Source organism: Neolamprologus multifasciatus, chromosome 10 (assembly GCF_963576455.1).
Source record: "Neolamprologus multifasciatus chromosome 10, fNeoMul1.2, whole genome shotgun sequence".
NCBI lineage: Eukaryota > Metazoa > Chordata > Actinopteri > Cichliformes > Cichlidae > Neolamprologus > Neolamprologus multifasciatus.
Window position 1 is genome coordinate 22,314,610 of NC_140448.1, and position 72,089 is coordinate 22,386,698.

Below are 72,089 nucleotides of genomic sequence, written 5' to 3' on the forward strand. Positions count from 1 at the left end.
CACCCCGCCTGTAAAGGAAAAAGCATGGAATCAGTTACCAAAAAACTTATTTGATTGTCAAATGCTGAGCAAGACAAATAAAGAGCAGGATTAGATATAAAGGAATCAAACTATTATACCGCATTACAAATATCATAATAAATGTTACAATAAACCATTACAGAATTATAATTTATTGTTTAACTGAAAGGTCGTTTGTCAAACTTGGCCTCTCTTGCTTTCGTGCCAGCACATTGGCGGATGTACAATCCTTGTTCACTTGTAACTCATAATTTTTGGACAATCCTTTCAAAGATCCATTCGCATCTGTTTGTTATTTCCAACAACAGCAATGCACCAGATCAATTATTCATTGCCAGCATCTGGTCAGTGTGCATGTGTGTGTCCAGTAAATGTAGCCACTTTGATGATGAATTACTTTGTAACATATCCTTTAACAACTTTCTCACGAGCTCGGCAAATTAAAACCTCAATACCGAAATGCTTTTCCAAAATGACGTTGCATGAATTTGAGTTCAATCTGATGTCCATCATATCACATTTTAGCAGCATTTTATATAAACGCAAACACCTGCTCACAATTAGCCTCTCAATCCGAACATATAGGGTTTAAAATTTTGATGTAGGAGTACACGTGGAATAGGCATGTACATCTTCAGATATAGGTAAACATAAATGTATTTTCTGTATGTTCATATCATCTTGCCAATGTTAGGTGTATAGGTCTGCAGCATTCTTTTGAGGCAGCCATGGGGCCGCGGTGGTCTTTTGTTATAGCGTCATCTGTTTTTCATTTCTGACTCAGCAATATTGTTGCCACATGAATTAAGCTTCATGATTTCCTTGCAGCTTTTTGCTTCCCCGTGAGGCGCTCCAGCACTGTACGTGTCACCATTGTTTCCAGCATTTGCCATTACAAAGCTCGAACCATTTTCAATGCAGGGACATACAGCTACCAAATGTGGTGTGATCTGAAAAGCAGGGTCAAACTTTTTCCCGTGAATGCGGTAAATCTGTTACCAATCAGGAGCTACATCTGCTGCAAGATTTGCTTGCAGGAATTTTTAAAATTGTGGTTTTTCTTTTAAAGCTTGCCTCATGAGATTCTGGTATTAAAATGATACATGCAGGATTTTTTTTAATGAGTGCTAAGTAACTCCTAAAAAAAATAGAGAACAAATAAAAGTAATGAATGCTGAAGAATATGGGGTGAAAGTAGAGGGCAGATAGTTAAGGGTTCCCTAAACAATGCAAAGACAAAGACAAGAAAAACCACCAAAAGAGAAAGAATACACCTCCTCCTGTAGAAAGGAAAGGATAATATGAGTAACACGAACCGTCATTCACTGACAGTGATTGCTTCTATTTTTCTAGCTCTCATTCACCTTCTCCATGGTGGGAAGGGCCGGGTGTAGGTGACGTTTTTTGGCAATCTTGGGAAAAAAAGAACCCTCCAGCCTCTCAGTGTGTGTAAGTGGTCTAACAGGAAACTAGACTCCTGCACCTCCTCCCCTAGGCACTTTATTCAGGGTATAGAAAATTGAGGCCATGACGTAAGATTCTGGCCACTCACAGAGCGTAAGATTTTGTGACGCAATGGTTTAAACCAAGGACTTTCCCCTTGGGAGAGCTGAGCTTGAATTCAAAGTCAGCCTCGACTTATTAAGATGTGCCCTTGCTCATCTGGGGGTGAAAGCCCTATTATTAGCTTTGATTTTCACTTTGATCCACGTTTCTAACAAAATCTAACATTTGTTTTCATGTTAGCCCTGTTTGTTGTCCATCAGCTCCTGGGGAAAACATCTGGCTCTTTAGCCGCTAATTGCTCCGCTATGTCCACCAGTTACATATTAACTGTCCTTTTACTGTGTGGTGTTGGGCAGGTTATGTTCTTTTGGTTTCTCAAGCTTTTCATTGCCAAAATCAGCTGTGCTGTGGATGCTGCATTTAGGAAAATAGTGAGATTGAGCCAAAGAGGAATAAAATAGTCCCAAGATTTAAAGAAAACAACTAATTTGGTTGATGATGTGTCTTATGCATGACTTGTCTCACATTACTTAAAGTCAGATCGTAGATTGAGTTATTATAATAGCTGCTAGTTGAGGACATAATATCAGATATCATTAATCCAACGTCTGGTTTTGTTGTGTTTTAAAGTTTAAATACAATTCACAGAGTTATTTTCTTTGGACATTCAAACCAGTGAAAAGATTCTAAGATGTGTTCTGTTAAAAAAAACAACAATGATAAGAATAACAACACCTAGGGCAAAAAAACCCTTGTTTACTAGATGTATTTATCACTTCAGAAAAACATATTTACTGGACATCTGCAAATATTTTCTGATAATAATCATAATTATTATGCTCTAACTATTAATAATGAAGGATCTGTGTGATTGTGTAATAGCACAGATGACAAACTTCTCCCAGACTGCAGAGAAAAAAACCAGGTGGAGGAAAACAGCTCATGATTGCATCACTGCTCGTCTTACCTGCTTCCCCTCAGGTACTTCTTAGCTTTGTAAAGAAAATAAGAGAGTAAATAGATTTGCAGTGATTTGAAAAGGCTTCTTTGACTCTGCAGTAGGTACGTCAAAATGATGACCATCCAGGGAGGAAAGAACAGAGAGATGGCAGCTCATTGTAGTTTGACTCAGATTTACTGCAGAGGGGCTTTGAAGAAGATGTCAGCCTGCTGATTTGCTCAATAAATCTACAGCCGTCTCGGCCTTTCTTGGTTTTTGGTTAGTCATCCTTTGATGTGCTCTTGATAGCAAGTAAAGAGCAGTCTGTGAATGCTGTTTGGTCAAACATTTCAGAACATCAGTACTCTGTTTACAAATGTATGGACATGTATTGGTGATAACCATGAATGGCTATCACCAATACATGGTTTGATTTTTTTTGGGAAACCAATGAGTACAATATCTTAGGAATACCTTGATTCAGATTTGCCATAAAATGATGGATGAACTGATTCAAACTCGGTGGTTCAAGGGTCAAAATTCAAGGTTGTTATCACTTCACAAAACACACTGTGGCCTTAACTCAAAAATTCATGTGCTAGTATGACAAAATTCTCTCCGATCATTATAATAAAGAAGCAGAAGGTTATTATGATCTCATATCTGCTCTTGTCTTTTGAATCTGTCTGCAGGAAATACTGTCTGGCTCTAATATCCACCTGGATTCAGGAATGAACTGGTCAGAATTTTGTTAAAAGCAGTATTTTGTAATTAGGTTTTGTTTGGACTCATTCTGACTTTTTGTTTCTACTTTTACTTTTTACTTTTAGTTTCCTTTTTAATTTGTTTCAGTCTGAGTTTAAAACTTTTTAAGTTTTACTGTATTTGGGGCATATGCCAGATACAAGATTTAGGAAAATCAGTATAAATACTCCATTAAAAACACAGAAGTTCTTAAGAGCAGCTGACTCGCAGACTTATAGACATCCAAATTCTCAGTAAACATGTGAACAAAGCCTCATCAGGGAATTTAAGATGATACATTTTTACCAAATTACCAAATAGTAAAACTATTTCCTGTATTTAAATTTTTTTGTTTTTTTGTTTTTTCCACGTTGACAAAATCCAGACAGTTTTCACATGTTTAAGTTATTTATTTATCAGTTAACTGTAACTAAAACTAAAGGTTCACAAAATGTGTTTATAGCTTTAACTCAAAAATCCACATGTTATACAGTTACTAGGTCACTGTGACCTTAGATCGGTGCCTCTCCTGAGAATGTCAGACATTATTGTAGGAAATTGTGTGTGGGACAAATGTCTGACGGGACTCAATAATGAAGTAATTATTTTGAATTTTGACTAAGATGTTTGGCCTTAAATAATTTGCATGTTAGTCATGCTCAAAAGTTTCTTAAATAATTATTTAAATCTCAATAGAATAATATATTCAAATGTCCTGTGAAACATAATAGCAATCAATCAAAATGCCTGCTTTTTCTCAATGAAGTCCAATGAATTCATGTGTCTTTAACGTTCCTGCGGGGAGTCACCTGGCTCTCACGCGTTCTCCTGTTCTCTCTTGTTAAAACAATCACACACCTTGCATCATTACGATCTGCATACGTTCTGGTTTTCACAACTCTGTTACATCACAGCAGCTCATTGTGCAAAGTTTACACAGGCTTGCAGAAACAGTCACAAAATACCTGATGCTGAGCTGCATTTGTGCTGACATCAGTGCCACTTTGCTACACAGTAACCAGGATAGGCTGGTGTCTGATTCAAGGTGACTCAGATTTTCAGACAGAGCTCCACATGTCTACAGTTGTCTAAAACACACATTCCCAGGAATGTCTATGAGATCATCCCCTCTGCACTAGAAAAATCATAGTCTAGCTCAGTGACTCACTTTGTAATTGGCTGGGGACATGAATGAATCAGAAAGTGGGGCAGAGAGGATACTAGTATATCCATTGACAGATGGGAGAGATCTTTTCTGCTAGTGAGGCATTCAAGTTACAGCATAACATCTTTTTTTGCTACTCTATGACACTCAGGCTATACAGAATTTTTTGGAGGACCCAGATATGAAAGTTATTGGCTGGCCTTAGTTTTAGGTGCACGCACAGATTATCCTTCAATGACCTAAAGGCAAGGATATTTTGTGAACTTCCCCAAAAGCTATGTTTTGTTTGCCAGCAAATATCAACAGATGCCTACCTCAACCATATCAAATCAAACAGCTCTTGGATGGATTATCTTAAAAATCTTTTCCTTGGCATCAGATCCAAACATCAGTCTATCCAATATTTTGGTTAACCTGTTACCTGTTAAAAATTTGGTTTTTAATAACTGTGAAAATTATAGTAACACTCTGATATGTTAAGCTCAAGCGTATCCTAATAGACAACTTCTCACAGGTTTAGACATTTTAGACAGAGCTTCTAGACTGACTTGGTTATTGTGTATTTTTAAGCACCTTTTTATGTTCAAAGTAACTGAAAGATTATATGCATGAAAAAGCAAATCATTTACAGTAGCAATTACTGTGCAATGCTGACGTTAAAACTTGGTACAGTTATAACTATAATTTGTTGGACAAAGATACAATTTTGTTTGTTTGTGTCTCTGTGAACCAACACAGAAGATTTTAAATCAAAGATGTCTATATGTGATCAAAGAGCAGACTTTCAGCTTGAATTCGAGGGGTTTTATTTTTTAAAAAGTCCTTTAATTGTTAAGGAATTACAGCCATTTTTACACACACAGTGTCCTTTTAAGGGGCTTAAAATGAATTGGACAATTGACTGACTTCATGACAGCACGGCCAGGTGAGGCTCAATCCCTTTTTATTTCAATGGCAAATGAAGAAGACATAATATCTGAAGTTTATTCAAACTGCTGAATTTGTATTTTATAGCTTTTAATTTCAAGTGATGTCGATGCAAATTAGGGAGGCCATTAAAATATTACAAAGTCAACCTATCAGAGAAACAGCAAAATATTTAGGAGTGGTCAAATGAAATATGGTATATTTGTAAAAAGAATAATTGCAGTGACCAGCTCAGTAACACCAAAAGCCCTGAAAGGCCACAGAAGACAACCAAAGTGCATAATCCTATTCAAGTGGTTAAGAAAAACAACTTCATAACATCTAACCAAGTGAAGTCGAGGAGGTAGGCGAATTGTGGTCAAGGTGAACAATCATGAGACGCCCTCGTAAATGTAAATACAGAGAGTTTACAACGAGGTAGAAACCACTATTTACACTCAAGAATAACAACACCAGATTAGACCAAGCCAGAAAACATCTGAAAGAGTCTGCACAGTCTCTCTCTTTGTGTAAATGAAGCCCAGACCTTGTACCAGACTGATATAAAAGTTTGGAGGAGAGAAACAGTCTGCCAAACAGGGTGGAGACAATGTTACGGGCATGCGTATGTAAGGCTGCCAGTGGAGGCGGGCCACTAGTGCACAGCAAATCCAGCATGTCCAGATTAACACTGTCAGATTTGATTTCAACACTTTTAAAGTGTCTATATGGGTCCACACCAGAGAGTGTTAATTTAACTCTTTTTGGAGAGTTGGTACGTTAACTCTGATTTAGTGTTAAACACCAAATCTGTCTGGAGTTGATAATTTAACACTTGGTGTTAAGAGTTTATATATTAACTCTCAAAGAGTATTTTAGTTTAACTACGTAAGAGTTATCTTCTAATTAATTCTAAAAAGCGGGAATTTTACTGTTCTGAACTTCTAGAAATTTCTTTTGGAAATAAACATTTACTAAAAAGATGCAATGGTTTTTGAAAAACATTTATTCTGAACTGTGCACCACAATTTCAAAACATTTTCTAAAGATGTAACAGTGTACATGTTCTCACTTTCATTAGAATTTCGTTTATCAAAAGGTCTGACATAGGTGAGCTGGTAAATGCAAATAACAGCATTCTCATCACTTATTTCAATAAATACAAAATACAATATGCATGTCCTTCATTCATCACTTTGTGGAACTTCAACGCACTTCTGCTCTCCCCCATATTCCATCTTCACAAGCATATCCTATGTGGAGATTGAATAAAAATTAGTTGACACTAATTAATGGCACAAATCAATTGCAGCACAGAAAAAAAAAGGAATCTTTTTTGAGCCATTACTTGTGTAAAGTATTTTCCCAAAAGACAAGGACACAGACAACAGGTAATACTGAACTAAATGTAAAACCTCAACCTTTTTCATTTTTTCCTAAACCGTGTGCACAAAACTCTGGAGGGATCTAAATGCTAACGTAGAACCCAGTCAGGACGTCTGCTACTGCTGTTTGCTCGTTTTTTATGGGAGATCGTTTTCAGGCTTCAAGTAGCACCATTATACCAACATTTCACATTGTAGACATTGTTTTAAGTGTATTTGACCAAGAAATTTGAATGAAAATTCACATGCAAGCTTTTTTTCAAGGCTGTGGTATTTGCCGCAAACAATACCTTTCAGCTAGCTAAAACAGCGAGCGGTGCTATCAGCGAGCAACATGGCTAATGCCTTCCACACAGCTTTGTCTCAACTCCAAAGAGCCACAGAAGTAAAAGCTAATAATAATAATTGAAACAATCTTTGAAAAAATTACTTACCAAGCATGGCAAACAACTCAACTATGTAGAGCAAAATGTTCTGAAACGGCTTCACTTCAGCTTCGATTGGAGCCGTGCTGGGGGCGGAGTCTGTGAATTTACTCTATTAGTGTCATAGCCCCTGTAGGAGTTCAGAGTTAAGAGGTCAAGAGTTAATGTTTCCATTGTAACACCTCCAGATTTGAAATAGAAACACTCATTTTTAACACTCGATTTTAACTACTATCATTTTACACCTCAGAGTTACATTAAAAGAATGTGACTCTACTTAGAGTAAAATTAACTCTAAGACTACTAACACCAAAACATTTAACACTTTTGAATTTGCTCCACTATTGATCGCAGTGAAATTAGTAGGATGAACTGTGAAGTGCACATGGCTTTCCTCCCCACTCAGATTCAGCCACATGCTGCACGACTGATCAGACGATGCTTCACAGTGTTAAAGGATAATGACGGAAAGTAAACGCAACCCAAAAGTTTCTCAAGGCAAAGAAATGGGATATTCTTCAATGGTCAAGTCTGTCACCTGATCTCAACTCAGCAGAGCATGCTTTTAGTTATTAAATCCAAAACTGAATGCTGAGAGACCCACAAACAAGTAAAAGAAACAGTAAAGCCTTGGTAGGATTCAGGTAGTCACGACGCAAAGACTGCACATGAAGAAACTGAAACTAAGAATGAAAAATAATCCTCAAAGTAAAAATGATGTTAGTTTGTTCAGTTAATTTGTTTGTTCAGTTAATCTGACAATTGGAGCCTGTGTATAAAAATGGCTGTAATTCCTAAACAGTTAGTGGAAAATGTTTGTTAAACCCCCTAACTTGAAGCTGAAAGTCTGCACACATATCGACTGATTTAAAATCCTCTGTGGTGGGATACAGAGGCAATACAAAATGAGTCTTTGTCCAACAAATTATGCCTTAAACTAGTTTACTAAGAATGGCATGTATAACTGTAACTCATACAAATGGAAAAGAGTCCCTACTAAAGAAGCAGTTGAGAACAGAAAGTGGCAGATGAATAAAGACTTACCTTTTGTTACTTTCATTGAGGTAGAGGGAGTAGAAGTGAATGAATGACAAGTCAAATGCATTTAGCTGATAATGGCATGCACACTATATTCACTCCATTAACATTTGCACAAACACTGCCTCTTATGTGACATATCACAACTGGAAGTCTCCACACGCAGCAGCCACGACACCCAGCATCGTCCCCTCCCACTCTCTCTGCTATGGACCGGGCGAAGGCGGGCACGGCAGCCCGTCGTCCTACGTCAGAAGCGGCTTTGTTATTTAAACCTGAATCAAGCGAGGAGGAAAGTTTTCAGAGCCGGGGCAGCGTTGCCTAGCAGCTAGGCATAGGACTGTGGTTAGTTCACGTTCCCTGTTTTCATCCGTATATCGAGGAACCACGGACACTTCCCCTTCTCAGCCTGCCTGTCATTTATCTGATATCCTCTCACAGTCTTTTTGGCAATCATGACCCAGACCGTGACACTGAAGGGACCCTCACCGTGGGGTTTTCGGCTGGTTGGAGGACGGGATTTCAGCACCCCGTTAACTGTCTCCAGGGTAGGTAATAACTTTGTCGTCTCTTGCGTCTGCGTGTTTATCCATTCATTGAGCTGTGGGAACAGACAGGGGATATTTGGCTGCTTTAAGTGAAGTAGGAAAATAAATAAATAAATAAATGAATATATATAAACTGAGTCAGGTTGGAAGTTGCTCAATGAATTAATCTTAACAGGTCTCAGAGGTCTGCTATTCCTAACGCCAGTGTATAAACGGGAGCTTTACTCTCAAAGCAGACAGATGGGGGCGTCTAATTTCTGGCAGCTAAAATTGCCAGTACGGTTTAGTGAGTCATTGCAGTTGGCCGAACAACACTTACCGACGTTCAAAATCATCAGTCTCAACATAAACAGAACGACACAACACAGGGATATATTTATATAGTTTAGAAAAAGTATTTTATAATTTGAATGAAACTAAGGATAACTAATGCTAGTTAACGTATCCTTCATAGTAATATAAACTCAATGACTTAAATACTTAATACTTATAAATAATTATAAACTATTCTACATTTAGATAACCTGGCAACAACTCAACCCAACTGGTTTTAGTTTTTTTTTTTCTTTTATTAACCTAGATTTTATTTTAAAAGAAATAGTATTTGTATTAGTTTTAAAATATATATTATTACACTATATTAAGAAATCTTAATTAATCACTATTAATATTATTTATGGTAGTACCAGAACCAGTAGATGTATTATTGATAGTAATCACAAAACCTCCTGAACTTTCCTGACCCTCACAATATGGGTCAGGAGTCAGTGTGCTGGCAGTTTGATCTGGCAGTAGCCAAAGGTTCATCTCGGCCAGGATAAACACAGCCCGGTCCTGCTGCAGGCCTTACAGAAGGGACGGAGGGGAGGCGCTGACATTTGTTTTTCATCAGAGCTCATTGGTGTTGCTGAGGGATTCCAGGTGTTGTGCTCAGCTGTACCACCAGGCCTAAAACGACCCTTTAACTACAGACCTGCAGCACCTCAGACAAGAGGTTCACCTTTTAGATTTATGACGGCTGATAAACAACTTTGAGAGAAGAAGATGAACTCCGGAAGGTGACCCAAAGCGCTCTTTTTAAACCTAATAAAATATTATTTTTTTTAAAGGGTGACTCAGAGGGTGTCGTAAAACCTCGAGAGATTAACTTGCTAACCCGACGCTTTTGACTCTGCAAACAACCTTAAAAGGTAGTTGAACTCTGCAGCTTAAAAAAAATAGACATCAATCATGATATCAGCATATATATCAAAAATATAATATCTTCAGGAATCATCAAGTTTACTGTAGACAGAGCACTATGTTGATCTTTATGTTTCCATTTCTCTCTTTTCAAACTAGTGTAGTGGCCAAGGCAATAATTGTTTTGGGAAGAATAAGAGTTAACAAGCCTGTTGCAACCTCCTTGAATTGTTTAGAATATTTCAATGGCATCTCAGGCTTTCCGATGCATGCCTAACTTCTTAAATAATTTGTTCAGCAAGCAAGTTGTGGTTTCAGGGTAATTAATCACACAATTTCTCACCAGATTAATCTGTGCGTGTATATGTGGGTGCCAGTGTAAAAAGCATGGCATTCATTGTGAAAGAGTTTCATAACTCTGCGGTGATGGCATCAGTAAAATTAATTACAGGTTATATTTTACAGAAAGAGATGGCAATAAAAAACTGTGCTCACATGGAAGAGCTGCAGCAACAGCAATAGGGGATTTTTGAATAACTCCAAAAACTTGGCTTCATATTTAGACAAGGAAGCAGCTGCTGAGATGTAAGCATATTTAGCCAAATATGTAATATCAGAGGCCTAAATACAAAGCGATTTGGCTGAAAGTCTTGTCATTACACTGCCACTTAAAGACCTTTATTTGCTTCTTGCCGGTCATTACAAACCACTTCAATGTCCAATTGACACTGGCTTAAGCAAAAAAAGCAACAAAAAAAAAGTGTTTTAATAACAGAACTTGATCCTTCAAATTCAGAGAGATGTAAAAACCAGAAAATATGTGACACTGATTCTCTGGTGCGGAAGTGTGTGAAGTGATTCATTGTTGCTGAAGTGCAGGAGTATCTCGTAAACCTGCCGTTCATCACATACTTGTTGCATTCTTGCTGTACGGTGCATGCCCAAGACAGCAGTTTGAATGCACTGAATGATGACGCAGAAAGAGTTATAGAGGAAGAGCATGTTTGTGTGTGTCAGAGAAAGATACTTCATGTAGTACAGTAACTAGAATGCCTCCTTAGAGGGTATTTAAGCACCATGTAAGAATTACACACGCTGGACTATTCAGATCGTTCTTAGTATGTCGGCTTTCCAAGAAAAGAAGAGAAGGCCGAATATGAGAACTAAATATTAGGAGTTTTTGAGTGTTAGATTACTTTACACAGCCCTCCCCTCATCTAATGTCTTTCAGCAAGTATAAAAGTGAATGTCATGCAACACCTGCACACTGAAAGTTGTAAATACCAGAAAGCAAGTTATGATGGCAGCAGCTGGGTCTTTGCGTAAGGTGATAATCTTCCTGGATAAGCTGATTAGTCCCCTGCCAGCCCTTTAGGACTTCAGCTCGTTAATGGGATATGTTTATTTGACTCTAGAAACATTTGCCCAGATGGCATGTGTAGGCATGGTGGGTCTGGTTGTCAAATGGCTTGGTGTGGATGAGAGACATTAAATAGCTGAAAAAACTTTCCTTGATATCTCTGTAGAAGCATTTAAAGAGAACATGTTGAATGTGAAAGCTGTGATATTAGCCATTTTGTTAAAGTTACTTCCAGACAGAAGGTGATGCAGGACACTTGTCAGATTTGCCAGCTGGAAAACAGTCACCTTCCTGGACAGGAATTCACAACCGAGTGTTGGGTGAATAATGATCCAAGCAGTGTACAGTGTCTCTGCGTTCCTTCTATTTTGCTCAACCTGCTGCATGGCCTCTGCAAGATGAAGTTTTCAGACAAGTCGCAGTAGAGATTTAGTTTTTGTTTATGAATGTAAAGGCCAGTTATTCACACATCAAATTCTTCTTTTAGTTGTCACAAAAATACAGATCTCCAAGTTAAGACTCTTTAATCTTCTAATGTCTAAGCCTTTATAGGTTAAAGTTAGGCAACCATAACCCTAATCCAGCCTTAAACTCTATTTTTGGAAAGTTTGTGATCATTATTTGTTCCTGACTGGGATAAGATTTTAATACCAATAAAAATGACATATTCTGACTGTCAAAGATGGGTTAGAGTTGGTGTTAAATCATAGTCCACTCGCAGGAAAACTAATATGAACTGCAGCTAGTCACTTTCTGTCTTTGTGGCTGGTGTTTGCAGGACTTTACAAGATAAGGGGCACAAAGAGAAAATCGTTCTGCAACACCATCACAATCCTTTAATCAGCTGGTTTTTCTGGAATATGATCGAGTGCATCTTTAGTCTCAGTGGACTAAATGACTCAACCAAGTCATGTCATCCCACAATTGTTATTCTGCTTGTATTAGGACACTGGAATTACTGAAAATGAATTAAGAGCAAATGCAATTTCGGTGCATACAGAACCTCAACACCATTTGCACCCTCTGAGCTTTCACTGTACATCTGTCATATAGCAGAGACAGGACATGCAACCTACAGCCACATGGGTTATTTCTCAGACACTGCTGTGTATAATAATCAGCTTCAAGCTGCTGTCTGGGAGCCTTTTTTTCTCTCTAGGCTAGAATTACAGATGCTGCATTTCCACAACAAACTGAGCGAAATATAACAGATGGGCACCCTTGAAGAACTTCCTGTTGTCAGTGAAGCTGCTGAGCTCTTGAAACAGTATAGGGCAGAGGGAACAATGAAAGTCCTTGGGTGGTTTCTAAGTTCTTCCTGTTCATCTGGTTATCTGATGTATGAAAGTGGATTTCAGTGATTGTTGTTATTATGATATCCATGCTGCAGTTAGACTTCAAGTGTTCTCTAGGGGGAAATAATTGGGCGACTGCTCATATTCTCAGAAAACATGTTTGTTTCAGTGTATTTGCTGTGAAACTTGCAAAAGAATCTTCTGGTGGTCTCATGATCTTGTACAACATGTTCAAGCATCACATGGCAAAAGGAAATTTCACGGAAAGCACAGCACATGTGCAAAAAAACAGAAGACAAAACAGTCAGTTATTCTGCTAATCTGATTACAAATCAGATTGACTGGAACATCTCTGCCATTCTAGATGCACTTGAATGCAACTGTAATTACTTCATCAGGGCACTCCCATTTACTTGGGTTCTCATTTAAGTCTAACCCTGCATCTTTAATCATCAACTTCAGTGTTGCTTATTGGTCTTGGCAGATTGAGCCTCTTTGTTTGAGTGTGAATAACACAAACCAGTTGGAGCCTCACACTCCAGGCGATGTATTGGCTTTTCAAGGTCATAACCATGGTTCTTATCTCAGGTCCAACAAAGGCCTGAGACACTGCCAGAAAATTATTCTCTCTGTTGCTAAGATGTGCAACTCGGCGCTCCCACCCAGCTCAAAGTCTCTCTGTGGAGTTTATACACGAGTACAACATCTGAAAATGACAGGCTCTTCTCATTTAAGTGTTGATCTTGTGATTTGCAGGTGAGGAGACATTTAGATAGAAACCTCTGGTTGAAACTTCCCAGAATAAACAACTGTTGCTTTAGCAGTGTTTAAATAGCTGTAATTCATTGTGAGTCACATCTTAATTACACAGCTTTTTAAAAGGTGGTAGAACAATACAGCAGTCTTATGTAAACTACTGTCTGTGTACTAGCTCTCTGATCAGTAATCCTGTAGGTTCCTGTAGGCCACCACACCTTATTATCTGTGAATCTTTAGTCTATTTCTTTATTCTACTACCTGGTCTGAAAAGACTTGTGATTGGCCCAAGTAAGTTTTCCAAAGACTGAACTTGAATGAGAATATGATAAAAGGGTATTATTTGTGACACCCACTCACTCCAAACAGTTTTGCGTACTGCAGCTTTAAGTATCACTGCAGAGCAAATAGGAACTTTTCAGGAACTAAGACAAACACCAAAGGGCATTTTAAAGTCCCTGTGTTACCTTGAGAAAACAAAATACAAAAATAACGTATAACTTGTCCTATTACTTGATCATGAAGATGATGTCACACTTGAATGAGTTTTGATGCAGCACATGCAGCGCGTAATGTGCAAACACACATAATCAAATATTTACACATTGACTCTTTTCTTTCCTGTGTTCTCAGCCTCATTGCTTCTCTCGAGTACACGTCCACAGCGAAACCGCACTCCAGCATACTCACCAAACCTCAGCGTGCCACATGATGACTCTGTGTGACATGAGGCTGTCATTTGCTAGCCGCTGTATCTGTTAGCATTTAACTGTGTCACTGTTTGTGGAGTAGCTTCTTACGGGAATGGGGATGCATGTTTAGATTGCCTAATAACCAGTTGCTAAAGTTTCTTTATGCACTGTTGATGCTTCCCTGCCATCATGACTGCCTGTCTTATGCTTGAACACCTTAAGTGACCTTGCCGCAATAACAAGTGCCAAGTTTCTCTCTACTTGACATATATCGTACCACTTTTTTAAGGTTAAATCTAAGTTCTTCTTTACAGATGATAAATAAAAACATACTGAGGAAAAAAATACGATGACTTGATTGTGATTCAATCAAATAGCAATTTGATGTATTTCCAGTTCACTCACTACCTGGGTAGTGGGTAACCATGCATCATTAACAGCCCCACGCAGGAAGGGTTTTGTTAAGATAATGCAGATTTTTGTAGACTTGGTTTTAGCACTAGCCTCATTGCAGCAACATATGTCAAAGTAATCCATTGAGGTCATAACAGTTTTTTCTTAGCTCAGCTTTCCCCTTTAAGGATGATAGCATTGTAGATAACTCATGTGACTGTGACATTATTCTTTACCAGAAATGCTCTAACAGTTGGTTAGTGTTGTGGTTTCTTTCTAAATGTAACCAAGTGGTTTTGTTGCCTGTAAGTTACAAACCTGTGAAAGAAAAGGAAAAATTATAATAAAAAAAGAAGTCCTGATCATGCTATGTCAACACTGATTTTTGGTCTCACTTGCAATATAAACCTCAGTCTCCTGGGTGAATGTCCTGCATTTGATCCATATGTCACACACTCCACTTTCTAATGGCTTCACCCAACTTTCTAAAGCCTATATGACAGTTAATTGATGCATTTAGCATAATCTACGGAAACTAAACTCTAGCAGCTAAAAAAACAACACGATTGCTGTTGTGTTTAATTAAATCCTTAGATATCTGTGGGACAGGAAAGTAGGTTTACTGGGTGAAAATTAGATTTGAATTCACAGCAAATGATATAAAGCCTCTAAGTCAGGTCATTTTGTTTAAATGATGTCTTTTCTCCCCCTCCAGATTGTACAAGAAACCCCGTTTCATTGTTCACAACAAATTTGGTCACATCATTTTTGAGGAGATTGATGCTTTTCATCCTTGAGTTACATTTTTTATTGTTATTTCTGCCAACATATGAAGCAATAGGAAATGGATCACTTAACTTGTGGTATGCTGTTGTGAGTAAAAAGACCACATTGATATGACATAGATAAACAAAATATCCATTTGTTATTTAAAAGCTGTTTCGCAATCGTGTAAACTTTAACGCTCTGTAGATCTAAGTAATTACATCACACACACAGAGTTAATATAGCACAACATGCGTGAACTGTGTAGCTCTACATCATCCTTACATTTCCTTGCAGATGGGAATCGTTTTCTGTTAGTCACTCCATAGTCATGCTATTGTGGTGCTTGGCATACTACTATATGTATTTGTTTTTAGGTGTACTAGTAAATGTATTGGAGTAATTCGCTATGCTGCATGGCCTGACGCTGAGGTGATGTTACTCTGTTGCTATTCCATGTCCTTCAGTCCACTTTGACACAATCCAGACATAAAGCAAAGACACACACAAACATCTGACATGCATTCTCACAGGGGAGGTTGTGCTAAATGACAGGGGCAAACTATAACCTCCAGTTAGTGTCTGTGAAAACAGGCACTGACAAACAAGAATCCATTATGTTTCCATCTCCAAGAAAAGCTTTGTTTGTGCCTCTGCTCCTTTGAAAGGATCTATCTTGAATTTACAGAACTTAGATTACACTTGCTCAGTTGTTTATGCCAGGCTACAAGAAGCAGCTTATAAACAGTGCAAGCTTAGGTGGGTTTGCATTTCCCAAGGACTCACCGAAACACACAAACCTACTCATACTCCCCACAGTTTACCGGAACTGAGTGAGGGACATTGGGCGGTCAGAGGCTGTAAATTAGGAATTCCACATTTGAACCACACGACTCAGCTATTAGTGCTTCGTGGAGCGTGAACTTGTATGCCTTTGCTCTTGAAAGGCTCCTCCCAGTTAGTGAGTCTGCTTCTCTTTTACATGCAACTCTCTTTGGATTCTGTTTATTTTTCCAGACTTTCAACCAATCATATCTTTATTTAGCTTTAATTAGATTACTGAAAAGTGCTTGTGAAAATGTGTTAGATCATGGTTTTTCAGCCTCCAGAGACAGTATATCTTAAGGTTTAGCTGTCATTGCAGTAGACATTATAAGAGGGTGTGGAGTTAGGCAGAGAGTAGTCTGGTATGAAGATGAATGAGCTCAAAGAGTGATGCACTTACCAGCTCGCATGATGAAACAAAGATTAGTCACAGACACTTGATGTACAGGAGTAATAACAGGATGCTCTCCAAAACCATCAGTTTCCTTATCTTCTTATCCTGATAAATGAAAAGCAGGTTTCTGCTTTTTAGGTTGCCTCATAATTTCTTTAGGATAATAGGGCTAGCAGGCTAGTGTGCAGTCATGCACTGTAGCTTTTTGCTTTTAGTTAATTTAGAGGAAACAGACCATTTCTCCACCCCCTCCAGGGACCAATCTTTTGGTTTAAGAGAAATAATGATTTCAGTCAACCAAGATTTTGCTTGGTTGAGTACAGCCCCTGTGACCAACTGGAAAAAGCAAGTCCAGATGATATAAAAATGTAACATATTATTGCTTAATATTCCTCCCAAAATGGTGCAACTACACAAATGATGATCCAGCTGCAGGAATCTCACATTTAATGGCTGGGAAAATACAGACAAACTAATAGCCATGCAGGTCACTGTTCACAGCACATTACACATGCAAAAAAGACTAGAGACATGATGACAACTGTTCACTTTGCATCATGATTTTTGTTTCACTGCTATAAAATACTTTTTTTGCTCTGCAGCCTGCCGGATGACTGGGACTTGTTTTACTGCGGAGGAAATAAGCTGCAGTTTCTTATTATTAATGTCAGACAAAACCATATGATCAGTCAGAGGCACATGTTTGTGTATGTGTAATAATGAAAAATTGATATCACATGTGACTGCCCTCCCCTTTACTCTCCCTTGGGGCTCAAATATCCACTGGCCAGGAGAGTTTTTAGGAATGAGAGATCACAGAGAAGAACCTGCTCTCTCTAACTCTTGAAAGAAAATCTACATTAAAGAGGTGGGGACATGCTGTGCAGAAATAAAAAAGACAATAGGAAATGCATTAATTATATAAAGAACTTATTGCACAGATGCCTGGAAACGAGTCTAACATTACACAGATACATTGTTGTTCAAGGTTCATGTGCAAGCCTGGTTCAAAAGTAACATACTCCCCAGACTTGAAACTTCACTGTATCAACTTGAGCTGATTATAAAATTACACATGCATAGCCTCAGTGAGGTATTGGAAATTTCTTTTTTTGGCAAAAGCTACAACCATTAGGTTAGTTAATGTAGCATACACCGAATTATCTGCTTATTGGCCTGCTGTTTAACCATTCTACACATATGAAAAAAGGGGGGAAAAGGGGGGAATAAAGAACCAAATCAAATACTCTTAGCCATTTGTTTCATCTTGTGCACATAGATGGTTATATTGCATGGATGGTGCTACATAACTGGAGTTCATTAAATTCCCCCAACCCACACACACGGCTTAGCAACTTTTCTGATGAAAACCCCTGATATGGATTTACTGAATTTGAAAAGGCCGGGTATATACCCTTCCTTCCAGGTATTTCACCACCTTTAAAAGTGAGAAGACTATTCACCTGTGTCATTGTTGAAGGCACTGCCCCAGGCACTGTGACATAAATCAAAGACGGGCTTCTCTGTGTTGACGCTCCCAGGCTAATTCTCTTTTTCTTTTTTTCTTTTTCTCACCAACAATTTGAAACCACTTATAATGGCTCTTTATTTTCTCTTTTCTTTTCTTGGGTGTGCTTGGATTGTTGTGTGTGTCTGTGCATATCCGGTATGTGTGAATATTGTTAGGTGACACCTGGCAGCAAGGCAGCCCAAGGTGACCTGTGTCCAGGCGACACCATTCTGGCTATCAACGGTGACGCAACAGAACACCTGACTCACATGGAGGCTCAGAACAAGATCAAAACCTGCACTCAGCAGCTTACGCTCAGCATCAGCAGGTATGGAAGCATGATACTACCCTCACCGGAAAACTGGTGTGTTTAAACCATAAATTGACCTGTAATCACACTCTTTCAGTTGGGGGAATGGTTATATTTAGCGCCGCAAAACATTCCAGAAAAGAAAAGAAAGCGAATCTTTGAAGAAACACTATGTACACGGTTGTTGTACCAGCTGAATAGTAGTTTACTATTAGCCAGCTAGCTGTGTGGCATCTGTGAGTGGTGTTCATGTGACACACTGTACATTAAGCATATTTTCCATGAAGGGTGACCTCACTGGAATTTTAAGGTTCAGAATAAGTGGATATCAAGAAATGCTGAGCTTTCTAATCAGTCGTCAGCTTATGAGTTTTGCTCTGAGGCTCATTAAGAAAATTGAGTTGAAAACCTTGACAGATTTTTTTTTTGTATGACTCAGGTCATTTATTGCCTCTCATCCAGAAAAACATGTTGGTGATTCGTCTGTTCTGCCTGGCACTGTCGACTTACAGTGACAAATGACGGGTTCACAAGAGTTAAAATGATCGAGTCACTTCACCTAGAAAGCGCTGTCAAAATCAATGAGGCTTGTACAAACAGTGAGTCAAACTGTGACCTTTTCAAATGGTATTCTCGGGTCGATATTGTGCATTGGTGCGCTTCGTGAGTTGGAAAATGATCATCGTTTTCGACCTGGTATGTGAAGATGTATGAACTGACCTCAAGTGAAGGTCAGGAACAACAAGTTTCTGTCAACATAGCAGAAAAAAGATCATCCATCTAAACATTTAATGAAGGAGTGGGGTGGGAGACGGGTAGGTCAGGGGTGGTTGGAGGTTAAAACCAAGGAAAATCTGAAATGTCAGTCACTTCCCACAATTCTGTTAGATGGTTGCTTTGGGTTGCCAGAGTACTGGAAAGTGCAGAGCGAATCTGGCAATCTCTAAATCCCATCCCCTCAGATGGAGAACACTGTGTGGTTTCAGCCTCAGTTACAAGTGACAACTGCCAACTGGTGCTTCAGCGTTCTCCTTTTAGGGCAGAAGACAACGCTGTCTCTCTCCCTCTCCCTCTCTTTCCCTTTGTCTGGTTAGAAACATGATGGTTACTCGCAGATGGGAGTGTGAACAAGAATTATTTCTGAAGTAGTAAGACCCATCAGATCAGAAAAGACACAAAGGAACTCTAAATTCAGATTTGTTTTCTGTTTCTGTACTGTATTTGTGTTTTACAGTATCCACTCTAGCATAACAACTCCTCCTCCACCCCCACAGCCTGTAGTAGGAACCATCTACCCATATATCAAGCTGAGCAACTGAGCATTAAGTGGTTTGTCCACAAAGGGATTGTAAATTTATTTGAGGATAGCATACTGCACAAAGACTAACAGAGATCATCTGTAGGTGTGGGAGCAAAAACAGGCCACTCTCACTGTTTTACTGGCACCCTAATGTTCCTAAATTCAGCTTAAACGTGCGCTAAAGTAGCCAAACGTGTTTAACAAATTAAGGAAGTAAGAAGTAATTTAGTCATTTAGCTTGATAAACAGCAGGAGCATTTGAGAGTGATGACGTGAGACCCAGCATACAGAAGAATAGATTCCATTAGTTGAATCTTTGCCTCATGCTCCTTCTTTTTTCTGTTTGTTTTACCACATTGGCCCAGCTACAGGATGTTTACAGTGGGTATCAAATTTTAGTTGTCATTTTTTTGTGGCAGTAAATAAGAGGAAATTTTTTTTTGTACACATTCCCAATGTTTTGTAGAATGCATTTAGCCATAATTTAAATAGATGTAGTGCTTAAACATTGTAATGGGTTGGATTGAGGTTAAAATGATTTAAAATGAAAATGTCACATTGTCGTTTTAAGAGTATCAGAATCAATTTAACTTAAATTCAGTTTGGTTTTGTAGATCTGTTATAAAAGCAAAAAGTTTGAGCTACAAGATTTTTGTTGTTTGTTGACTGTTTTTTAACTAACTTACTTTTAAATTAAACCCACAAGTGAACCACAAGATACAGCCATGTTTGCTCATCATTCCTCCTTAATACCCCCTTGAACTGATAAGATAGCATTTGGACACAGAGCAATATAATAAGAGGCTGGACGAGACTAGCTGCTGGAATGTGACCTTTGTGCTGTTATTGGTTAAATAATTACAATGTAAGCTGCACTTCTGGTGAACAGGAGGAGGGCAAAGCAAGTACGAGAGATAGGCATGCACCCTTGGCTGCGGTGCACAGAGCTGAAATGAGCTGCTGGTGAAGTGGAGGCAATAGGGGTTCCAGCAGAAGAACAAATACTGTAAAAAAAAACATGTGAAAGTTTAGGATTGTGAGATAGAGACTTGATAAGAGACGAGAAGCGGTGTTAAAAGTTAAGATGGCTGGAAAAGATAGTGAGAATTTGAAAAACAGAAAGAGACGATGCAACAACAAGCTTGGAGGTTAAAGCCAAAAAGAAGAGCAGTGAATCAGTGAGAACAAGAGAGAACTGCCTCTACGCTTCCAAGGATGCTGTTTGACAACCAGTACTTTTTGCTTTATGTATTTCTGGTAAACACAGTTTAAACACAGTTTAGCTCAGAGAACCTAAAACCAGAATTATACTTCCGATTTTTTCCTTTTGTCCTTTTCATCTGAGAGAATGACACTGCAATCAGTTATTTAGTTGGCAATTCTTTTTTTCTTTTTCTTTATTTTTATATTTTATATTCTGAAAGCTGTCATTTCCCACCATGCATTTCTCTACTGGTAGGTTAAAAAGGTGGCTCTCGTGGTGGTCCACAATATCATTCAACTGCTTCATGAAGCTGCAGTTTCATTACAAGATGAGGGGCTCACTGGAGAGGTAGCTGATTATTACATTATTCATTTCCCTCAAAGTAGACCTATAATTGCATGAATTATTCATGTGTGCTGAGCTTGTGCATCACAACTGTTTCCCATGAAAAATTTTGTAAAAGGCGTCATGTTAATAAGCAGCATCTGTCACTATGACAACAAACAAAATAGCGCTGTCTTTAAAAAATAAACAAAACAAATAAACAAACAACAGGCAAAAATTAGACATTTTGCCAAAACTACTAAGAAACCAATCAAAGTAAACAATACAGAACAAATCACAAATATTGGACTGAAAAAATTCCCAGATTTAGTGAGCTATAAAAATCAGCCACATGGTAGCCTGTTCTCTGGCTGGTGAAGAAGGTTAAAGTGGTTAGTCAAAATGTATCCTTCAATGGGGGTGTAATGTTCATATGTAAAAGATGTCTGTCATTTATTGCAAGAGATTTGAAATATGGACCTTTTCTGTTTATTGGAAACACTCCTCACTTGTGGCCTACAGAAATAACTGGGGATTATTTAATTGTAACCATTCATTTTGGAGTCAATAGCTGCAAATGGGAGTGACTCAAAGAACCCATGCTGACTCACTAGAAAATAATATTTTAGAGGACAGCAATTCTTAGCCCTCATTAAAAGACTTCTCCATAAAATACTCCAAACAGTCACGAGAAACAGGAGACCTGTAATTTTGTGCTGCTGCCGATGGACAAATATATGAGTCTACACGTCTGCTGTGAACCAAAATTACAGTACGCTGCGCGAATCTGAGCTTGAGGTCTCGTGTAACACAAGAACGGTTCCTTCTAATGTGTTCACGTTTATAACTTTCTTAACCCCATTTATCACAATTTCTATTATGGAGCCTTTTTAAAAGCACTCAGCTTCAGGGAGTTTCTTGGTAGGTGCCTCTGGGGACTCAGAAAAGCTAAATAAGATTTAAAGGGTGATTATAGAAAAGAGATTAGAAGCTCTGGTTGGGCAGAATTTCTTTACAGTTTGTGGTAAATTAAATGTTTGAATTTGTGCTTTTATCTTGATTAATATCTACTTTTAATGCAGATAGTAATTTGTTTTATATATATATATATATATATATATATATATATATATATATATATATATATATATATATATTTAATATTACTAAACTTAGTTTCCCTTAAGTATAACTAAATGTGCTACAGGTGACCTTGGACATCTCCTGATTTCATTTAGTGTCATTATCATGTAATTCTTAATGTCAACACCTTATTTGTCCTAACGGCGACAAAACTAATGCTTTTGCATTTACCTTGGAAGTCAAATGAGTTGGGAGTAGCATTACTTCTGAGTTGAGCTTGTTAGAGTAATAAAACTCAGAAAAGCAGAAAAAAACAGGATGAGTTTTCTTTCTTGGCAAGGTAGAATCATTCATATATCACAATGGGTTTTTTGCACACAAATGTAGCATGTTCATGGCTAGAACCTGGTCAGTGCATCGCATATAGCTTGTTTAGCGAATCGCAAATATGCAATACTGGCAATACTGATGAAAGGTTTGACAGTTTTGTGATGATTTACGTTCACAGCTGCCACTTTCAATTGTTAAGACGGGATTGCTGAGGTTACTCCAACTTTCCAAGTTGGAAATCCAACTTGAAGGAGGGTTTCAGTTGAAAATCTTGACAAATAAAAGCAAGCCTGGCAAATTTTATAGCTTAGTTGTGTTTTAGCCTTCCAGCACTGATATATTTATCAGTTACTTTGGGCTAAATCATCAACTCTTGCATGTTAACAGGTTTAACCGTGCTTCACTGTGGTTTTACTGGCATAGTCTACATTATTTTCTCTTCATACAGCAAGTGGGTGCTGCAGCTCTGTTCTCTTATAAAGGATGTGTTCTTAAAAAAACAACATTTTATGTAGATTTTAACATATGCGTAAAAATTAATTTCAAAAGAGTTTCACTTATGGCTGCTTGTCTGTATATTCCAAGGGTGTCAAGTACTACAGTTTGGTCAAACCTGCTCATGTTATAAATATGCACTTGGTTCTTCATTGTACTAGTTACTTAGTTTCTCATTCTTAAAGAATTCTTGTAAGAGACTCCTTAAAATGGCTACTGGTTAAGTGTAACTTTCAAGCATACAAGATTAATGTTTTAAATTGGCAGATTTAAACCCAGACCTTACTTTGCCTGGATGGTGGTGGAAAGCACTGGCTCAGACAAATCTCTCACTGTTGTCGAGCTGTATCAAGATGATTACCATGAAGGCTTTAGCAAGCGAATGTTTTACATAATTTTCATACTTATCAAAACTTTCATTCAGCCCCCATATTCTGGATGTGTCCACATTTATTACATCACTGCAATTTACTTTACTGAGATGTTTTGAGCCATCTACCCACTGAAGAAAAGAATTACACTGCAATGGAATGTAGCCTAAAATGAATGTGTGCTCTTGTGTGTATTTCTGGCATCATATTGGCAGAACTATCAGTTAAACAGGAGGAAAGATTATTGAGATTGAATGAAGTGGACAAAGTGGTGAGAAGAAAAAAGAACAGAGGGAAAATTAGGAATTTAAAAAAAGGTAATACGTGGACGAGGAAGCAAGGAAGGTAATTCGAGGTCAACACTTACACGCAGCTTTCCATTTTCCAGCAGGCCTGTCAACGCTCTGCTGTGAGGCAAAACACCCTTGCAAGTTTTTCTCAGTTCCTTGTGTTCATATGGAGTCGTGTGATCTCAGGGTAGAGGAAAAATGGCTTATATCGCCTTCACAGACACGCAGTGTCCAAGTTCATGTAACGTCAGAGGACCTGGCTGACTCATGAGGCCCATTTTGGAGTTTGTCATGTCTGCTTTGACCAGACATAAATAGAATCTGCGAATACATGAACCAGCTGTGGAAGAAAGCTTCTCCTTGCTTCTCCTGGAAAAATGAGCATGAGAAAATCATGCTCATTCTTCTTTTAACCTCCCCACGTCTTACCATCCTTGTCCATGACCTCTTGTTACCATGCTGTTATCTCCCTCTCCAAACCTAAATCCCATTCAACTAAACCACTTTTCTTTTTATTTCTTCACTTTGTATTTTTCCTTCTCTGCCGCTTCCAAGGAGCCTTCTTCTCCCTGCAGTTTCCCTCTTTTTGCCAGAGCTTATTGGAGAGAACACTTTCTCTTCAGATGCCTGGGAAACAGATGATGGTGGTTGGGATTTGTGTTTTCCACTATTGGTCAGGCTATTCGGAAAGAGTCGTGCTGGGATGGCAAGTTAAATGTGCTGAAAAATGAGTCATGATTCCTGGGCTACATGTGTAATTCTGACTGTCTTGTTTTGCTATTGTAAAAAAAAAAAAAAAAAAATATATATATATATATATATATATATATATATATATATGTGAAATATATATGGCCTGTTGCACTTATTTTGAACTGTCAGTGTTAGAAATAGGTCCAGGTGCGAAGATAACATAACATAACATAAAAGCAGCATTTCCAAATGTGTATATAGTTTCAGCTCGTTCATCTCTGGGGTTTGGCTTCCACTTCCAACAATTGTGGTCAATTCAGTTTCACTTGTGACAGAAAAGTTGCAGCACCAGCTGAAAGAAAAATATCCTGGTTACTGAGAAAATACTTTATACAGAGAATCATAAATACATTCTGTTGATCTTTTTATTGACATAGCTGCAGAAAATTCCAGGGCCAAGTTACAAAGGTTTTTTTAATCTTGTGTTTCAATACTTGACATGACTTGACACTAGACATGCACCATCAATGACTTCCACTCATGCTTTGATGCTTTTGGGTGTGGTTAGACATGCAATGGTGTCATATAAGGCTATGATTAGGGGAATAAGATGGGTAACGCATTTAGTATTAGTGCATATCTCAGCCCTACAGATGCAATTAGATTTAATTCTGATCATGATCTGAAGAGTAAAACCAAAACAAGAAAGAGGATTTGAATTCAAACAGAGAAATCAGGCAGAGAAAAGACAGAGAGTGAGGTCCCTTTGGTGTAGAATTTGCTCCTTCCTTCTCACTTTGACTTAATGACCCGTGATTCACAGATGAAGAATTATGCACAAGGCTGCATGGGACCAAAGGAGCACTGGACTCCAGCAGGGACAAAAACAAAAAGAAACCTCCAAAGGAACCAACTTGTCTACACCCCTCCACTACCAGGGCTGTTCTCTCCTGTTTCTTCATCTCATCATTCCTCTCACACTTTTTTGTGGTTACAACTGTAACATCAGTGGAGTTTGGGAGACTGTGTCTACAAGAGGTCGAAGGAATGATTGTTCCTCCCTTTCCCTCTCTTCCATTGATCTTGTCGGCGCACAGATGGAGATTTTTGGATGGAGATTGAATTGTCCCTTTGAGATCTGCCAATGAGACCTCTAAAGCTGCACTTTAGACAGTTATTGCCTCGTCTTAAATGCTACAGAAACAACCCCCACTTAAGTCCTTGCACAGAAAAAGGACATATGGGCAAGTCCAGTGATGACCAATACAACTTAAATTGTCCTTTTTCAGATGGCTTTGATAATGGAGTAGGACTCTAAGTGAACCCTGAAATGATCAGTTATCAGCCCCGTCTTAATTTGAGGGTTTGCAGCCGTCTGCCCCATGCTCCTTTTTGAACATTGTGGTCATGTGCAGCCAAAGTAAACTCATCTGCTGTTCCAAGATCCAGATCTCTCCAATCAGGAAATTAAACCTGGCAGGGGGAGGTCAGGCAAGGGAAAATATGATCATAGGAAAGAATAGGAAAATCATTGTGATGACTTTTTTTATGTTCTGGTTTCTGTGTGTTTCCATTTCCGCCTTTCTTTCATTTTTTTCTCTTTCACTTTTATCTCTTTTTGTCATGAATTTTTATCTAACATCTAAATCTTCATTTTTAGGGGGATTTTGTGTTTCATGTTTTCTTTTTAAATTCTAATCCTATGAAAATAAATCCATGGGATCTAAAAATTCTTTGCCTTTGTATTGAAGTTGATATATTAGAGGTAAGAGTATTCACCCCTATGCTCTGACATCATGGTGCTGTTGTGACGATGAGTTTATTTCAGAGAATATTTCCAGACACATTTTACTATCCAGGCCTGGATCAGACAGACGCACAATCAAGTGGAAAGTTAGAGTTAGAGAGACAATCGACTAATTAATGAATGTTTAGCAGAAGTTTTTTGGATGTAGGATCCTCATGGCCCTGGGTAATCTGGGTGTCCTCATCACATCACACTTGTTTGCAACAGATTGTGTGGCTATTTTTTATATTACATAACATACATTATGTTGCATTTGACATTGCCAAAATTGTTTCCAGAAGACAAAACGACAGCTGTGGCACAGTTTTGTTTCAAGTGCAGTGCATATTTTTTAACTAGATGGTTACATGATTTTGACATCCCTCTTCAGAGTGACCTCTAGTATAATGACCACTGTCTGCCTCTCATACTTTCCACTTACGCCTCTGCATTCAAAACTGTTAAGATGGATGTTCGGTAAATTCCTTGTCTTTGGTTTTCACCAAATACCAATTTAAATAGGCCACTTCAGACTGAACTCCTTTCAATAGGGTGTTTGTATGGTAGCCATCGCAACCAAACATTCTGGACACATGAAGGCTTTCAATTTCTGAAACGTGGAGGAATTGGTGGAGGAGGGGGGTGCAGGGTTCATCCTACGCAGTAGCGCTTGTCCATCTGCAGACACTCGGCGCCTCATAAGAGCGTCCTTGATAGCAACACCTCCATGGTTCATATCTGAAGCATTGGCTCAGCTCATGCAATGATGCGCCAGCTGCCAGCCCAATGACCTCACCTCTTTAGACGTCAACCCTCCCCCCTGTGGGGGTCAACAATGCATTCATGCACTCGCACTACTTTTGTTAATGGTTTTTATGTCTTTGTAGATGAATAGGAAAGTGAAGAAAAGCGCACACACACACACACACACACACACACACACAGAGACACACACACTGCTGTCCTTCAGCGTCATGTCCGGGTGTTACTGCTTTGGAGGTGGGATGTTTTCCCACTTGACGGCCAACACTATAGCAACAAAAGCCAGATGAACCAAAGAATTCCCCTTGATTCTTTTATGTGACCGGAAAACTTCTTCTAGTTGAATGTGAAACTTGAAAGTTAAATAGCATTCCTAGTGAACCATTACTAATGCCGTTGGAAATGAATAGCACCAATTTATCAGCTGGAAAGATAAGTTGCACGCCCTTATTTTCACCAGAGTATTTTATTATGGGTCTTTCAAAAAAAGAAAAATTGCTGTGTGCCCCTGCTTACCGTGTGCTTTCATAGAGGCTCATTCAGCAGTGCTATAAGTAATGTGTTTTATCATTGCTGTCAGACAGTAAGTCCTTTTACTTTTATGTAAGAATATGCAACTGGAGTCAATTACTGACAATCTAAACATGAGAGGGGTAAGCCTCAGATTCCAGTAATTCAGCTATCACTACTTATGACAAATCCACAGCCCAAGATACAATGTGCTCTTCCAGTGATAGTTCAAACAGTGGATTTATGATATAATGATGATGACATTATCTTGGTATCAGTGGGAGGAAAGTAGCTTCATCCCATTAAAAATGTGAAAGCTGCCAACTATACATAGAAATCCACATATACATGCATGTTCATGCTCAGACTTTACCTTGAGTACTGTGAGTGTTTTGGCACAGAGGCATCTTGCACTGCTAATATTCAGTAACAGTTATGGGATTTTGCGTGATCCTAAAGCTGACATCTTTCCCATCTTACATCAATTCTAAAACGATTAGAGCATACAGACTACTTTCATTTTTCTGGAGTCATTTTCAGACATTTACAAATACTTTATAGGTTCCTTGGAAAAAAATAAATAAAAAGATGTCAGCAAAGAAAAATCCATACTCTCAGCAGAAATCATTGCTTCAGCTTGGGTGTCAGATGGCATTGGATTTATCTGAGACTCTCTTTTTTTCTCTCTCTCATGGGTATTGTCTTTCAGATCAGGATCGGGAGACAGAGTGTGGTCACCAACAGTTAGTGAAGATGGCAAGACAAGCCCTTACATGGAGCCCGACTCACAGGTAACCACTGTTTACAGTGGATTTCCCCAAGCACAAGTCACATGCATTTCTTAAGATTTGAATTCACATGAGGTGGGATGCAGTCAGAATTCTCGTTGAATTTATCATCCTGCCAACCAGAGTGATGGCTATATCTGCATCATTACTTTGAACTACAGTTTCCTGGGTGTGAGACGCAATTCTCTTCAGTGACAGAATCCATGGAAACAGGCACAACACTCAATCTTGAAATTGCATGTGTGCTATCATTCACATGATTATAAATGAGATAATGCATCCCACTGTTCACTGGAATAGTTTTGAAATAGTATCTTGATTGTTCTCCAAATGTATGAGCTGCCAAAAGGACATTCAAGGCATGATGAACTCTAGCAGATGATCTTTTCCAAGTTTTCCATTGCTGGCAGGCTAGCAGGTTTCTGAGCATGGAGGAAACAGGAGGTGTGTGAGTGTGTGCGCACATAAGCTGTGAGTATGGATATTGTGTGACTCAGGCAGACAGACAATGGGAATATTGTGCTTCGGATATGTGAGAGATGTCCATTCGTCAAGTATTGTGTTGTTATAGTTATGGAGTTGCGATTGATCTGTCTCAGCCCTCGTTGTGGCAGCATATCCGTGCTTAAAAGGGTGGGACAGGCATACAAAGAGCCGAAGTGAAATCTATCTGCCCCCTCATGATGGAGTGTCTCGTATATTACAAAAAAGTGTTGTTTTTGGGGTAAGAGCCAGTAGTTACGGATGCAATTTATCAGTTTGGGTTTTGGTTCTATTCTAATTTCTTTATCTAGGATTTTGATAGTTCATTGGAAATAGACTTTCCAAAAGGTTGGTTTGCTTGGTAAATCTAACCTAAAACCTAATTAAATAATTTCTCAGTTACATTTCCTAATGCGTTAAATGTTTTCGGTGAGTGACCGGTCTGGACTGCAGGCAGGCCAATGAAACGCCCAGACTGTTTTACTAATGAGCCACATTGTTGGAATACACCCAGAATTTGGTTTGGCATTCTCTTGCTCAAATAAGCAGTCTTTCCTTGAAGATGTTGCCTGAATGGCAGCACATGTTGCCCTATGCCATATGTGCTTTCACAAATGTGACCATGCACCTCCATACCATCATGAATGAGGCTTTAGAACTGCACTGATACGCTGATTTTTCTAACATTTTAATTGTTGATTTTAATTTGTCACCAAAGAACAATTTTCCACTTTAATTCCATCCATCTTGAAAGATCTGAGATAAGGCAACTCAGAAGGTTTTATATGTATGGTGTTAGTCAGAACCTCCCTGACATCACGTTGGAGCGCACCCTCCTACTCAAAGTGTCATAGCTTTTAATCCAAACCATTATATTCAACTCAAGCAAGTAGTTTTAATGCCTTAATCTAACAAAATAAAAACTCAATACTGAATCAAAGCACTCCCATGCAGGATACAAAAGTTCAAAAAGAAAACTCCCACATGGAAAAAATATGCTGCAATGCTTGATACTGCAAAGGAAAGAAGTCATCCAGCTGAATCAGAGCAAGTCATACTGGCTTCAGAAAAAGTTGGCTGATGTTTGAAAGCACAGCCTGGTTGGACTAAATGGACTGGTTTTTATATAGTGCTTTTCTACTCATCTGAGCACTCAAAGCGCTTTACGCAACTTGTGTATTCACCCATTCACACAAGCACATCTTTCTAAGTGCTTCTTAGCTAACATTCACACTCCGATGGATGCATCGGAGAGCAATTTGGGGTTAGTATCTTGCCCAAGGATATTTGGCATGTAGACTAGGGGAAGCCAGGAATCGAACCACCAACCTTCCAATCAGTGGATGACCTGCTCTACCACCTGAGCTACATCCACCCCCCACAGCCAATATGGTGTCTTTGGTTAGTGACCATAGAAGTGTGATGATAGGCGTTAAGATGTCTTAGAAAAGCATTAGGTCCATATTGTCCTTGTGTCTACATTCTGTTATTTTGTATATCCGAAAAACTAACCAGAGATTGTGGCTTGTTGTACATTTAAATTCATAGACCGATCAAATTTCATGTTTTTAGCACCACAGGTAGAACTCTATGGCAACTTTTTAACAGTGTGGCTATCAGCTCAGGTCTTGCTTTGATTAAAATAAGAAAATACGAAGTTGGAGTGAGAAGAACCAACAGCTACAGGAATTTCTACAAACACAGACATGCATGACAGGAGGGCTTTGCGTGAGGGTAATATGAGAGCGGCAAATCTGTCTTCCTCATGCTTTTTTCTCTCTGTTTATCTCTTCTCTCCATCTCTCTTTACATCTTTTCCAGTCCTTCTTTTCTTCCTTACTGAAGTCTAAAAATGTTCTCTGGCATCTCATTTTATGAAGTAAACGCGGACAGCTGGAAACCTCCAAGTGAGGGCCACGTTATTGTCACGCTCAGGTGGAACCTTCTGTGCTTTACAAGAGGAAACATCCACTCCCTAGAGTCACATAAAGAACTCACTCTTTCTTTGTTTCCTTCTTTCTGTATTCTGATTCAGTTTGCCAACGTGACATTGCTAATTGTTCATGAGATATTTTAGAAACAGTGTATATACGAAAAATCGCCACATACCTCAGTTAACTAAGAATGTTTCAAAAGAAGGGCTATAATTTTAATCCAGTTAAGTTCAACAAATCCAGTGATGGCATCCTTCAGGCCTTTTGAAATTGAACATTTTCCTTTTTAATCATGAACTCCTTGACCAACTGGCTTTGTTGGAAATTCCAGTCCCACCAGTGGGAATTTTCTACTGAGCAGGAAGTGACACATGGAAGGAATGAAGTGTTTCCTTTCACCTTGGGAACACGGGAGATTGTCATAAAAGTCGGTGTGCAAATGATGTATTTTTGGATATGCGCTAAGCAAGCATATGACTTAATACTGTTGTATGATGGGGCTGTTTTGGGAATTTTGGAGGGTTTCTTTTACTAGTTTCAATGGGACAAGGGAGTGTTTCCAGGGAGTGCTAATGTCTTTGCAAGAGTGTCTACAAACTACCGGATACCATACACAACTTCCTGAAATAGAAATGATTGTGATAAAGAGTGGAGAGAGAGATAAAGCAGTGATGAGGTAACTGTCATAACAGAAGAAATAACATGACAACCAGTTTTTACCTAAGCTTTTACTGTACAGTTCTGGGAAGGTTAGTGAACTATAATCAGATATTTGGCACAACTTCCAAATTTAATGTAAAACAAAAGGATTAATATAATAATCTGGCTACAAATCAAGCTCCATACTTGGAAAAAGTAATAAAAAATACCTTTTTAATTCATCTTCAAGGTGCCAGAAGAATCTCAGTCCTCCATGTCAAGGTAGTCTTAAGTGTTTCACTTCTCATTCAATACTAAAAGCTAACTAAGTGCCAGATATTTTATACCCTATACCCTCACTATTAAAGCATCTAAAAGCACTTTAGCCAAGATGTCTTATGCATAACATCTTTTTTTCTTGTCAGAAACCGATAAATCTCTAATTAACATTATTTCCTGCCCCAGATCTTGATAGCCTAGAACCACTTTGATGATTTCTTCTTCATGTACAATATTGACTCAGTACTTAATAAACTATATGGACAAAAGTACTCAGGTACGGGGCACCAATTTAGCTCACTGTTTGAGCAGGCACCCATATGCCCTGTGGCTAAAATGGAGCACTTAGGTTTGAGTCCAGCCTCCTGTCTAGTCTTCACTCCTGAACTATTAAATAAAGACAAAAAAAAAAACCCACTATAAATCTAAAATAAATATTGAGACACATTGCAGCCAGAGGAGGTGCTCGACCATGGAAACCTGTACCATGAAGCTCCTGGAGCATGGCGTTGGTGCTGATGTTAATGCCAGAGGAGATTTTGAGCCCTGCAGTTATTGAGTCAGCGGAGAGTTGGCGACTTTTATGCACCATGTGTCTCAGCACTTGGCGACCACGCTCTGTAACTTTATGTGGGCTGCCATTTCGTGGCTGAGTTGCTGTGGTTGCTAAATGCTTCCACTTTGCAATGGTACTATTTACAGCTGATCGTGAAATATCTAGGAGAGAAGAAATTTCACAAACTGGTTGCAATGATGGCATCCACTTAAAATTAGCAACCTCTTAAGAACGACCCATATGTCACATGTGTTTGTACAGGCAGACTGCGTAGCTGGAGACTTTATTTTGTCCACCTGTGGCAATTGGACTAAAAACACCTGAATTCAGAGTAAACAGTCCATCCAATATCCAATGTATCTTCAGTAGTGCAGGTATTTATTGTCTGGCTCAAGCCCAGCCTTACTTTTAATCCAACTGAACTGAAGACAATTTGATTTGATGGCAAGTAAGATAATTAATGAAGCCAAATTTGATGTAAAAGCAATATAATGACAGCTTTGCATACAAAAATTCAATCACCTTTTCCAAAAGAAAAAATGCCTCTTGTAAATGGTTATCTAACCTTACGTCTGAATTTTAGCACTTGATTGTCAGTTTTACTGTTGGAATGGTTTAATGGAGGAGTAATGCAATACCATGGGTTACTGACATTTTGGGTTTTCAAAATTCCATGCCTTAAATTACACAGTGGCAGCTTCAAGTAGGTGGGAATGGCTCGCACTCAATGTTCGTCTAACAGTATTATTTGGCAGGGCAGTATGTAAATGCCATTCATGGCAACTGGCCTATTATTATAGCGATAGCTATTGTGGCTGAGTGCTGTGGCCCTGTGGAAAGAATGAGGCTCCACAATGCGGAAGCTGAGAGGTCTGGATCACACGTCACTCGAGCTTCCAGTCTCAGCCCAGGAGCTGGCAGCTGAAACTGAAGTCTCCAAGTTAACATTAACAGTGGCTGACAGATAGAGACCTTGCATGACTAATTCCTTCTTGGTTTGGATCTGATTTTACTCTTAAAACAAAAGTATATGAATATTTTTTTTCTAATGAATGGCACAAGGCTACAGTTCTCCAATTAAGAAGCATTAAGAACAATTTGCCTTTTTAAAAACCCAAATATAGTTTAAATGTTAAACTCTTCACATTTGTACTCAGGTAAAACAGATGGTGAGCTACTAGATTGATATATTTTGTTAACACAAAGTAGATTGCCATTTACCGCATGAAAATTCTGATTGTGTTTTAACAACATGGAGTTATTACTTGATTTCAGCTATTGAATGGGTCAGGTTTTACTTGATCCCCTGTCGGGAAAACTCAGATCAGCAGACCAGTAAAGCATTAAGAGAAAGTCATTTTAGCAGCTCCACAGGCATTTTAGATGTCAAGCCTGTGACCCCACCTATTTGGTTGTTTGTGTTCACTAATCAACCAGTCATCCCCAGAAATGTCAAATCAGTCTCCAGGTTTTCTTAATAGAGCCTTTCCTGCCCTGCTTGGCTGCCATCATATTGAGGGAGTGAAGTCGTTAAGCCCTCTTTGCTTATGGTCCAGAGAGACTGCAGGAGTCTGGGCTCATTCATATTTAGAAAATTGAAACTGTATGAACTTTGAGCAATGTACCTGTGTGTGTTTATTTTTATTTTTTTAATTTTCTGCTGCTTTTTCAAGGCCTTACACTGATATCAGGATGAGTACGTAGCTTTTATATGGAGGTCATTTGATGAACTTTGATCTGTAATTAGTTAGCCATGAAAAGTACTAAACTCCAAATGGCAACCAAAATGAGCAAAACAATCAACAATGATAAACCTGTTGGTCCTTTTTTTTTTAATTAATTTGATCATGTGATCATATGAAGTCCAAAAATAACATCTTTTAAAATAACATCAACTGTTTTAATGATTAAAAAAGGAAAAAAACAAACAAACCAAGTATATCTTCTGTAAAGCATTTTGTTGTATGGAACAAGTCTCTTACAGCTTACTGCCTTCACAGCTGCCCACGCGTCACCCAACAAAGTTAGTTTCCTTACTTAAATCATTTGACTTTCTCTACGAGATAAACTTATTCCAAACCAAATAGTAATGTTCCCCTAAATGCTCACATTTGAAATAAGCTGGATTCACCTGATATTTCTGTCATGCATTACAATGCTAAAGATAGCTACTTCATAACAAATTTAATTTCAACCCAGTGTGCACTGCACAGAACTAACGTGGACATGATATTATCTCAATAGTTTAATTCAATAGCACAAAATTGGTAAAAAATTAAATTAAATTAAAAAAAAAAAATCACATTTTTGTGATTAGAGCCTTAAATTCCACCATCTTTTAAAATCTTTCTCCATGCTCTCCCACTCACCTCCTGCTCCCTGATACCTCCTCTGGGGCTTGCCTTCCTCCCCTCCCAGTGAGGCACCCACAACCAGGACAAGGGAGCCATTAAAGGGCTGGTTTGTGTCTGACTAGTGGTGCAGAGCGCCATGTGAAAAGCTTAATTTTAAATGTCCAGGGGGATTAAACCTTGCAGGAGGGAAGCAGTACACTTGTGTGTGTGTATTATCAGGAATTTGAGCATGTGTGACTGGCCTCGGCCCTCAGTTAAAGACATATGATTTCAATTAAGGCTCACAACCTTTTTCTCTTCCTCGACCCATCCCCCTCTCGTGTGTCTACCACTTTCTAGCTAATATATAGTTGGGACAGGAGGTAAAACCTCTATCATCTCCCATTCAGTTTCTTATTAATCACAGTAACTTTTAATAGCAGTAACAAATAGCAGAACCCAGCAGTGTTCTATCTTTATGCTTTCTTTACTTTTTTGGCACATATGCTCTTACATGGCCAGCCTTCCTGAAGCATTAGCCATGCTTGGTTACCACTGAAAAACAGGTCAGTAAAATCAGATGGCAGCCTAAATTTATGAGCATACAGCGATAGATGATATTGGTTCTTACAAATAGTTACTGCTATTGGTTCCTTATCTGCATTCTGTGTTCCTGTGATTTCTCTTCCTCTTAGACAAGAGGAATGTAGTCAAGCCTTAGGAGAAAGTGTGGCTACTCTCAAGAGAGAAAAATTTCATTCAGTAAATGTATTTTGTTGAGGTCTAAAGATGAAGAAGAAAGTTGCTCATATTAATTTTAAAGTGTTATGACTAGATTTGAAAAGCAAGAATGGAGAATGAGCAGAACTGGGGCGATTAGGCATTCAGAAGATTAATGCAGCTATCACTTTAAGGCAAAATCTCCATTAAACCTCTAGTACACCTTTGAAATAGAAGAATAAATCGCTGTAATGGGGAAGTTGGCTTAAATCTGATATTTGTAATAAAAAGAAAATCAAGGCACTATACTTTTAGAGCAACATGAAAGCACTAAAAGGTTCTGAATGTTACCAAACTGGCATTTTTATAAGGCAAGTCCCAGATGTGCAGCCTTATAAATCTACCATCCATCCAAAGGAAATATCTGTGGAACAGACGTGCACAACCAGAGAGGAAAGAGTGTTATGAGGAGAACAAAAAACGACAAAAGGAATGGCTGGAGTATGTGGTTCAGTTGCCTTTGAAGCAAAAGGAAGCAGACCATATCATACAGGGTGTTAGGGTGAAAATGGGTAAATCTGTACTTGCTTCTGACAAGAGAGAAATCTAACTAAACAAGACTTTTTAAGAACTTTGGCATTGGTTTTACTCATTTCTTTTCACCGCGAAAATGTTATGACCCATGTGGCACTGGTTTTAAGTTTCTGATCCCCTTTTTCACTGAGATTGTATTCTCTTGGAAATTATACATCTTAGCTTGATAATGAGCTGGACAAAACCAGCTCATTTTACATCCACACATTTGCATGATGTTAAGAGTTTCAGGCATCTGTTAAGATGTCTCCTGGGCACCTCCCTTTGGAGTTTTTCTGGGCACACCCAACTGGGAGGAGACCCCAGGGTAGAGTCACAACCTGCTAGAGAGATTATATATATCTCATCTGTCCTATTTATTAATGTTTGGAATGGATTATACGCACCTTCTGGCCTATTACTAGGCGTGTTGTGCTTAATTTGAAGATAATTATAGGGGTGGCGATGGCCGACAATGGGTCTTTAATGGGCTGATACCATTTGAAGAAGGTGATTCTTTTAATCTCCAGTATTGTTATTTTGTGTCAAAGTGCAGTGCACGAAGCACGCACCATGCAACTCGACTGCTGATCATTTCTGATAATTAAAAGATATTTGCTAACTCCATATTCACATTTTTTCGGGACATTAGATCTGCCGACTTTGACTCAGTTGGCTTTATCAGAATTTGCATTCGTACTTCCCAAAACCTGTTACGTTCTCAGATGTGAAAAATCAGTTGAGTATTTCTTGTCCTTAGGCCAGAGGGTGTTTTGTGCTGCACAGATTACTTATCTGTGAGATTGATATTTGAAGTCAGTTTAAAAAAAATATATCATTCTGATAGAAAAGATAATATTATACATTAACATGTGGTTACCTGTCCCTCGCATCTCACTTGTACACATTAGTGTCATAACTGTAATGCCTTTACTGTCATTCTACTGCAGGGGCATGTAACGTAATACACTCTCAGGGATTTTCCTTTACATGTTTTGTTTGGTTTGTTTTAATTTCCTGAATCACCTACATGAATGAGCTTGCTTGTTGAAAGTTATTGTTCTGATTTTTATCTACAGATTTAGCCCCTGAATAAATATGAGAAATGAATAATGAGTGCTAAAAAAAACATGTAGCAACAGTGACTTCTGAAGAACTTCACCCTTGTAGCGCTTGGTATGTTCTTAAGGAACAGTAAGTTCTCAAAGGGTTGAAATAAAAAGAAAGCCGGCAGTAAATCATTGTATTGGAAATTAAAAAGAAAACCTGTCAAAGTGGAAGGAGGGAAGGGATACGAGCAGCCGTGTGATACTGTAAACCATTAAACAATATTTACAATCATCGAAACCAGTGTTATGACTATATTTTTAGCCGACCTCTCTCTTGCCATACTATAAATAGAACTAAGAACTGAGTGTAAGTACTGCAAATAGTACATTTTTTTCCAAGGGAGTCTTTATTTTTGTCAGAAATACAGAACCTTTGGAGAAAGTGTGTTAGTGTACCCCCGCACCCCCATTCCTTTTGGATGACGATGGGGCTTGCAGCACTGTACATTTCTGATTGATTGAGTGTCAACAAGGGTTTATCTATATCATGGTCATTCCTCAGATGACCTTGTAAAAATGGTTTGCTCACCATAAGTTTAGCCTTTTTTGTGCTTTGAAATCACTTTGCTTTCAGTTGACTGTTTACCAGCAGCCACATTATTTAAGTAATAAAGTATGGTAAAGAGCACAAGTGTAGGACTCTTCTCCATGCTTACTTGCACTGTCGCCTGTCTGTTGACAGTCATCTCTACCTACTGGATTGGACTGGTCTACGGTTAAGGTTAGGGTTAGGATTTGAGCACTTCAAAAATGATGTGGAGTTTGCCTCCTCTTCGCAGTTTTTTAGACCACTGTGGATAGACAGACAACCTACGATCTGAAGGAACCTTTTAGTTTGAGCTAAGGCGAATGAGGGTAACTTTGATTAAATTCCCATGAAGTCCCCCATCTGTACAAACAGGGCTAAAGATAACGACTGGAATCTGGTTTGGCTATTCCACTCAGTGGTAAGAATCAGGCTTCGGCTTGTCTCGTTTGCTTGGAGAGAGAGCCACAGAGAACTGGGTGTTTCTGACATCCTGACCAAAGACGGTTTGGCTCTCGGTTTCTAAGAGTGCTGAATCTCCTGTCTGCTTGTCTCAACTTTACCATGAATGGCTATCTGCTAGCACTTTGCCCAGAGAGTTACTGTGAGAGTTATATTTGTCTTTATTGTCCATGGTTGTTGGGAGAGTCAGATGAGATGTTTTAAATTTCTTGAAAGTCATCAGTCTTGACTGCAGGAGAGAATGACGAAGTGTTTTCCCAAGACCAGGATGTGGGGTTGTTGGTGTCGAAGAGGCGCTATGAAGTAGTAATTAAAAACTCTGTGTGTGTGTGTGTGTGTGTGTGTGTGTGTGTGTGCGTGTGTGTGGTCCAGGCGAGGGCAGAGAACAGGATGACATCCAGCAGGACCCTTCTGTTGAAATGACAGGTGTCCTGTCTGCAGAGGCGGTGAACCTCCACCACCTGTGGCTAAGGCCCTTTAAACTAGCCCAGACATAGCCACACATACACTTGCACACATGCACGCACTCAAACTCATTCTAGTGTCTCACAGTCAACAACAATCTGACTGTCTCCCTTACTGGTGCTTACTGCTGCTTAACTTGTAAACAAGTCATTTTATTCTTAGCTGAAATGTGTATAGTCTAAATTCATGGGTATGCGTGGGCCTCGTCTTTAGTAATTCAAGCTTGCTATTTAGCTCTCATAGTCAAAGCACTAAAACACCATGAGAAGTGGTGACATCATTGCAAATGTTGAAATAAAACCTTATCTGTAAAGTTCACTGTCTGATACGGATGAGCCAAGCTGGCAGTGGGTGTTATCACTGAAGCGTGCTGATAAACAGAGTGTCTCACTGTTGTCAGTGTTGTGTTGGTGCAAATTCATGATAAGGGCGTTGACCCAGCCATAAACACATTTACTGCGCATACAGTGGTGTAATTGTAGATTGTAATTGTCTCTGCATCTGCCCTGCATTAGTCCGGCACATTCTTCCAAACACGTTGAACACAGAAATTATATGGCAAGAGTCTAGAAAGTCTGCTGCAGCATGTCAGAAAGATAATAATTTAATCTTCTGCAGTATCTCAGCTCTGTCATCAACCATGAAGGTTTCAGCTCACAGAAGTAGCCAAAAAGCAGTACTTAAAATACACAAGTTAATCTGTTTTGACAGAAACATCTGCAGGAAATCTAATGCGAGCTCCTTCTTAATAAGCCTTGGTATTAAACAGGGAACAACACAAATGAAGTGGAAAAAGTTTTTTATTTAAACCTCATTGCTGCAAAGCCTCATTCGCAAACAACTGTTCATTTTCTCTCTGACGACTTGTGGTTTTCTAGTCAGGACACCACCGGGTTTGTTTTCTCTTTCATGTTCTCTTTTTATTCTCATTTCCTGAACCAGAACATAATGTTGTATGAGCTATAATAGCTCATTATCCTTTTTTCCTTCCTTATTACATTAGCAATTCTCCCTTAATGTAGGAAACTTACCAAAGAATCAAAGTTTCTCTGTAACTGCATACATTTTCAACCATAAAATTGTGATGTTTTCCTGTGATGCTGGCATCTGCTCTTCCTGTTTGGTAAACGTGTCTCCTCTTTTCTTTCCTTGGTTTTAGAATTTTCGTCCGATCACCAGCGGATATGCCAGTTACACCCGTAAACCTTCATATACCGCTGAACCCCAGTCACCTCAGGTTCCTCAGCCTGCTAACCTGAATAACGGACACTCCAGACCCAACAACGGACACAGCTATGGGTATGGCAATGGAACCGGGCACTCTCAGTACAACAACCCTGCAGGACTATATGCTCACAATGGAAGCAATGGGGACAGATCACTGCCGAGCAAGATGGGAGGTCTCAGCATCAGTGCCACACACAGGTGAGACAGCAATACCGTGTGCTTTCCAGGACTGTAAATCATAAGCATCCAGCCCCACCTTACTTGCACTTTTGACAGGTTAATCTACAGTTACTGTAGCGCTTGTTATTTTCAGATATTTACCCTCCTCTTTAAAAAAAAAAAATGCAGAAGCAACGGCAGTTTTTATTCTGAATGAAGATTTATTCTTAAATCTTCAAATATAGTTTAAAGTCTATTATTATAATGCAACAATATTTTCTTTTACTTATCTTGTGCACTTATCCCAAGTTTCTGGTTACTTCGCTAGCTAGAAATCCATTTGTTGTTGTGTTTACCTTAACAAAAAAAAGAAATCAATGAACCACGTGTATATAATAGCTGTTTATATCAGATTTCAAAATATCCCCCTCGTGAGTTTTCATGGACCTTTTTACACACATTATATCTGTGAGAAAATCACACAAGGAAATAGCTTTACCTTTCCCTCCACTGCTCCTAAAAACAATCATCCTATCTATTATTAAAGCCTCACCAGTTTCCTCGCAGGTCCCTGTGCAGACACTTAACACAGAGACGCAGAAACAAACACACTCTGGATGTCTTTTGATACAACTGCACAGATAGCCTTGTGGACTGTAAAAGGCATTTGCTGTCTTGTATCCCCTCAAGTGGGCAATAAATGTGCATGTTCAGTCTCCCGGTGAAGATGCTTTTGCGCACTCCTAGACACAGCCCCCACGTACGCACACAAAGTTGCACTCAAGTGTTTTAACACTATCTCTGTTGCCTGCTGTCAGTCAGTTTCTCTTACACACATATTACACAATTCTGTCTGCTCTCGCTTTCTCTCAATCACTCTCACTTTCATGACAGCTCAGGCTTTTTCTCTCAGACACACAGTCAGACTCCTGAAAGGGCATCTGGAGACAGACTTGTATTTAAGTGTGTCTGGACTTGCACACATCTGTCAGCAGTCCTAGTCATCTTCCAGAAGTTAGAATGTTTAAACTTTTCCAAATGACGGGAAGCACTGGGAATAATTTGATAGATGACATAAGGAACAGAAGTATAATACAAAGCTGTTTTGATTAAGACTTCATGCCTTGAGACAGAAATACAAAAAAATGATGCACCGATGCGCTCTATATATACAGTTTTAATTAGAAAAGAAAAATACTGTAGTTCTTCCTTACTCTTTCTCCTTACCGCATATGGCTACAGCCATCTGAAACTTTGAGTTTCTTTTATTCCTCCCTTGGTCCCAAAACACATTTTGACATCACAAAAATATGTGACTATAAGTGGCTATATTTGACATCTGCTTAAAAACAAAAATAGATTTTCCCAGGATTCACAACTTTATCCTTTAGGGAATACTTATTGTTTTGTTTTTGTTTTTTTATCCTCGTATTTAGAAGATGGAATCTCCATATCTGTAAAGTTAAGCCAAAGCAGTAGTGGCCTGGGGAAAATCAAGAAAAATGCTACTTCTCACTTCATTTGTCACCTCAATAAACAGCAATCAGATATTTCAGCTTGTTTTTTTTTTTTACCATATTGTACGTTCTCTTCTGATGTTGCATTCCGAAAAAAAAAATTATTAGGGTATAATTTCATTATTGGATAACTTATAAATAAATTATAAGTGTGTAGTATCCTTGTTTTTTTCATCTGATTCCTTACCTCACTCATTATGTTTGGTTTCAAAGAGAAATCATGATAATACGGCAAGCAGAGGGCTTCAAAACAAAAGCCAACAAAACAGTAGGTGACGTCATGGTGGCGATGTCCTATTTTTATGTATAGTCTACAGTCTTGGTGGATCACTAAAATAAATTTATGTTTCATGTCTTGTCACGGTTGAATTTAAAATGGGTTATACTGAATATTGGTTTCATTGAATCTTTCAGCCCAGAGCCTCCAGTACAGTCTCCTGTGAGCCGTAACGGATTTGACACGGAGTCAGACGTCTACAAGATGCTGCAGGACTATGAGGAACCTGTCTCAGAACCCAAACAGTCTGGCTCCTTCAAATACCTCCAGGGAATCCTGGAGGCTGAGGATGGAGGTATGGATTCATGTGTTTGCATATTTGTGTGTCTGCTTATCATGTGTGTAAAAATTAGGCATAAAAAAGCATGTGAGTGTTCACTCACTGAACCTTTTAAACTTTATTTGGAGAGATCGCCCATTGCTGCTAAAGATTCTTGTTGACATTATTGCACCAATTAACTTTATTGTGAAAGTAAAGTCATTTTATCTTGCTGATTAACCAGTTTGCCCACTACATTTCCAAAAATAGCCCAAGCAATTCAGTTAGACTTGTTGTTCAACACTTCAAAGCAAAAAACTATACATATATATTGCTTTTAAAAGCCTGAAAACGAGTAGATAATTTTATGTTAGAGAAGAAATTAAGCTTTAAAACTGCCAGTTTTAAGTTTGTTTTAAGTTTGTGTATATTTTCTCTATTTATGACAAGCTGTCATGCAAGAAACCAAACAAACAACACTATATTTATACTTTACAGCAATGATAATATCAGCTGTCAGAATAATTGTCGGTGCCACATACCAAACAGGTATAATGCACAAAGTATCTGCACATCTGTACAAGTATAAATGTAAACGGTGGAAATTTCTGAGTAACTATTTCCTCTAATGCAGATGAGTCTTGTGATTCCAGTTAAAGGGACTTCTTGCACAGGCATTCGTTCACTGACTGTTATGAACTCTTCTGTCTAAGTAGCATAGTTTTCCTTTTATAGAAATACACAGCAAGGTTAGGGGACAGATAGGAAGACATAGGGAGGAAAACAAGATAGAAAGTAAAAAAACCAAAACAAACCCAAGACAAAGGAAGCAGGAGAAAGATTAAGTGCTTTAAAAAGCTTGCATGCAGATTGACAGGGGGAGTTTTTGTAGGGCAATTTACTGCAAAAACAACTTTACAAAGGACAATAAAGTGAGAAATATGGTTTTCCCGTCTGCCTTCTGACCGCCTGGAATTCCAGCTTTTGAGAAGGGAGTCATATGATGCTGACAGCAGCAGGGAAAAGCTAATCCCTGGAACTAAAACCTTCTCTTCACGTTCCATGTTTACTGTTAACGCAGCGCAAGCCCGTTGGTATGTTCAAACACAAATAGTATGGGCCTCAGAGAAAAAGATCTGTCACCAGTGACTAAGGATTTTCTAAACCTCAGATATTAACATTGACACATCTTTAAAAAAATTCCTTTAACCCTAATTACATGTAAAAAACCACTATATAAACTTCTCCACTGCTATAAAAAAGCTCTAATGAGTAAGTACGTCATCTTTGTAATGCTAATTCTTACTCAAATATCCGTCCCCCATCCAAAGAGGGTATACAAACTGACTATACATATACTACATACTGACTATACCTACTATTACATCAGCTTTTGATATACGCCAGTTATCCAAGATTTGGGAAATTTATTTGTTATCACAGCTAATATATTATTATTATTATTATTATTATTATTAGTAGTAGTAGTAGTAGTAGTAGTAGTAGTAGTAGTAGTAGTAGTATTGTTGTTGTTATTGTTTTTGTTATAGTAAATATATACGTACATAAATAAATAATTGTATTTTTTCAGGATCTACAAATCAAAACAGAATTTAAAATGGCAATAAAATGTTAAAATAAAAGACAGTAGACAGGTATTGCAACAAATTAATAAGAAAATTCAGTATGGATGTAGATTTCAATTCATTTGTACCATGAAAATGTCTTCTGTTTGTTTTTGTTTTTTTGTTTTGTGTTTTTCATCAAATGCAAGTCCATGTTTACTAGATAAGATTATATAACTCACAACTGCTGGCTTTAATTTGCAGGGTAAATGATGTTGAGGGCTGTGTTCTAACCACAACAGGATCATTTCCACCTAAGTAGTTTTTGGTGCCTGAATTTATACAGGAAGTGTAATCAAATAAGAATGAAAAAGTAAACTAATGAGCAAAACACAAAACTCCTGAATGAGACACAAACCTCTTTTAGTTGGCGGGCAAACTCGTGACTTATTCTTTTGCCAACCCTCCAACCTCCAAATGTGGACGTTTTTAATCTTTAAAAGAAGATTATCTCACCTTAATGCCAGGGCTAGTGCAAAAGGGCACCAAATTCGAAGTAAAACTTATCAGGACAGCAGTATGCACTGGATATTTACTACAAATAAAACACAAAATAGTTTTTAAAAAAATCAAGTCTCTGAACTGGCATTATATAATGTTTAAGAGTTTTAGATAATTTAGAGTAGCATGATTTAAAGGTTTTCTTTCCCTGTAGAATACTCCGCTGTCTGGTTATTACATCTCAGGATCAGCCTTTGATGTGAGAGCTGACAGGATAATTAACAGCACAGGGAACAATGTAAACTTCTTCTGTGGGGAGACCTGGATCGGAGCCAAACCAGACTGTTTTCATAATTTGTCACTTCTTCTAGCAGTTAAAGCAATAAGATGCTAACAACAGATGAAAAAGGTTGGATGAAAATGCAGATTTTAGGACTGGTGGATTAAAGAGATTAAAGGGACCTCTTTTGTCTGCTGTCATCTGCCTTTCAGCTTGAGTGACTGACAGGTTGATTGACAGACTAAATCCTCAATGAAACAGAGACTCTAAGTTTCATCAAGCTATCTGTGCCTTTGTTGATTCAAAAGCTACCTGTGTCTTTGTTTCTATTCTGTGTTAGAGAATTAAATCCTTCTCCAGATGCTGCTTGTTTCCTTTTCTTTTTTATTGTGAAACAAGTAAAAAAAATACTGAATTTTAATGAGTGTCTTACATTGCAGGAGTTGGTTCCTTTTTGGAGGCTAAAGCCAGTGTAGAGGTCGTGTTGACTTTTAAGGGCTTTTAAAGTTAAAGCAAACAAAAGTGTCAGTTTACCCAGGATTCCACAGAGTCTTCCATGGTTTGGTTGCAATGTGGATGGAGCGGTGGTGTGACTGTTAAATAGGAAAGTTGGGGTGTTTTAGGAAATACTGCAACAACATTACACTTGAGTACATATCCTGTTTTCCACAAGAGGACATTGTTTTAGCAGCAAGGACACATACAAACACAAAGATGTGAAATGTGGAAAGATAAAAGCAAGGAAAACAGCAACATGAAGAATTAAAGATAAGAACACTCAAATGCTAAGCTGTGCCACAAACCAAAATTCAATCTGCACTGTTGCAGATTGAATTTCATAATTTTCACCTTTACTGCTGATCGTTTGAGGCAAAGTTTGAAGGAACACAGACCGGGGAGTGTTTTGTTTCTTTAACAGTTGGAAAAAGAAATAAACACAGTGCCAGTGACCCCTGAAAAATACTCCAGACTCAAATGTTGTTTGTTTAAAGAAATTTCCAAGACAGGTTCAGGCTGTGTCCTTTCTCAGAAAAGACCTCTCAAGAGCACATCAATCAGCAGGACTGTTTTACTTTCAAAGTATAACATTCATCACATTTCTGATTGCCTCTTGGGTTACACCACTAATACTTTTACTTAACATGTGGGATATTTAAAGGATCTCTCCAAAATGACCACAACTGAAAAGGGTAAAATGATGAAAATGAACATAACACTATTTGGGGTCCCAATTAACCAGGCAATGTCAAAAAAAGAGGGGTTGGGGGGGCGGGGGGGGGGGGGGTGAAAGAGAAGCAAAATGCATCTAAAAAAGAGGGTTTCTAGGTGGCTAAACATGTGATTCTAGCAGTGTGAAGCGATTTCACGGTGATGTGACATGAAAAAAGACGTAATTGATATTTGGTGTTAACAGCCCGTTGTAATTTGTTACGCTTCTGTCAATTGGCTTACATTTAATTATGCTTTTTTTCAACGGTGTGTGGCCCCATATAAAAACAGCAAATCTTCCTAAACATTTCATCTGATCTTTCTCGTCATATTTTTCTTGGCATTATTTTTGACAGATTATTTTTGATAGAATCCTTCCTTCTGAACATCTTGGATGAAACCAAACCAACACAACACATGTTTCAGGAACAAATCAAGATGTCCTTGAAGAGTTGTAGAAACAGTACCTCTCAGTAGCTGTTGAAAACGACACTGATTCCCACTGCCTTAAATTCTGTGAAGCTTCGCACTCTGTGTTTGACATGGATGGTGGGCACAAGTGTGCCTGTCTGTTTTACAGTGCGTCTGCTTGACATTAGTCACAGATTATAGTGTGAATGTTACATGGGGTGAGATATGTGCTGCAAATGGCCAACTTGTCACTGTCGATCAAACGATACATTCGTGTGTTTGGCAGCAAAATATAGCAGGCCTGTGTGGAATGGCTTTTTTTTTTTAGGTAAAGCAAGAGCTGAAAAGCCCCCTTTTGCACTTATTTATGACTGTGGTACAAAAAATGCAATAGCCTTCCCGTTTGTTAGAAAGTCATGGTTCCATTAGAGTGCCTTAATGGGCAATTGAGGCATTCATCCCAGAAATAACATGGTCTGATAATATCATGTCTTAAACACACTATGGAGCAGTCAGAGGCTAACTGACACTGAGGGACAGAAATCACTTTGAGAAAGGTGCCAGATGTACGGTAATTACACTGTGGTTACTGGTAGTCATAGGTGGCCTTTTTGGCTGAATGGCCTCTGCTGGCACATCATCAGCAAAGGGAAGTCCTGTAGTGGCTGTGCTCTACTGATTTACTCTGCTGTGCTTGGAAGCATTGTACTGGCTCCAGATACCCACTATAAAATATCCCCTTTAATGCGTTCCAGTCAGGCATGACTAAATACCTGATTGTCTTAGAATTCACTTCTAATAAGAAATGACAACCATGGGAAGGTAGTAACACGCATCTACCACAGCACAACCATTTAAACAACCTAAAATCTGTTTTAAAAAATCATATCAATACCAATTATGCCAGAGCTGCCCTAAATTTTTTTTTTATGTTTCTTTACTTATCCACCAGCGTGCAAATGCTCTTTGATCAAAATAATATTTTTTTTAATGCTAAAATATAATTATTGTGATTGTCCACGATTCTTAAAATTCACTGTTTTACAGTATTTACTTGCACTCCTGAACAGGAAAAGTAGTTTTAGTAGTTAAAAATGTTCTTAAATAACTTCTTCACAGTCCATTTTATGTATAAAAACACAAATTCAGTTTGTTACTTGCATAATAAATAACAGTCATTTTAAACCATTTTTAACAGTATTTTTAAAAAGATTTGCAGGTTTCGTTTTTTCTATAACAGATGGCTTGATAAATTTGTTAAGCCGTTTGTAAGCAGTATGATGAATCTCTTTACAAACCATTTTGCGTCTTTCACATGCGTCGTGTGATTGTAGCATATCGATGTGATGTGATGAGGTTCCATGAGGTACTTTCCTTGCTTGGTGTCGAGCCAGGCTGACTGATGCATTCCTCCCAGGAAAGGCACTGCAGAATGTGACACTTGAATAGGGATCACGGGAAGGTGCCAGAGACACAGAAGAGGCACACAAAATGGGAAGAAAAGAAGGAATTCTGTGAATGTGATGTAAGGAGAACAGACAAGCAGAGCCCAAAAAAAAAACATAGAAAAACTGGCAAATGTTTCTATCGGTATGTCTTGTAGGATTACTGTGTACATCGGTACTACAGTTTTTGCAGTTTCAATAGAACGGGGCTGAAGAAGAGCAAAAATGTTACTGTTTTTTTATTAAAGCTTTACCATGACTTGTCCCCTGGTTCCTGCAACCATGAACCAGGGGTTCAGGGCAGTTGCTGGGTCTTTGCTGTGTGGTTAATGCAGTGAATCTTGTTCATTTCAGTGTTAAAGTGTAATAATATTAGTTGGATGTTTTGCTTGAGGTCCTCACTTGCATGTACTTGGACAAACCAGCAGAAACATCTTCATATCCAACAGACACTATGTGTATTTCATATGTGTTGCTAATAATATAATAACACAACCACTGATTAGTAACGGTGTGCTTGTTGTGTTAACAACTGAGAAAAAGAAACTATCTCAGTTACACTTCTTCCAAGTGTATCTCACAAAGGCGCTTGAGAGTCACACAAAGTGAAAAATGGTTGAGTGGTGAACAGAAACTACAGACAACTCATGTAGCATTCCCTTTCAGGAACCTATGTGACTTTTCACCTTCATTTAACAGAGTAACGCTAACGTAACTTTAATTGAAAGAAAGCCAGAGAAATATGGAGACATACAGTCTGAAGAGATAAAAAAGATGGCAACTGGGCTTTCTAAAACTTTAACTTAAAGAAGTTCAATCACTTTCTTTCTCAAGCTCCCAAAACTACCATGACCTGAATGAGTGAGAACCTACAAACACATGGAGACAGATATAAAATACGCTTACCAGAGGGATACAGAGGAAGTGTTGTGATATCTCAGTGTCTAGAATCCCTGGAGCATGATGTACTTGCTTATTTTTCAAGTATGTCTCTTAACGACATATCGTTTTTAATAGGTGTGTCACCAACGGAGAGAATGAGAAACTTAAAGTCTCCCGTCAGATCTCCAATCCCCAAGTTGGGAAGCCCCATCCCCAGCCCTATGTCTGGTCTTCAGAAACTACCCCAGTGCACACGGTGCTGTAACGGTATTGTGTAAGTATTGTGCAAATTCTGACTTGTATATCCTAAGATGACAATAATATGTAAATAATGGGGTCATATTGGCGAGGGACTCTTTGGGCTGTGTGTAATATAAAAACATGTGCATAAAATATAAAAAAAATGTACTTTTACATTTCAAGAAGCCATAAAAGTGATTAACTTGAAAATTTGCTACGGTACAGTACAGACAAAATAAACATGACATTGGAGATTTAATCGATTTTCTGTTGAAATGCTTGTGAGGTTCAGCAGGAAGTTATGCATCTCCCACTTATTTTATCATTCTGTCTGCTGCCATAAAGTTTAAGAGTATGCGAGGTGAGTCAAGGTTCTTCCCCGATTTTGAAAACAAAGAAGTGATCTTTCACTGGTCGACATGCACCGACAGGCCTTTCAATAAGTCCTCAGAAAGCTCTGCTCCCATTTATCATTTTAATGATTAAACCAAGCCATCCTCCACACCCTTTCCCATGCACACATTCTTCATACACGTATTGTGAATTGAACACACCTTTTGACAAACTAACCACATACACCGGTAATCCCCTCTCTAAAAAAGCAGCTGAAGTTAAAGAAATGTTTAAAAAATGATGTCATAAGCTTATTTTCAGTGTTAACAAGAGAACATTGTGGAAGCTTGTGCAGTATAATACGGCTGCTGTGACCTAAGCGCTTTTTACAGTCTTTAAAGATGTATTGAACACTGTGTCAGGAGTTTATCCTGCGAGTCATGCGGCCACTTTGGAAAAGCAAAGCACCAAGTTTATGATTTAATGGTCGTTGGCCCCAATCTCAAGGCCAGACAGGAAATTCTAATTGGAAACTATGAATGAACAACGTCCCTAACACTTTTGTCACCGTGCAGCTGAACAAAGTTCTTCTAAATTCACTGGTGCCAATAAGTAGCCATGCAGCGGAATAAATGTTTGACTGTTTAACAGCGTGTAACCTTTCTGCCACCTGAAGCTGACACACGGCATGTGATGAGCTGTATTCAAATGCTTGCATAGGTACAGTGGCTATAAAGTATAATTCCTGATTTGCATAGATAATGCAACATTTGATGAACAACTGTGAGTCATTCATTTTTGCTTAACCTCTTCTGTGATGAGGACATCTTTCAAAAAGTCAGACAGCCTTTAAAGGAAAACTGCATTTTGCAATTTGCTTATCTGTCCAGTTTCCGATCACGCATTTATGCATTCATATCTTCCTCTATTGCTAAAAAGGTGAAACATAAGCCTTGAACACAGTGTGCACTCTTATTTAGGACATTAATAAATGTTAAAGAGCAGGACTGAATAACAGGCTTAACCAAACTACGTCATCAGTGTTTATCATGATCCAGTAGAAGCTGCAGTAATATTTGCAGTAATTCACTTCTGCAGCTGCAGGATTTTATAACTTGTTACATTTATTTACAGTATAGTAAACTCTTTTTTGTCCTCTTTTGTCTCTACGTGTAGTGGCACCATCGTGAAGGCCCGGGACAAGCTCTACCATCCTGACTGCTTCATGTGCGACGACTGCGGCATCAACCTAAAGCAGAGAGGCTACTTCTTTATCGAAGACAATCTGTACTGCGAGACCCACGCAAAGGCCCGCGTCCAGCCTCCCGAGGGCTACGATGTTGTTGCTGTGTACCCCAACTCCAAGGTGGAGCTGGTCTGAGATAAAAGAGGGGGGGCTATACTGTAATACAACTGGTAAACCAAAATATTGTAGAATGCGGCTACTGAGTTTACTCGCCTAAACTAATCAGGGTCTGTCAAGCAGGAATGCTTATCTTGGGTCAGTTTTGACTTTAGGAGAGTGAAATTTGCAATTGAGTGATCCCAGATCAGTGCTTCCACACTGACAGACTTGATGAATGCTTTTTATATTGAGCATATCGAAATCTGTTGACAGAATACAGCTTTGGTAAGATAAGCATCGCAAATCTCCAGACTATTAAAAGGTTAGTGTTGTATGTTATAGTATTTAAACTGGCAGCCCTAAGCTCGAAACCAGTGTTTTACAGGAAAAATGCATATGCGCATTCACATTGGACTCACAGTAGCAGAATATTCAATGCAATGCTGTAGGCAATGAAATGTGTACACATGGCAAAACTCATAAGAAAACAGATATGACTACTCTTGCTTTTTTACTGATCAGGTTATTACAAACGTAATCTCCCACTTAAGCCTTACACTAACTTTAAGACACCATGTGCATTATCACAAAATATTTTTGAGCTGATTTGCTGGGATGTGATGTGATGAGCTGTGCCGAGGATGTGGTTATTAGCTTCGAGGACTAATTTTCACAGTTCTCTTCTCACCACATAATATTCCAAGTCCTGTAAGGTATTCTGATATATTGTTCAAGTCCTGGTTATGGGTTAAAAGGCATTTTTTCCTTCACTATAATTTAATAATATACTTATTTTTGGATGGATTTTAGCATTTCTAACTCACATTTATGCAATTTACCTTTTCTGTTGCAAAACCGGGGAACATTTCTGTTTAGTTTCCACTTTTTTCTTCTGCTCACTTGTCAGTTATGCAAACAAAATAAGCAATAGTTCACTTGAAGCATATCTCTAACAATGTCTGGAATGTGTCAGTATGTTTTGGTGACTGGGTTTGCTGAACCTCTGCTTGTAATAAATGCCTCCGTTTGCAGCTATGCAAGCACCACCTTCTGAAAGGTAAAAAAATCCCTGCTGGAAACATCCTGAAAACTCTGTGAGAAACTCTAGAATTTGTTGGGAGTCAACTTCAAAAAATGATTCCCCCCAGATGTGAAGAAATGCGACTTAAATGCTAAAGTAAATTAGTTGAATGCAGTGCATGCATTTGAACATTTTAAGTGGGTGTGATGCACATCTGCGAATACAATGTAGGTAGGTGGTGCTGGCTTATGCACCTGACTGCGAGAGGAATTTCACTTCTCACACTGAAGAATTCCTGTTCACAAGAGCACAGAGTTCACTGGGCGCTGAGCCTTCAGGTTGACATCAGAATTCTCTCCACCTCTCATGACAGCTTTTAAAAACGATTGTGTGCATTTGAGACTGGAGACATAGCCACAGAAATCTGTTAGGACCGTGTAAACTGGGACTTCACAACCTACAACATGTGGGAGCAATACTCACTTTATTTCTTTCTTCGTTTTTTTGTGACCCCACTACATACTGTAAATTCTTACAGTTACTTTTTGGAAGAGACCAAAAGACAGAAGTTCCCGCAGTGGCTTCAGATTTCTACAGCCAAGCCCTTAAGGCTAATGAAATATATTTCTACATTTCCTCAGAGAGAAGGGGGGAAATAAATTTAGGGACTGAGGTAGGGTGAGAAAGAGAAATGAGGGGACGACATGTATTTTGTTTTCTTGACAGAAAAACTTTCTGTAAGAAACGTGTAGCAATCAGTCTTAGCTTATTGTGAAATAATGTAATGTGTGGTGGAGTCAACGTGGTGCAGAGGAGCAATGATGTCCTTAATTTTAGAAATATTGCTAACAAAAATACTTCTGCAATTTGAAATGGGAATAAATTTTTGCATTGCTGATTTCCATTCTGTTTTCCAGATAGTAGCAGTGATGTTTAGCTGCTGGTATCTACCCAAGCTAGTTACGTGTAAATTATTTGAAAAATATATTGCTACCACATTGTGTCTTTGGTATTGTACATATTTGTTTCATTGTGATTGCTTTAACACACAGTATAGATCATGTCACTTGCGTGCCTTCGCAAACCCTGTCTAGTCTTTAAATAATTTCTGAGACACGAATCCTCTCCTTGTATTTAACTTATTGTTCTACCAACACATGTTTTTGTTCTGGATCTTCTTATTTGCTCTTTTTTTTCTAGGTTCTAAATAAAATGAAAAGTGCTTTATGATGGCATGATCTTTCACATTCTTTCCTGGGCTTAACTGCTGGATTTTACCACAAAAATGTACAAAAACACAAGAGACTCAATTTGTCTTAATTTTACACCCTAGCTCTGGCATGGTCCTTTCTTCATATTGCATGTGAGACCACAAGACTGCAATATGTGTGCTTTCTAACCAAGACCACATTACAAAACCCTTAAATGGAATAAAAATGAAGAAGGTCTTGATTTAGAAAGGCACTTTTACTTTTGTGTGATTTTCTGAGAAATCACAGAGAAGCAGCGTCTTAATTATCGAGTATAGTTTTAATATAATGTCAAATGGATATTTTGTCACATCAATAATGTAAGGATGAACTACACTTGCTGACTGGACACACCTAAGAGGATATTTCCTGTGGTTATATGCCTAATTCGTTGCTTTAGTAAGCCTCCATCGTTGACACCTAATATGAATAGCATTGGTCATTTCATTACAGTGCTGATACTGCAGAGAAACTTTGGCTGCTAGCATTCATGTGAAAAATACTTTCTCAAAACCCTCCTAAATCCCCAACCAGTGCCCGACTGTGCCCTGTGTCCATTCCTCAATGGTGTATTTTGGTGTCATAAGGGAGACCTACAGAATGTAAGGCAGGTGGTTCTAATGTTGTGGCTGATCAGTGTACTTAAAGCATAAGCACGTAGCTAAACAGATTTAATGAAGCCCCTTTATATGTATACATAATGGCTCCCAGAGTGCCTCAAGCAGCTAAAGACAGACAGTGATAAGGAATGGGAAGCAGAACTATCATGGAAGACCAACCCCTCATGGGGTATACCATAAACAAATAGGGGGAGTGATGGACATCAAGAGGTCCTATCCCTGGGTAGAAAAAGGACAGTAGAGCGGATCTGATCATGTCACAAAAACAGACCTTAACCAGCATATCCATACAGGCAGAGATCTACCACAGCCAGCAGGACCCCAGTTGCAGACTGTGCAAAAGTGCCCAGAGACTGTCAACACATTATAGGATGTAGGATTAAAGTTGGGACAGCGTACACTTTAAAGCACAACCAAGTGGGACAGGAACATTTGTGCCACATATAGACTAGAAGTCCCCAAGTCCCAATAGGAAACATCAGCAAAGGTCAGTGAGAACAACACAGTTCTAAACAGACAAGCTGATGATGGCCAACAAACCAGACACTGGTGGTTGACAAAGAGCAGAATAGCACAGTCGGGATAGCTGTGGCAATACCATTAGACAGCAATGTGAGAAAATAGTCCCAGGGCTGAAGGAACAGCTGGAGCAGATCTGGAAGTCCAAAGTGGTCCCAGTGGTAGGAACATTAGGAACCCCCAAACAAAGAGAGTGGATACAGCAGATTCCAGGTACAACAACAGGGGTCTCTATCCAGCAGAATAAGAGCAGCTAAAACCTAATATATGTGTATAATATATATATTATATATATATATATAATTTGTTATTAGAATGAGTTAAACTTCAGCAAGTGAAAGAGAAATCAGTATTTGAAGGACAGTAGGAATCTAAAAGAATGATAGAAGGTGAAGCAAAGGGCTAAGTTCACTCCTACTTCACAGCTGCTAATGCTTCAGACACCCGTAACACTCATAATGTTTACTTTTCCCTATCTTTTTTGTTTTACTACTATACTACAAATATACTATATATATATATATATGTGTGTGTGTGTGTGTGGGTATTTGTGCCACTGCAAGGGTTCAGACACAGAGAAATTTATGAAATAAAAATTAAAATGACCTCAATTTTGGTGCAGATTCCCTTCACACTAAAAAACTTCCCAGACCCACACAGTGAGGTGCAATGAAAACAGGCAGTGAGATATACAGCTGTTGCGTGCTAAGACTTCTGCTTCAGCAATAAACATTCTTAAAGATAAACATTTCAAGTTGCTCAGAAACACAGCTTGCTTTGCTCTGCAGGCTGCAGCATCACAAACTAAGCAACTAAGACTGTGAAAGCTGACTAAGCAATTTTATTACTTACCAGATCAGCAATCTAGCCAGTGTCGGCCAAGTTTATTGTGTTGAACTTCATGGAAAACGCTTCCACATACAGTATAGACATCTCACAATAAGTTTGTGGATAAATCAGAATAGACTCGGTATACTTTTTTTTATGGTGGAACAATAAATCAGAGTTTAATGACACGCCCAATGCAATATATTTAATCCTTGGCTGCAATAGTTAGGGGCTATGTCATTCTGGAGCCCTCCGGTAGAAGTACAGGCTTGACAGCTCTTTCTGTACATATACAGAAGCTAGTCATCATGCAGGATCTACCTCATACATCAAGTTGCCATTTTTCATACTTTACACGTTCTCATATAGATCCATTCTACCCTGTTGTTTTCTATACTTTGCTGTTAGAGATATCAATGAATTTCCATCACACACTTACCTACAGATGATTCTTCTTATAATTTACATTAGGTTTCAGAAAGTTAATAATACAGTGCATCCTTTGTGTTTACAGACAACACCTGTTTTCTTTATCTTCTCTTTTATCATCTGTGCACTTCATTCCCTCTTTATTGAGCATAGTGTACATTCCAGGTTTGCGCTCTGCAAATATGACTCTGTTGCTTGTGCCAGCCATGATTTGCAGAGTCTCTCTGGACGAGTACCCAAGCTGCATTTGGCTTTAAGTGACTGCACATGCAGCAGAACAGCATTCTAGCCATTCCTTTTCACAGAGAAAGTGAAGATGTTCCATAATTCAAAAACACATACAAAGAGCACACAATAACTTAATTTATTAAAGTTTGGCTTTGGTGGAAGACTAGAGTGTGATGAAAGAGTCGGTAGCTTTATGAAAACACATGTACTTTGGTGTCTAATAAAGCACTCAAAGCTTCGTTACTGAAGCTAATGCAGTGATATTAAGACACATGACTGTTTTTGCACTGCAACAGAAAGGTTTACTGTTGACCACTTTAAAACACGTGAAGAACTTCACAGTCAGAGCTGGGACATTGCAGCATTTTTTTTTATTTTGATGTCCGACCACTTGCTGGCCACATTGCACACATTGCATTACTGTCTGTATAGCGCACACAATTCTTTTAGAAGATAATCTGCTGCTCTGTGAAAATAACTTTTTTTTTTTACCATTTTCTAGACTTCTATGTTTGTTTGCACAAAGTAATTACAAGTAACTTGCAAACTTTGAATGTAGTTGTTTTAATTCAGACTTGGAGAAAACTGTGTGCCTCAGTATGGATAGACTTCAGGACCAATTTTGTTACTTATGAAGGTATTTGAGGTTTTTTTTAAATAGGGTATAAAAAGAATAGAAGGATAGTAGTGATAAAAATCTTCACAAAAGCATGAAAAAGCCACACAGTTTGTGTACACCCAGGGTTTGTTTGCAGAGATTCTTGTGCATGGAAGCCTCTCAATCCTCCTGTTTAAGTTGGCCCTGAAAAGATATTGAAGCTTGGATTACGCTTTGCTTTGATTCTCATTAAAAGGGGATTTAGAAAGAGACAGTCACTGATCTTGAGACAGCAAGACCATGACCTCACTGTCACTTAGCTACTAGATGAGAAATAAGGACTTCACACTCAAGTGAGACTGAAAAGATCCCCCTGAACCAAACCTCAGGAGGATCTTTTCAGTCATACAGCTTAGCAAAATAATGTCAACTGTTTTGATAGATCTTAGTAAAACGTGGTAGAAAGTAACCAAGTAACACATGCTTCACTTTTGAACACTCAAATAAAAAAGTTTGGCATGTGTTTCATGGATGTTTCTGATTTGAAATAGATTAAATGTATCAAGTTTGGTCATTTGTGTAGCCTTTGTCAGACGTACCTTATGTGCTCTCTGACTTATAGTTACTTAAGCTAAGTTGCCTAATCATATGTCACCCCGCCCTGAACTAAACTGCTTATACTGAACTGAGCTAACACTTCACATTTAAACAAAACAAGAGTGACAAATTAATTTTGCAGTAAAGAAACATAAGGTACTTGGAAATCATGTCAACAGCATGTCATTTGTGTTTAAAGATTTGGACTAACTTGACTGGAGGGTAACAGAATCCACAGTGTACCGCAAACAGATGACATAAGATGGCATTCGAAGACAGATCGGGAATTAGCCGATATTTGTTCATAGTGTTAAAGATATGCAGGCCATATGCTACATGTAACGAATACCCTGTGAGGTTTTTGTTTATTCTGAAGAATATAAATGGCCAGAGGAGCTGTCATGCAGTTGCCAAGAGGGCTTTGCTAGAAGATCTTTTGTTTTTCAGAAAAGTGCAAAAATATCTGCCCTGTTGAGTCTGTTTAAAAAAAAGTGAACATAAAAAGCAAACAGATGGCTCTATGTTTTGGATACTCTCACCAAAACCTGACTCTGGATGAGGTGTTGTTACGACAGATGGAGGCAGTGGATCGGTTTCCACATCAAGAGTCCTTCTTCATTAAGAGAGTCGGGGTTTTTTTCAGATATCAGGATTGCCTAAATTTGTATTTTGTCTTCTGACTTTTGTTTATGGATGAAACTAAGCTGAAATCATCACTTCCAATCCAAAAATGTCACGTTAACGTGTGTTAAAATGAGCTGTATGCATGTGAATTTAGCAATAACTGTCTGTGTTAGTCCTGCGATAGACTGGTATGCAATGATATTCATCAGATTCTACTTAATTTCAGACTGGTTCAAGGTGCATAAAGCCTCTCAATTTATTTGTTTAATCTTTTGATCACTTGCCATACTTGCAGTGAGATTGCGTCTTTTTTTCTTATCCCTCTGAGTTAAAAAGACAAAGATGCTTTCAGGTTACATACTGGTCCATGCCATCAATGTATCAGGGATTTCATATTTCGAACGAAATGTGAGAATATTAATTTCAAAAATCAAGAAAAAAAAAGAATTATAAACAAAAACTATGAACAAAAGACTGCACAAAGGGGTGATTGGCAATGATATGGGTGGAAAGGGCAAGTCTGAGCAGAGATGGAAGAGAGACAGAAAGTAGATACACAAGTTAAGCAACTCAAAATAATACATCACGTACCTGAGAAGGTAGACCAGAAAAAAAATGGAAATCTGATGAATGGATCAAGGTGAATGTGATAAAATGAGGTCATCCAGCCTCGCAAGAATCCTTATCTATTTAGAAAAAAATCTTATAATAGTGTACTGTGTGCCTCATTTGACTTGGAATAAATTTGCATTCACTCTATCATCCCCCCCAAAAATGGCTTTATTTCCCAAAAGACAATTTTGGAGATATGGCTGTATTGTATCTTCATAAAAAGAAGAACTTTTAGTACAACATATGGTTAAGTTTTGACTATAGGAGTCAATCAAACAATGATATTCATCTGATTTTACTTAATTTCAAAACTTTTTTTCCTTAAAAAGAAACAGGAAGACTGACAAAAAATGTTTTTTCAAAGTTAAAGGCCACACTGTGAACAGCTTATCGAAGAATTACACTGAGAAACTCCAAAACCACCCGCTCTCACACACTGAGTTTACTCCATTCCAATGCCAATGACTGGGATTGTATAATTATAGTTGTGTTAATATGACATAATGTTTGATAGATCCACAGATGTGCAGAGGTTTTCTGCAGACTGCCTTGATGAAACCAATGAGTTAGACCATGTCGCTAACAAACATGAGCTCATCCCCACGTTCAGACTTATGACTCAAACTTACCACAAAGTTTGATTCATGTGCATTCAAGAGTGAATATTTCATGCCGGACTTCCAGTTCACTTCAGCACATTAAATAACGATTTGCAGTGGGAAACTCTATTAACCTACTGGGAATAATGTGTATTAGACTCACAAAACGATACGGACAGAAATGGAACTAATTAACTTGATGAGCTTTCTCATTTGCAATATGATAAAACAAATATAAAGACATGTTTTAACCTTGTTACCTGAAGTCAGTAAGGAATCTTTTGGTGAAACAATAAAAAGCGCCAAGTTTTCCAGCTATCATTGCATTGCCAATGTGGGCCCTGCCCTGAGGAGCTGGCAGCCACCCAGGCAAAAGAATTACATTAATATTGATTAGTTTCAGGACAAAGGTTAATGTTACCTCATCTAAATGTTATTTGGAGGTCATCCTACATAGACAAGAAAAATATCTTAAAGGAAGCGCAGCCCTCAAAACTTCATTTTAATGTTCTCTGGTGAAAGGTTACAATGGACACACAATGGATGCAATGTAACTGAAGGGAAAGAGGGTTCATGTGGAACTCTTTCTGTAAACTAGGATATTTGTGATACTAGATAAAAAGAGTACTAAAAGATAGGTATTGTCCAGTGCACGGGTAGAGAAGCTCACAGGAAAGATACATTAAAAGACATTTGCTGTGAAAAAAAGATATAAAGATTTTATATGAATAATCCTGCAAAAAATACACAGGTGTAATAAATTGTACAGGTCCCACTTTAATGCCTACCATGAAAGTGGCACAAAGTTTTACTGTCAGCCGACCAGTTTCATCCTTGGTTATAAATGTACTGAATGTGAATGGGAAAAGGGTCTGTTGCCCAGATGCACTGAATCGCTCTGCTGACTGATTGATGCTCTAAAGAAGAAGAACAGAAACACTCAGCATATTGCTGCCTTTTCTTTTCAAGTCATATTCACTTCAAAGGTGATTTATACATCAAACACAACATTACGTTATCAGAGGGAAGATTTATGCGCAGGATTTCTTGAACTAACTCGAGTTATTGAATAAAGTGGTATCCATTAAAGTAGGCAGAGGAGCAGCACACAGAATATACTGTAGCGCTGTAGAAGCCTTTCCAAATACACCCACATTGCTCTAAGATTGGTATTCACTGTTCACCTGCTGGTGAAGGGGTTCAGCTCTCCCCAGTTGGGCTATCAATATCTCAGGTTTCTGTCATCAGGGTCTTTGGACACATGGGCACACATGGGCACACATGGGCGAGGTGTGGTCTGCAGCTCCACAACAGGGAAGAGATGGTGTGCTGGGGGTATGGGCACTGCCAAGGAGGCTGGCAGGACACCTGGGATCAATCAACTAATCGTGCTTTCCCTGTTTTTACTGGCCTGCTGGGACCAGAGAAGAGGGGAGAACTGAGCTAGAGGCAATATGGCTGAAAAGCTGAAAAGCACAAGTATGTTGTCCTCGCCCTGAGCTTTCTAGTTTTCACCAGCTTGATAGCAAGATAAGCGAGATAAGTTATTTTTCTTTTTTGTGCTGATTTTTTGAAGAGTGGCCTCTGACCTTCTATTTGACGATCGTTAAATTGAAATCATATAAAATATTGTAATAGCTAACTAACATTGTAAACTAGCTTGATACACACTTACAGTAAGCTTACAAAATAACACGTTCATACTCAATTAAATGTACAAATTATCATACCATTTTAAACAAAAGAAAGAGACAACAAAGCAACAACATTTTAAGGTCCATATGCGCTTAGAACAATAATACTTCGCCATTACCTTCAGCCATGTTGGGATTTTCGCTTTCTCTATTTTGTAGTGATGTGTCGGTCGCGAACGAGCCGGGTCTTTGACGTGAACGACACAACACAAGCCACGAGCTTATCACGAGCCTTGGGGTTTTTTTTTTTTCTTTCTCTCACCCTCTCTCTCTCTCCCACTTTTTTTCCGCTTCACTCCGCATCAGTGTTGCCAACTTAGCGACTTTGTCGCTATATTTAGCGAGTTTTCAGACCCCCTAGCGACTTTTTTTCTTTTTTTCTTAAAAAAGTCACTAAAAAAAGACGTGAAAGCGCATATCACTTTTACTCTCAACAAGCAGCGGGTGCTATAACGCAGTCAGTTCTTCTTTTACTCTTTTACTCTTATGCTGTTTTGTGGATCACAAGGTTTAAAACTACTTATAAACACAAACACACAAAGTAACTCCACCAGAGTGCCTATTTCGGGTCACTTTTGCCGGTCCAAGCCCGGGTAAAGGAGCAGGGTTGGAATTGTGACATTAAAAAAACAATAATTACTAAAATAAATTTAATTTGTAGTTCTAAATAAATTCTAAATGCATTTAGGACGTTTTTTACTCACTTTATGTCTCTTCCACGATGTTATTTCTCTCTCCAACAACATAGATTACAATTACATTAGCATGACCAATTATGCAAATTAGGTGATGACGTCATTTAGCGACTTCTAGCGACTTTTAGGACAGCCAATAGCGATTTTCCTTACTGAGGAGTTGACAACACTGCTCCGCATGCGAGTCTTGTGCTTTGCGCTGGGAAGAGGGGGAGACAGAGAAAGAGAGTCAGGGACAACAACGTCACATTAGGTATAGTAATCATCCACAACTATTTTCAGTTGCAGATGACAAAGGATTCAAAAAGTTTATTCATGCAGGCCCATATGACAGAGAATGTACATCTTCTTTTTGTTTTCAAATTTTAATTTATATTTAATTGTGGTTTGCAGTGTTTTGTGTTGTTTCACTTTAAATTTATTTAAAAGGAAAAAGCTGAAAATGTAAATATTTAAAAGTTGAAATGTGAATAGTTCGTTTTTGTATTATATGATCTATTTATTACATTTTATGTGGAGTGAATAAATAAAAGTATATTTGTGGTACCCTAGAGACAAAGCACGTACAAACTCCAAAACATGTAAAAACTCCAAAACACGTAAAAACTCCATAGCACGTACAAACTCAGAAGCACATACAAACTCCAAAACACGTAAAAACTCCATAGCACGTACAAACTCCGAAGCACGTACAAACTCCAAAATATGTAAAAACTCCAAAACACGTAAAAACTCCATAGCACGTACAAACTCCAAAGCACGTACAAACTCCAAAACATGTAAAAACTCCATAGCACGTACAAACTCCAAAGCACGTAAAAACTCCAAAACACGTAAAAACTTCATAGCACGTACAAACTCCAAAGCACGTACAAACTCAGAAGCACGTACAAACTCCAAAACACGTAAAAACTCCATAGCACGTACAAACTCCGAAGCACGTACAAACTCCAAAACATGTAAAAACTCCATAGCACGTACAAACTCCATAGCACGTAAAAACTCCAAAACACGTAAAAACTTCATAGCATGTACAAACTCTAAAGCATGTACAAACTCCAAAACACGTAAAAACTCCATAGCACGTACAAACTCCGAAGCACGTACAAACTCCAAAACACGTAAAAACTAGCTTGATACACGTACAAACTCCAAAACACGTAAAAACTCCATAGCACGTACAAACTCCAAAACACGTACAAACTCCAAAGCACGTACAAACTCCAAAACACGTAAAAACTCCATAGCACGTACAAACTCCGAAGCACGTACAAACTCCAAAACACGTACAAACTCCGAAGCACGTACAAACTCCAAAACACGTAAAAACTCCAAAACACGTAAAAACTCCATAGCACGTACAAACTCCAAAACACGTAAAAACTCCAAAACATGTACAAAAGACAACAGAAGTGCTCCAGAATGCTAGGCGCAGTGTTGAGCTTTTGTTACCTAGTGGCCACACAAACCAGCAAGTACCAAGTTTGTACGTGCTTTTTGGAGTTTGTACGTGCTTTGTCTCAAGGGGCCATCGCATATATTTATATATAAACATATATAAATAAAACCACTTTTTCTTTTACATTAGTAATTCCTTTTGTGCATAATTTTATATTATTGTTAATAATAAATTAATTAAAGCAACAAAACAACCTGAAGAGCCAGTTCTGAGCCGAAAGAGCCAACTCTTTTTAGTGAGCCGAGCCGAAAGAGCCGGAAATCCCATCACTACTATTTTGCTTTTTCCAAAGTAATCAAACAATATTACAAAGCAGCCACTAGAGGGAGCTCTCGGGCAGTTTACAAAACTGTAACTTCTAAAACTTATAGAAGGCAGAACAACAAGCGTGAATTATTGCTGAAAAAAATATCCACCTACACCTACCCAGCATTGTATGTGTGTGTTGTACTGGGGTCCAGGACACAGGTGTGTCACAGTATTAAAATGAATTCACATACAGAGCTGTGCAAACAAAGGAATCAATCAATCCATTAATTTTTAGCTGCTCAACCAATTCAGGTTTTCAGGGCCCAGAGTCCAACATTTTTCCAATCATTTTTCATATGTGGTACAGTTAACCTGGCTGTTTAGATGTGATCATCTGCAAACAAAAAAAACAAAAACACCAACAACAAAAAAAGATGTGACCATCTGCAGCAGTCAAAGAGAAAAAACAAGAGAGAGAGAGAGAAAATAAGCACTAATTTCAAGACCATGCTCTTTCCTAAAAGCCAACATTAGTCCTATTACCAAGAATTATACCATAATTATTATACCGCCACATTTCTCATCCACAATCATCATGTCAAGCTTTGCCTCAAGTCATCTTATATAACCAAAAACAATCAACAGCTGACAACAATAATAGGAATTAAAATGCTTCAAATACCCTCCCTCCAACAATGATGTTGTAATTTTGCAGCAGACACTAAGAAATTTGGTTTGTGATGTTATAGAATAAGAGAGCATGTTAAAACTAGACAACAAAGTATGAAAATAGCCCAATTAAACCCCGTGACCCTTAAACACAACATAACAGTGCATGGATGTGAGCGATCAGCTCAACCCAGCTCAAAAATGTAGTTAATTGTAAGCACATGCATTCCTCGTCAACAGACCCAACAAACTTGCATCAAGGACAATGTTAGATACCCAAAACACTTAAGTTTAATACTTGCCTTGACAAAAATACAGATCACCCCATCTCAATTTTTCATTTAATAAAGTACCTCTAAGGTAAGTGGATCTATTTAAGTTACCTTACCGCCGATGAATGAAGTGGATTTTAATGGTTGAATTGGGCTTGTATGGTGTCCCATCACACATCTGACACAGTGACTTGGTGCAGACACAGGCCAACAAGCTGCCTGCCAGCTGCTGGGCAGCCAAATGAGAGCGCTTGTTTGCTTGGCATCTCCATGGTTTCCATGGTCAGAAAGGAGGTCTTTGTGTGTATTTGTGTGTGTGTGTGTGAGTGAGTGAGTGAGTGAGTGAGTGAGATTGATGGTGTACAAAATGTCTGAAACTGGATTTGGGGCCTATACTCATATCACGCATGTATATAAGCATGTACATGTGTTTTGTTTCTCCTGTGTGCATTTGCGAGTCTGTGCATGCACTGTGCTTGTGTGGGCTTATCCAACTGACTATTTCATCTGGCCTACTGTGCCAACGATTTGGAACATGGGTTCAAGCGCTGGTTCATTACTGTGAAATTCCAGATGACACTTTCTGGAAGGGTCTGCTTGTGCACTAAAACAGGGTTCCATTTTTGGACAGAGATTACACTGGATGTATTGTGTTCCACACTGGCATGAATGCTTACTTGACCAGTTAATTAATTTGCTATTCAGGATGGATAGTGACCACGAAAAGTTATCAAAGCTGCAAAGCTGTGCAGTGTTTCTGACAAACTTAAAGTACTCACTGAGTATTTCCCTAAAGCTATTTTTGTATAATTCATTTATTTCAATTATATTTTAGATTTGAATCTTGAAGTAGCTTTAGCTGGGTGTGTCATTGTGTTTACTTACTTCATTAACTAAGGAGGCTTTGTTTGAAGATAAGAGCCTTCATTGTTTGACTGACCCTGAGAATTTGACTGAGACTAAGCAGGCCCAGCTGCTGCTTATTCCAAAAATGAATGAGTTCACATTAATTACAGTGCTCAGAGACCTTGACCTTCCTTTATCCTATTCCCAGCTGAAAAGAAACCAACAGCTACTGGGTTCTAAATGGGAAATGGGAGGAGGGCTGGAAAAGGTTTGGTCTGTTTTGATTGGTGGAAAGGTTTTGGATAAGGAAGACAGATGGCATGAGGAAACCTTGCCACAGTTCATAAGGTTCAACTTGTGGTAACAGACACGCAGAAAGAATCTGATAACATCTGCTGACCGGTTTCTGCACCTTGACCTCTGATGGTCCTTATATGGAACGGTCCAATCAGCAGACAAAGTTTGTTGCCAGGTGACCATGAAAACAAAATAATGTTCCTTTTTAATGCCCTGGAGGGAAAGTTTACTAATGCATTAGCTATTGTTTAAACAGCAGACCGAACATGTTGTTAATGAATGTTTTCTCCCTGTCATAAACACACATTGGCTGTAGCTCAGGTGGCAGAGCAGGTCAGCCACTAATCAGAAGGTTGGTGGTTCGATCCCAGGCTGCCTCCTGGCTGCATGCCAAATATCCGTGGGCAAGATACTAACCCCATGTTTGCCTACTGGTGGTGGTCAGAGGTCCGGTTGGACTCACCCGGTGGCGCCAGTGTCCGGCAGCCTCGCCTCTGTCAGTGCGCCCCAGGGCAGCTGTGGCTACAATGTAGCTTGCCATTGCCAGTGTGTGAATGGGTGAATGACTGAATGTAGTGTAAAGCGCTTTGGGGTCCTTAGGGACTGAGTAAAGCGCTATACAAATGCAGGCCATTTACCATTTACATTCAAGTCCAGTTCTTTCTTCATGGCAGTCCTGGGCATATTCATGAATCATGAAGGGTTAAATGAGACTCATGTCTAATCTAATTCATCATATTTTAGTCTAAATGTAATGTGATTTAGTGTTTAGTGAGTCACATTTTTAAAAACTTCATCACTGGTGACCATCAGAACACTGTTCTTTTGTTTTGTTGTAGAGTAGAAAGAAGTCACTTTGCAAGACCTTCTTGGACTTAGGGGCACTAAAATGACCACCGGTGTGAAAAGATGATGTTTGAACTTTAAAAATGGAATTGACACAAAGTGATGCTTTAATAATTGAATACATGTAAAATATTTAGAAATAGGTTAGTCCTGTATACTAATGCTCAGTCTGTGTTCCACTCTCACATCTGGCCGCCTGCCAGGCATATACAGTAAAATCTTGATCCTGAATAGAGGATAAAAGGTGCAGCTGTGGGAGCAGCAGGCAGTCAGACAAAAGTAAATGGAGTCATTCTCCAAATCAAGGCCAACTCATTGGTCTGCTGCAGTTGTAACCCAATTATTCCCAGGCCACATGTTTTCAAAGAAGGGGTGTAAGGCAGAGGGGAAAGCCTTCCTTTTTACTCCTGCAGTCACCCCATAAAACACAGAGGGTAGAGAAGCAAGGAGAGAAAGTTGGGACATCTTAAACATTATTCCGCATGAAAAAGTCAGTATCCGATATTGTCTGTGGGTAAATGCTGGCATGTAGTCATTTTTCCCATCTGTGCACTCCACTAATGCCTGCTTTATTTAAGTGGTTCATGTTGAGGTAACGTGTTAATGAGTATCTGGTAGAAATTAATTTATTCCTTGTTCAGATGTAGCTATATACTCTACTGAGAATAAGCATATTTAATAATAATGTGAGTGGATTTTCAAAATAGACATCAAAATAGCTCAAGGAGAAAATGAGTAGAAAAGGTTTATCAGCAATAATGCTGATAAACAATGATGATTGTTTATCAGCATTAAACAATGATTAAACACATCTTTAATCATCCAGACAAGGAAAAGCAACAGTAGATAAATTGAAGTATCTCTTCTCTGGAAGGTGTGGAAATTCATAAGGTGGACGTGGTGAAACGTCAAGAGCAGTTACACCAGGAGGCTTTTCTGTGGGACACATGAAAAGGCCACTTCATCATCCAGGGAATAACAGTCATATTTTGGATCTGGATGCAGGACGTTATGAGTGTCCTTTGACTGAGGCCAGGCATCAGCAGGTGGAGAACTTGGAGGCAGCGGAACCTCATGAAGCAGTGGGCTGATACACCTTGAATCATTGTATTCGGCACACACAGGGGACGGTGGAGGACTTGGAGGCAGTGGAATATTAGCCAGGAGGCTGAGAGGCATCAAATCAGACCTCTTGTGTTTTAGAGAATGAGGTGAAGCATACTTCTTTTCAAATGGTGGAGGACGTGGAGGCAATGGAACATCATGAAGCATCAGCCTAATGAGCTTAAGCATTAACTCTTCCTCTTCATCACCTACAGACCACAATGTTGAACTTGGATTCTTTCCACAATGACCAAATGCTTCAACAGGTGGAGGACTTGGAGGCAGTGGAACCTCATGAGGCAGAGGGCTGACACACTTTGGATCTGTGTATTCAGCACACACAGGGGATGGTGGAGGACTTGGAGGCAGCGGAATATTAGCCAGGACACTGAGAGGCATCAAATAAGACCTCTCGTGTTCAAGGAAACGAAGGGAAGCATACTTCTTTTCAGAAGGTGGAGGATGCGGAGGCAATGGAACATCATAAGGCAGTGCGCTGATACACTTTTGATCAGTATTGTCATCATTCACAAGGGATGATGGAGGACTTGGAGGCAGGGGAAGATCACACATCATCAGCCTAATACGTTTAGGAGGCGGTAAGATCCCCACATCCTGGAAGCAGTACTTGCTGCACACATAACAAGAAAAATCAGCAGCTGATTACTTTTGCAATATATGATGGAAACAGATGTTTTAATGTCCTTTTTTTTAAAAAAAAAAAAATTGAAAAGCAAACATACCTGTCACTGCTGACATCTGAGCTGCTTTGTGAGTTAAACCTCTTAAGATGTGGATTTTCCTTAAAAAAAAGTTACATATTATTATTGTTGTTGTATTTTTTATTAAGAATTCACATGATTTAATGTTTAGAAACAGACACAGTGAAGAGTAACTTACCACAGCTCGAGCCATTTTAGGCGTCTGTCAGGAGAAAGATCCACGCAGGATTTGGTTTCTCTGTGTAACATTACAAGACAGTTGTCATACACTTTCAAGTCAATTTCAACAATGCATATCCAATCAAACTGTATCATTACAGCATTGTTTAGGTGGATAAATATGAAAGAAATGAAGATTAAAACAGGAACAGCTGGCAATCAAGGTAAAACAACCTTATGAGAAAGGTCTTAATCATTATTGTTTAAAAGTAAATCTTTCAATCCTTACTTCAGTGATTTGTTTGAAGTTTCTGTGCTTGCTGTTGCAGTTTTGTGTCAAATAGTTGTAGTTTTTGAACAAAGTTAGCAAAGACTCCAATGTTGTGTCTGTTCAGTACCAGTGTAATGAGGAGACTAAGTGAAGGTTTGGAATTGTCAGTGACAGAAGAATGCAGCAATGTTTGAATTTGTTATTCTTATTGTTTTGATAACAATAACTACCAGGATCATGCCATAGCAACACAGTGATGCCCAATCAAATGTCAGATACAAGAGATCTGACATTACACATCCAACAGGACAGTAAAGCAACGGGCATCAATGCAACAAGCCAGGCCTTAAAAATTACCAGAGTTATATAACAGCACACTGACAGTGTCTCATAAACATGATATTCACTTCAATTTAATTCTAGTTAGATAGATAGATCTGTCCAGAGCAATATCCCAGCAGTTTAACTGACTTGATGCTATACTCTGATCAGGAAGTGTTTTTTTTTTCTTTTTTAAATTAAATAATCTTTCATTTAAAAACATAATACTTTTTGAGCAGTGTTTATTAAAATTGATAATATACATGTAATTAAAAATTACATTATTATTTAATTTTTGCATTTTTGATTATTTTTTCTCCTTCAGTAGTGTTTCCATATTTCACTTTGCTCTCACTCATGCTTGGTTATATTAATGTGCATGTCATCTGTATATGGTAAAGTGCTTTGTTACGTCCTACAGAGCAGGAGCTTGTCTGGGGGCCTGTCTTCCCTTGTTTTTTTTGCTTATTTGTTGGTTTGTTTTGTTTTTTCCTATAAGTTATAGTCCAATTAGCCCGTCTTGAATCAGTGGAAGCTTGAGAAGTGACAAAAAACCCATCCTTCACCTCTGTCTCAGCCAGTGGAAGCTGGTGGAAATGATACTGGATGTTTTGCTTATCCTCAGAAAATGTCTATTGAAAAAGTAAATAAAAATCTTCTAATTCAATCGTCTAATCCTTTTCCATGGCAGATATGTTGAATTATCAATCAACAGGTACAAATAATATAAGGGAGATGCTGATTTTTTTTTTGCGGACTAGGTCACTTCATGGAATGTACAGATGAGTGTGAATGAAATATAATAGTTTTGTAAATTGTATTTTACATTTAAACACATGAAAAAACAGAAAAGCACTGAGGGATACTCTGATATTCATGAGAAGTGAGAAAATGTACATGTATTAAAGAAAATGATAAACTATATTAGGAAAACCTGGACAAAACAAAGAAATGGGCAACTAAAACAAGAGTGTAGGCTCAATATAGACAAGATTACATAACTTCTGGGGAATAAAAGGATGTGGTTGCAACTGTAGTGTTCTGTTGTGTAAAAAATGATGTGAGAGTGAGTTTGAAGAAATTATGTACAAGTTAAATTTTCACCCATTAAACTCTGCTGTTCTATCCATTTTCTTTCTCAGTTACTTCCTTCAACCCGACAAGTGACAGATGACAGTTTTCCTTCATGAAGCTTGAAAGAAAAAAAAATGTGGTAAATATTTTACTCCACTGGAAAAAAAAACCCAGACATGAAGAGCTGTCACTGATGGTTGATGCCATTTAAGTCTTTAAAAAAAATAGTTATCAACTGGAATATCTATTTTTGTACAGGAAAAGCACATTTTACCCAAATGTTTTTAAGGCCATGTTGCACTAAAGATGAAAAAAACAGGCAAATGTAAATCACACTGTCAGTTGATCATTACTGTTTGTATCCAATATGAAACTTTCACACTGTTAGTTAATAGAAATGCCTTTGGCCCCATCATGTGGTCAGTGCTGATCACTGCATTAAATGCAAATCAAGCTTCATCTTGTCTCGCACTGTTCTTTCCCTGTACTAGCCAACATTACAGATTGCCACAGAGCAATTGATAATGATATAGTAATACAAATAAAGAAAATGTAAAAAAGAAAGTAAAAATCAACTTGTATATTAAGTAAAATGCAGCATTATTCCTTTTATCTCTTATGCTTGCTTTTGTTGTAATAACCTTTATGGATAAACACACAAAAACAGCATGAGGGGAACAGAATCTTTATTATACTTCAAAAGTGACACATGATGACAAATATTACTGAAAAATCTAAATGTCGGCCAACAGTCTCTTTTATACATGTCAACAAACATTCTTATCACTGCTGCATTTGTGTCACATAAAATGTTTTAATTTAAATGTTACTTAGTCAATTAGAGTTCTTTCCACAATGAAACAGGATAATGTGTAAATTCATTGCCAGCTGCCTTCATGTTTTTTGTATTGTTGCTTCATAAGAATGAGTGAGCATTTATTATTATGGATCATCTACTATGATTTGTAATAATGAACAAACAAGCCATTGTTATGCATGATACCGATTCTGTAGTTGCACACTGACCTCTGTGCAGCTACAGCAGTGTTGGTTTAGCAGCTCAGTGAAAACAGGATATAGTTTGTGGTTTCTAAGGTCACATAGTGAAGAGTAGCTGTGATGCTTGAGGCACAGCTCACATTTTCTAAACAATACACAATGTAAGCAAAGCACCAACACTGCTGACCAGAGCCTTGTTTAATCTCCAAGGGTATCTCATATGAACTGAATTTGATCATCTTAATTGCCCCTTGGGGATCAATAAAGTCTCTCTGACTCTGATGCTGACTCTGATACACATCCAAACATACACTATTAAGCAAAAATGTTAAACACTATTAACAATAATACGAAATTATAAATGTGCAGATTATCTACTTGTAAATAAGTAATAATGTATGAGCAGAGGCAGCATGGTGGCGTGGTGGTTCGCACTGTTTCCTCCAAACAGGAAAGCCCTGAGACTGACTCCCTTATCTGGCTGTGGCCTTTGTGTGTTGAGTGATGTTTTCTTCGTATGCAATTTTGGAGTAAAAAATGTTATCTTCAGCAACATCTGAAAGAAGTAACACCAGAAACGTAAATGTGGTGTAGTCACATCATGTTAATAATGCATTAAAAGCTTGTAAAATCAGTCCAAGTGTTAAAGTATTGCAGAGTAGTTATTTAACAGAAATAATCGAATAAACATAATTTTCATAGTTTACTATATTACTTTCTGAAATGTTTAATATACTGTATATATGCATACATAGTGATTTGACAAAGTTTTTGTTAATTTTCAGAATTCAAAGAGGCAAATAAAGACATGGGATAACATCACTTACCTTTCTTAACAGTAAAAAGTAAAGTGAGGAGTAGAGCGGCAACACTTGTTAGTACAATCACAACAGAAACTAGGGAAGTTGTTCCTAGGAAAACCAAATATTTATACTTTAAGAGCTGAGATCATGTAAATATGCTGGATGGTACATAAAGTAGTACAACAACTCACTGTACTTGATTTGTCCTTGCTTTTAATACAGCAGACTGTTAAATTTCTCAAACCTAGGGTGACCAACCGTCCTCTTTTCCCCCAGAAATGTCAGGGGCGTCCGGGGGGATTTTCGAGATTGATAAAAATGTCCGGGTTTTCCTATAGTCCGACAGACGCCATGCCCAAACTGCTGCTTTGTGAGCGCTTGTTCTGCGCTCACAGATGAGACTGACAGCACACAGCAACGTGCCTAATGATGTTTAAAAGATCCCAAGTGCATCTTTTCAGACGAACTGCAAAAGAAATTTCCCTCGTACCCAGTACTGGTAATTTTCCTTATGCAGATGAGGCATTATTTCTGTACCATTATTTAATTCCAGAAGCTTTTAAATTATTTTTTAAACTTGTTGACTTGTAAAAGCTTGTTAAATATGTTTCTTTAAGAAAGTTCTTCATGACTGAGCCAAGTGTGCTCTTTTTTGGAAATCAAAATATGGTCACCCTACTCAAACCCAACCTGTCCATGCAGGTAGAAGCAATAGATTAAAAAAAAAACATTTTATATTCCCATGAAATACAAACCTGTACAGTCTGTAAGGTGGATGATGGTTTGTTCTCTGCTTATATTGTTTTGGACGATACACATCAGCTTTCCCATCAGTTGACCATGTAAACCGATGGCAACATTTGAAATGTTGTGGTTTTCTGCAATGCTGGCTTGGGTTTTTATCAACAAGTTATCATCCAAAAACAAGGTGAACTCTACTTCATCTTCTTCAGAGAAACAGCTGACTGTCATCTGTTTTGGTGACAAACACATCTGCGTTACAGCTGGTTCTGACACAGGAGCTGAAAGACAAACATATGGACATAGTCACATATGGATGCAGTACAAATTGCAATATCAGATCCACTGCCAGGCCAGCTCTTGCTATATAATCTTTATAAGTGTGTACACGTGTGCTTGAAATGTGTGCACAAAAATCATCAATTTCACAACTCTCATATAATGTACAGCCACCAGCAATAACAATGATCAACATAATCTGCAAAAATTGTCTAACAAACTGCAAGTTTTGAATTTTGGACCGGACACACACTGTTAACACTTTCATCCTTTTTCAAGATGAGGAAATTTCTTTTTCTTTTTTTTAATTTCTGGTTTTAGATCTGTAACACATTTTGTTTTTACAGTGGGGCAAAAAAGTATTTAGTCAGCCACCGATTGTGCAAGTTCCCCCACTTAAAATGATGACAGAGGTCAGTAATTTGCACCAGAGGTACACTTCAACTGTGAGAGACAGAATGTGAAAAAAAAAATCCATGAATTCACATGGTAGGATTTGTAAAGAATTTATTCGTAAATCAGGGTGGAAAATAAGTATTTGGTCAATAACAAAAATACAACTCAATACTTTGTAACATAACCTTTGTTGGCAATAACAGAGGTCAAACGTTTACTATAGGTCTTTACCAGGTTTGCACACACAGTAGCTGGTATTTTGGCCCATTCCTCCATGCAGATCTTCTCAAGAGCAGTGATGTTTTGGGGCTGTTGCCGAGCAACACGGACTTTCAACTCCCGCCACAGATTTTCTATGGGGTTGAGGTCTGGAGACTGGCTAGGCCACTCCAGGACTTTCAAATGCTTCTTACGGAGCCACTCCTTTGTTGCCCGGGCAGTGT

At 38.4% G+C, this 72,089-nt stretch overlaps 2 protein-coding genes across 3 annotated transcripts; one reads left to right on the top strand and one right to left on the bottom strand.

The window, feature by feature from the left end:
- Positions 1-8,408: 8,408 nt before the first annotated feature.
- Positions 8,409-52,076, top strand: pdlim4 (PDZ and LIM domain 4). Its single transcript, XM_085174282.1, has 7 exons — positions 8,409-8,678; positions 18,027-18,178; positions 28,018-28,099; positions 39,335-39,600; positions 41,493-41,650; positions 48,043-48,181; positions 49,657-52,076. Exons 1-7 carry the CDS (start codon positions 8,586-8,588, stop codon positions 49,859-49,861), a joined length of 1,095 nt encoding a protein of 364 aa, XP_085030408.1. The 5' UTR covers positions 8,409-8,585; the 3' UTR covers positions 49,862-52,076.
- A 13,497-nt stretch (positions 52,077-65,573) lies between these two features.
- On the bottom strand, positions 65,574-67,241 carry LOC146510229 (uncharacterized). 2 transcript variants are annotated; one of them, XM_085174407.1, is made up of 5 exons: positions 67,052-67,241; positions 66,782-66,841; positions 66,625-66,683; positions 66,148-66,512; positions 65,574-65,907 (listed from the first exon to the last, which is right to left on the bottom strand). In XM_085174407.1, exons 2-5 carry the CDS (start codon positions 66,794-66,796, stop codon positions 65,696-65,698), a joined length of 651 nt encoding a protein of 216 aa, XP_085030533.1. In that variant the 5' UTR covers positions 66,797-66,841; positions 67,052-67,241; the 3' UTR covers positions 65,574-65,695. The 2 variants fall into 2 exon arrangements, with proteins under 2 accessions (XP_085030533.1, XP_085030531.1); XM_085174405.1 differs by having other exon boundaries at positions 65,574-66,512; positions 67,052-67,240.
- Positions 67,242-72,089: the final 4,848 nt, after the last annotated feature.

Excerpts from the sequence above, each read along its gene's own strand:
- LOC146510229 (XM_085174405.1), bottom strand. Across the intron at positions 66,513-66,624 it reads TCAGATGTCAGCAGTGACAG|CAAGTACTGCTTCCAGGATG; the intron begins GTATGTTTGCTT and ends TTATGTGTGCAG.
- pdlim4 (XM_085174282.1), top strand. The coding sequence starts at position 8,586 with ATGACCCAGACCGTGACACTGAAGGGACCCTCACCGTGGGGTTTTCGG. Across the intron at positions 28,100-39,334 it reads ACATGGAGCCCGACTCACAG|AATTTTCGTCCGATCACCAG; the intron begins GTAACCACTGTT and ends CCTTGGTTTTAG. Across the intron at positions 39,601-41,492 it reads AGCATCAGTGCCACACACAG|CCCAGAGCCTCCAGTACAGT; the intron begins GTGAGACAGCAA and ends TGAATCTTTCAG.